Source organism: Molothrus ater, chromosome 12, assembly GCF_012460135.2.
Source record: "Molothrus ater isolate BHLD 08-10-18 breed brown headed cowbird chromosome 12, BPBGC_Mater_1.1, whole genome shotgun sequence".
NCBI classification, from domain to species: domain Eukaryota; kingdom Metazoa; phylum Chordata; class Aves; order Passeriformes; family Icteridae; genus Molothrus; species Molothrus ater.
In genome coordinates, this window is record NC_050489.2 from 11,635,941 (window position 1) to 11,698,287 (window position 62,347).

The 62,347-nt window shown below is 39.9% G+C and overlaps 1 protein-coding gene across 1 annotated transcript; it reads left to right on the top strand.

The window, feature by feature from the left end:
* Positions 1 to 29,319: 29,319 nt before the first annotated feature.
* On the top strand, positions 29,320 to 58,131 carry MMP2 (matrix metallopeptidase 2). Its single transcript, XM_036390633.2, is given in 14 exon segments — positions 29,320 to 29,565; positions 33,020 to 33,246; positions 34,667 to 34,815; positions 36,968 to 37,096; positions 37,823 to 37,996; positions 42,822 to 42,995; positions 44,667 to 44,830; positions 44,832 to 44,841; positions 46,193 to 46,348; positions 48,126 to 48,273; positions 51,768 to 51,904; positions 53,650 to 53,809; positions 56,457 to 56,566; positions 57,312 to 58,131. Coding segments are annotated over 14 exon segments (1,986 nt in total). The 5' UTR covers positions 29,320 to 29,421; the 3' UTR covers positions 57,416 to 58,131.
* Positions 58,132 to 62,347: the final 4,216 nt, after the last annotated feature.

Here is a 62,347-nt window from a genome sequence, read left to right on the forward strand (position 1 = left end):
CAGGCCAACAAAAACATCACTGTACACATTGAAAACTCCAGAACACATTGGCTGCTTGGCCAAAAGCCGTGAGCCAGTTGTTCAGAATGGAGGAAGCTGTAGTTTAAGAAAATACCCAATTCAACTCTACAAAAGTCAGCTGCAAATAACAGGATCTGGACCTTCACTTGTCTTCATGAACAGGCATTTAATGAAGAAACAATATCAGGAGAGACAACAGAAAACGCTCAAATTTTACCAGAAGATCAAAGATATTGATGTCTTTCAAAGAGGAATCACAAATGTTTGTTCCCACACCTTTATATCAGATATTCACCTTTCATTAGAGCAAAAATATCCCAGTGGATGAACACCTTATAAAAGATGACTCCTTTAAGCAGAGCCAAAACCCTAGATACATTTGTGATCTCATCATGGCTATTTAAGCTGAACCTGTAAATTACCAAGTCCTTAAATTTCAGAAGGAAATCAAGGAACAATAAAAATTGATTTAGTCATATAAATACTGGAAGTAATAAAGGCTTCATGAGAGGTTTGACCTTCTGATAAACTGTGCTGATAAATGATTTCTAGTTTCAGAGCAGTGATAGTGGTTTGGTGACTAAGAGATTGCTTCTATAATGTTTCCATGGGTAAATTTTTTCCCTACTGTCCAAAGTCAAACTTTTGGGAAGGAGCCAATAGATTTAGAGGGATCAGTCCCAGAATGTTCTTTCAAGCCTGCATCTATCCAAAGGATGCAGTGATTCCTCTGATGTGACTCAAGTATACAAATTGATGAATCCAGTTGACTTCACTACTTTAAAATTTAACTTAAAATCCCTATAGCTACTAGATTTTTTTACAACACTCCTCTCTTATACATAGTGTTCAAGTATAGAGGTGCTTCAGTCTCTTGCTAGACTGTTCTATTATTTATTACAGGCCCTGCATCATCTTAACAACATCAGAAAGAAAAATGTTGGAATTTTCTTCAGAGGAGGAAGGGATAAATATAGGAAAAGGAGAATAAAACAGAAAGAAAAAGAAACACTATCAAATACAAGTAAAGAAGCAACAGGAAAGGAGAAACTGGGAGTTCTATAATACCTGCCCAGAAGAAATAGAGCATAGGACTCAAGGGTTTCTTTTTTTCCTTCATATTTACAGGAGCAGTAGTTTGTCTTTTACAGGAGGTCCAAAGCATTCCTTTCAGGTATAAAATAGCCCTTCCAAAACAGAATAGTTTTAGGACAAAATGCAGTCCTACTATTGACTATAGTAACTATACCATAGGAACACAATGTGTGACCTCTGAAATGAGCTGGACCCAAATTTGTTCTCCCATGCCCAAAATCCTTTCATAATCCTGCTGTAGAACACAACTACTATAATGTACATACTGCAACCTCCAGTCAGGATGAATTTCTGGACAGAAAATCTCCCACTAGCCAGAAGAAGCAACATCGAAACCAAACTCCTTCCTTGTTCCCAAATTATTTTGTAATCTATCTATTTCAACATTTTCTGCATATAGCTCCTATGCCACCACGTTCTTCAAGAGAGGCAAACTCCAGTGGATTTCAACAAAGACTCTGAAAAGAAAGTACACTTATCCCAAATAGAACCAGCAGAAATGTCCTTCAGAATATCCCTTAAAGATTTCAAAATATTTTATTCTCTTCTGTAGGTAAATAAAATAAAACCAGGGGCAATAGGGTCTTCAGCCTTTTGAAACTTCTTCTAGAGCTTAACCAGATCTGCTAGTTTAATACTTTATTTATTTGAGGGCTTGTTAAATACTTTGAAACACATCATTAGTGAAAGCTCTAGAGGATATGCAAAGAAGAAAATTAGTTGATAGAGATAAAAAAATGAAACCTGCACAGTTAACCTTCAATCAAACATTGAAAAACCTCAGCTTCAAGACGCAAATTGAGGGATTACAGCACTGACATGTGCACACATCAAATTTTACTCCCAAAGTTGAATGACTAGTATTGAATTCCACAAATGTTGTGAAGACAAAGTTGTGCTATGCTTTGATGTCTCTCTTTGTTATAATAAATTCCCTGAATTCATTTAGATGACCTTGATTTCTTTCATCATAAAAAAGGGGCAAAGTTGCAGCCTTCCCTTGTCTTTTAGCCCTGGCACATCACAGTTTAACATGATGTCATTTCAGTTGAGAATTCTCAGAATACCAAAAAAATCTCATTTACTAATTCAAGGGTGCCCTGACCAGTCACTTTTTTATAGTAGGATTCAATTAGGCAATGCTCCACAGGAAGACCAGCCTATGAAATATTTTACAGCAGAGTTTTCTTCCCTCTTCAAATTGTCTTTCCCATGTGGACCCACAATTTTGATAGCTGGCAGGAAGCATCTCCTTCCTTTTCCCTTCCCTTCAGGACAAAGCTGACTTGTCAAACTCTAATGAAGCCTTCAGCACAGTTCAGGTAATTAAGGATAAAGCAAGAGCCTGGCAAAGAGGGGAAGGGGAGCTCAGCACTGACATCCTCCCTGAGCACAGCAGCAGAAACCAGAGATGTTTGCCACAGTAGGAGAAACACACCAAGAGCTCCACCAGATCTCATGGGTATGAGCTTGGCCATGTGGAGGCAGCTCAATGTGAAGGAGCACCCCCTTGTGCACTTCTGCCCAAATGCAGAGTGAGGCAATGCTCCTTGATTGTCACTGAGCTTTAAATGCCACTCCCTCCCTTCCCTTTGCTCACAGGTGGATCCTCCAGAGCCACATGTCCATGCAGAACCTCACAGTGTCACTGTGAAACCCTAAATGAATTCAGAGCGGTTTTTTTGCTCATTTGAAGAAGATGTTCACACTGCAGATCCTGATAAGAAGTGAAATCCCACAAACTTCTTCAGGACATGCGAGTCTGAGTACTCTTTTACACCATACCATGGTGTCTGACCACCCTCATACTTGAGATAAAAACCTTTCCCAACACTCTGCTGGTTTTCTAGTCAGGCTGTTTACAGTTATTGGTGAAGCCTGAAGAGTGTGAGAGTGAGAGCAGGCTGCTCAGAGAAGGGTCTCCCTGCCATGTTTGGGGCTGGGACTGTGCCCAGCAGCAGGGCCTGTTCCACCCTGCTGCTCTCCCAGCTGCAGATGCTGCATTGCCTCTGTCTCAGCCAGGCCAAGTCTTGCAGCCACATTATTAATTACATTGTTAAATTGTTATTATTAATTACAGAAATGACCAACAATCACTTAAAATGCAATGTCCAAACCAGCACCTGGTTCAAGATGTTTGAACACTGTCACTGTCTGTACCCAGATGGCAATCTGAAAGCTCGGAGAGCTGCTCCCACCAGAGTTAATCCAGCCCCCAAGGCAATACTGCACCACAGCTACCAGGAGTTACAGCTAACTGCAGTTACTAAGGTGCTTTAAAAACGAGACTTTGGTTTTTCACACTCATCTTTAATGTTTGTGAATCATTCTGGAGTTGACTGCAGATATCTGACCTTAGCAAGGGCACTTCAGAGCATTTATGATGTGTTAAATAACACTGTACAGACCTGCCAAGCCATAGACTGTGCTGCACTAGCAGGAAACTCCACAGCAAACAGCAAAGCCCTAACACTATTTCTTCCTCATCCAGAATTTACCTGCCTGCATTTGGTATCAAGAGGTTTTTCTAACAGAAATCAACCACCACAAAAAGAGCAAAGCAGAAACTGCTGCCTTGCAGCATTTCAAGCACATTTTACTTGGATTTTATTTTTTCATTTTAAAACAAGTTCACACAAAAGCTGTTTGCTTTCAAAGAGAAAATAAATACACAGAGAGGCTGTTTGAAGGTCACAGGAAAATTCCCCACAGAAAACAACTGTGGGCTGTACATATTTACCCAAACAAGGCTGTAGCTATATAAGGCCTTTCAGCCTGGGATTTCAAAGTTCTGGTCCCCATGGTGAGCATTGCACTCTGCAGTGTTTCTTCAGGAGCATCCCCATTTGAGCTGCCCAGTTTATGCCATGAAATGCCATAAATTTAGAATGTCTTAATAGATTTTTGAAACAGAAGCACACAAGTTGCATCTACTGCTGGAAGTAATAACATTCCAGCACAGAGCCCTCTAAATTTTGACTTCCATTACAATCACTATGACAAATATTTTCCTCTGTATTGCAGTAAAATATTTAAAGATGGCCTGTCTTCAAAATCAGGGATACATATAAAATAATTCTGCAGATAAAAATCAATCCCTCTATCCTATACTAGTTTTACACCAGAAAAAAATCCCATCTGACTTGAATTGTCTGCTGGGCTGAAATAAACTCCAGAAGCCCAAGAACAGGTCTAAATCACAAGATTTGGACTGGACATTAAGCAGAGCCAAAGTTTAGGGTGTGCATTACAGGACACCAAACCACCACACACCAACCTGAATTTCAGAAAGGAAAAAGAAATTGTGGTTTTGGTGGCCAATTACTGAAAATTCAAAGATTTTTATAAAATATCTCAATTCCTCTATCCCCTTCACACATGAACAGTCATGGCAATGTGTCATTTCATTTCCCTCTCCTTTTTTTTTTTTTTGCTGCTGTCAATAACAGAAACTTTTAGCACCTCTCCACTTTGCAGGGTACCCTACTCTGCACCTTTGGCAAGCGTGGCCAGCTTATTCCACCAGACATTTGTCACACATTGCCCCAGGGCTGCCTCCCCCCAGGACATTCCTTCCCAGTGAAATCCTGTCTTGTGCCTCCCAGCACAGACTGCAGAGCAATGCAGGGCAGGATGCTGCCCCCTCAAACTGCAGCTGGTGCCTGGCCAGGAGCTGCTCCAGAGGCTGCGGCACAGGGATGGGCTGCAGCAACCTGAGCCCTGTTAGCACCTCAGGAGGCTTTAAATTTGACCCTGACAGTCCATGAGAAATTTAATTATGGCTTTCCCTTCCTCTGATTGTGTATGTAGGCAGCTATATCTAAAGCTTAGTTTCACTTGCTGAGAAATAGTCAGACTTCCTTAATAGATTTGGCCATTTGAGGAATTAACCTTTTTTTTCCCACACCCCATTTTTCCTTTCTGTTTAAAAAAAGTTACAAAAAAAAAAATCTCCACAACATGTCAGGGCATGTCATGGCCACTTTAACTCCTCTGACATGCAGCCAGTAATAAAATTGCAGTATAATGCACCACAACAGAGTGATTTACGTGCAAATCTAAAGGGATGGAAAAAGCAAAAACTGCTAAGGTACCATGTAGATAATAGAAATTGCACAGACTATTAGGTAAAATATGAATAAACAACCATTAGTGGCTCAGCAACAGCAATAAAAGAAGATGCAAAAAAATCCCAGAGGTCTTGTCATGGGCTCTGATGTACTAAAAGTAGGTTAACTTTCCCAAACTGGGAAAAAGCCACAATTAACCTTCTAAAACACGTTTTTAGAAGTCTAGATATAGAAAAGTGCCATAGGAGAGTTTGTTGGGGATTTTCTTGCCTTTTTTTTTTAATGAAGAATGATTGGAAGCATTATTTCTCATGTGATTTCAGTGGACTTTTGATTAATAGCATCAGAAAAATAAAGCAGGAATACAGTACATTTATGTTTCCAAGCTTGGCAATTTTATTTGAGGAATTGTACTCTAAACTATTTTTGATAGACAAAAGGAACCATGTATGCCAGAGAACCTGCACTATTTATTAACTGAAAATAAATTTGTCCACATAACAAATCTGTAAATTAAACACAGGAGAAAAAAAATCCCCAGGAGTTGCTGAGTTTCAGATGAAGAGATCTGTAACCCCTCTGTGCTGGGGCATGCCAGGTGTGCTCAGGTATAAAATAGAGGTGAATCACATAAGCTGCTTGTAGTTCCAGGTACACTTCCAGCCCTGAATGACCTTGTAGTGTGGGGTGGGGGATGACATGGTGGCAATAACACACAACTGGAAAAAGTCACCAAACCATCAATCTCCTGACTGACTCCACAGCTACAAGACTGGATCTTTTATTGCCTCAAGACAAAAGAATTTTATTTAGACACAGAAAACTGTTTGCAACTGTTGTTAACTTTCAGACCCTGGAAAACTCCCACTCCTGAATTCTCTCCCTCTCCACCAACTGAGTTTCATAACTTCTGGATTCAGGCAAAACAATTTTAAATGAACAAGCAGCACATCACATTCTAATCCTCTTATTGTGAATTGCATCTACTACCAAACCACACAGAGAACACCCCTGAAGTCACTGACAGCCAGACTAAGCAGGCTGAGCAGAGATAAATACTCACTCACTGTAAATTGCAAATTTAATAGTAACAATCATTTTCAATACTATTTTTAAGATAATTGCAGAAGTACTCTCAAGACCTTCTGGTTTTCCATCTGAGCTGGCACAAAATACTAATTTCAGCTCCACAGCTATAGATATCCTGTTACTGACAGCTGTTTAGGCAAAGTTGGCTTCACAAGTGAGCATGTCTTCCCTTATGTGTACACAGAAAAGCTGAAAATAGAGGCAGAAATTCTCTTTGTTTTGCTTACCCAGCAATGTCCAGTCAGTCTGGGGAAGTTAGTCCCTTAAAGTTATGGACAAACACACATTACATTTATGCTTCCCAAAATCCTGAAGTAATTTATTACTTTCTCTCAACAGAAATCTGAGTTTGGAAAGTCAAACTGGCTCATAAATGGACAAGAGGCTGAAGGTAGAGGAGTCTATGTTAGGGCTTGAAGCAGTTAGAAAAACAAATTTTAAAAGCTTTTTATCATAGTATTTTTTATATTTTCCACATTAGCAGCCTATCACAGATACTCTTCATAATTAGAAGCAACCCAAATAAACCACTTAGAGGAAATTAAAATCAAAACACGTGGGCTGCTTTGACTAAAGTCTCAACTTCTTTATATTGAGATTACATCAATCCCCATTACAAGATACCATTCTTAAACAGGAACAAAATACTCGAGACATTATATTTTATTAGGAAACATTCCATCCCACACGTTTGTTTTCTTTTCTTTTCAAATGTTGGGAAGGCCAGATACACTGTCTGCAATACCTCCAGGGTCTCCTGGCAGAATTACAATACCTGAGAATAATAATCAACCCAGGCTCAATTATAAGTGCAGATAAAAAAAAAAAAAAGCCACAATCATGATTTATCCCTACCCAGACATACACACCTCAAAAGACTCAATTAACCTAATGAAAATGCTCTGCACATTTTCAAGTTACCATGTCAGAAGTTTGGCTTTATTTTCTGAAGTTTGTTTAAGGTCCCCAAGTGGTCAGATCAGTTTATCACCAAGACACCCCAAAAGTACATAGGCCCAGAATTGCATAGTTAATCCTCTCGTCTCACATATTCCAGCTTTATCTATGGCATATAAGGTAAGGAAATGGTACAAAATACACACAAACCTGACCCATAAAATACTTGCTGCTTTTTGAGAGACAGAAAATTGCTATCAAGTTCCTTTGAGTCTCAAACATGGTTTGTTATTCAATAGCCTGAAAGTATTAACTGTATTCTTGACCCATAAAACTTATCACAACCCATTTGATAAAAGATCTCTAGTTACTTAATTTCTCTGCTTCCTACACAAGCTTAAAACTTTTAACTAATATAAACTAATACAGGGCTTTTGATTTCAGTGACAGTATGTTAGGGAACTTCATTTTCATAACAGATTCATTAAGGGATATTGACAATAATTATTCCCAAATATAAACAAACATTTATTCAATAAGCAACTGAACAGGCCTAACTATGTATTTAAAGCAGAAAATAAGAATATTTTTATTCAAAATTAAATTTGATATTGAGAGATTTGTAAGAGTGTTTGGTTCTCTAGTAGAAGAAAGTAAAGAGAGTAAAGCCCCTCTGAAAAATTCTACATTACTTACATACTCTTTGAAACACACAGGAAGATACCCATTATTGAGTAACTTTGTAGCAGATAATTCCTTAAGCAAAGATGCAGACATACTCAAGTACTCAGAAAGATTAACTTCTCCTAAGTGAAAGCAACCTTCAGGGAGCCAGGGAAAAGAAACCTTTGATCCCTTTGAAATACAGATTATCACTTAGATTTTCAGCTGTTGCAAATCTAGGTGGCACAAGGGATTTCAATTCCCATTGACTTTAGGGAGTTCATTTGAATTACACCAGCTGCAGACATTCCTGAAGACATAGCTGTGTTTAAGTATGGAGACCTCATGCAGCAATTTATTTAGGGAACATGGGCCTGCCTGAGAGGACTGCACAGCTCTAAGTCAGAAGCCTCAGCCACCACAGGGAAGGCCAGGAACAGCAGCCATTAGTGCTGCTCAGCTCCTGGCCACCTTTGCTTTGCACATGTCTTGCTTGCTTAAAATCAATGCTTTGCTGCATTGTAAAAGAATTGTTCCATTTCTCCAGAGAACTACATAACAAAAGAAAGCATGGAAATTTTAAGCACATCTCATCCCCCACACTGAAGGATGCATTGCAGACACCACAACAGAATGTTCTAGGAGATATAAAGCCCCTGTATTGCCTCTGGGAGGTTGCCTGGTCTGGTTTCATGCACCTTGCCAAAATTCATTGCTAGGAATGCAGCTGCCCTAGGCTTTCTGTGATAGAAGTGACTCTAAAAGTGTTTGGTTTACTCCATCAGAAGGCCCTGCTATCCCTTACTCTGAAAATAATTTTCTTGTTTTCTTAAGTGACTTCAGTGAAGCTCAAAACACCGAGATGGTTTTAATGCTTATATGAAGGCCTACAAATCAAACTAACACAAAAGATGCTTTGTTACATTTCAATAAACAAGACATCTGAGGCTGAGTGATCCATTCTGCCTGCAATTATCCTGATGTAAGTGGAGGAGTTGGGGTATTTGTATGACACGACTGAATGTTAGCCTTGATCTGATCAGATGTAACTGAAGACAGAATTTGGCCTACAGCTACAAAGTGTTCACATTTAAAACCCTAGCTTGGTCCTCCCAGGCAGCCTGCACTGCACAAATGCACTAACATGTAGATTTGGCAAACAATGTACTGCTGGAGAGGGAAACGTCCCAGAGCAGCCCACAATAACAAATTGTCACTGTTCAGGCTAATAAGAACGAGCACTTAACAAAGTTGACATGCAGAACTAGACTGATCTTTACATGGTAGCAGGTGACAGCAGCAACAGAGACATTTATGGAATTTGGAACAGTACATGGAACAAGGGGACCGCTGTTCCTCCCACTGTGAGAGTGCCTTAGGCTGTACACAGAAGCATCAGGCTTTAATCTCCTACATATTGCTCAGAACTGAGACCATAATCAGTATTAGATGAAGAGATATTTTCATATATATTTATATCCTGGATGGCAGAGAAACACATGCCCTCATTTGAAACCTTAGAAATCAGATGTACTGAGGGTTTTGTGCATGTGTCACCAAGCATTAAAGAAAAGTACCTCTCACTAATTTGCTAAAAGCTAAGCTAGGCAGTTATGAAACAACTTTATAATCATCTGGTTTTGGTGACTGCTCTTTTTACTCTTTGATGCTGCATCCCAGATAGTACCTGACAGCACAATACCTAGTGGGATCATCATTCTGCTGCACACCTAGAGCTCATCTGCTTGCTTTTGTCTCACAAACAGCAAGCCAAGCCTTTGTTTCACTCATTTCTTACCCCTGTTATCCATTAATTTTGCTGTCTTTTTACAGCTTATTACCACAGAAGACCTGAAAAGACCATCACTCCCTAATGTCTGAATGAGAAGTTGAAAAAGTCTAAGGACGAGAATGAGGGATGGGGGAGGAATGTTTTGTTCATGGCTAAATAAGCACAAATGGAATGGTTAGAGGTTATAAATGTTTGCATTTTTTAACAGGGTGCTTAAAGGCATTTTGAATATAAATACAGACATAAAACACATGCTTTGAGGAACTCAAAATCCAAATATTCAGTTTTGGACAACTCCTCAGAACTGACGTGGGACTGTCCTTTGCATTTCCCTAGAATAAAAAGATCCTTCTTAACAACTGCTAGTGTGTCCATAAATGAGGAGTTGATCTCTTGTGTTGCCCCTCTGACCTGAGCTAGTGAATGCAGCAGAGCTGGATACAGATGTTGTGCAACACAGAGACTGGAACTCTCAGAGGGCCCTGGGAAGGGCTGACCCTGCAAGCCAGCCTGAAGGGGCCTGCTATGTGCAGATGCTTCTCTTGCACCAATACAGTGGGCGATACCTGTCCTTTCAGGTCTGCTTCCAATTTACTGGTTCCTACAACAGCAAACAATCTTAATCTAAAAAAAGGAGTGTGGTGGGCTTCTGCTAAGTCTGAGAAACCAAATCTCTCTCCAGAGCGATGTCACTCCCAACTGCGTTCTCTGGGACACACATTAAAAAGTTCTTAAATTTATGCCAACAGGCATTTCCTGTTTCTCAACCCTAGAATTCTCATTTCTTTTTGGACCAGAAGTTAAGTGTAGAGGGTGCCTTTAGCTTAAGAGCATAAAAAAGTCATAATAGTTCAAAGAAAAGCCCCCATTGGGGCAGTCCCGGCAGGTCAGGAATGCATGTTTAGAGAAGAACATGAGGCAATAAGCCCATATCACGGCTTTTCCATGTGTAAATTTCACAAGCTTCCAAGAGTCAGGGGTTCAGGGGCCACCAGAGAGGAAGGACACCTTTAGACCACTTTGACAGCAATGGATTTACCTCAGAACACAGTAAGTTCAGTATGAACTCAACAGGCTTAGTACCTAGAGTTAGGAACAGATCTGGCATTATTCACCATGACTGGATGCATATTAATTAACATTTTCTACCTAATCTGTGGGCCGCAAACACCAACTGCTGGGGCTGTATTTCACTGCTTATTGCAAGTGAACAACAGTTAGTTACACAGCCCACCCTGACCTTGTTATTTTGAGGTTGCCCATAATCTTTCTTGCTCAAGAGTTCACAGATCTGTAGCAGAAGAGTTTTCATCACAATATGCCCTTAACCAACAACTCAAGCACTTGAGAAAACAGAGCCTACTTGGCTCTTCTAAAAAGCCATGACTCTCAGATCTTCTCATGGCTCAATACCGTGGTATTGACATACTCAGAGGAAGCACAGAGTGCCACCACAGCACCTGGGTCACAAGAGAGCTTGCAAAACTGAGGGGTAGCACTAGCTGCCCTCCAGATGGGTTTCCTTCACTGTGTACAGCATCTGGATGGACTCCCATGAGTACTTTTGCTGTCAGTTTAAGGGAGTAAAGGCCATGTTTGCCTTGGATTAATTTTAAGTTTGGAACAAGGAGAACAAATCACAGTTTCCTAATTTCACACTACTTCCCTGTGTCCCAATCCCATGTACACTTACCAAGTCTGACAACACTTAGCATGGTTCCTTTCTCCTGACACTTCAGCAGGGGAACTTTCCAGAAGAAAGCCTGACACAGGTACCTCCAGAGTGGAAGCATTAATGCTGCTCACTTACACACTGTCCAGGTGATGTCCTCTGCACAAATGCCTGAAAGTCACTCACAGCTGGCTGTGGCAAACTTTGATAGATACTAGTGTCCCTTCAGCCATTTGGGATGCCCTCTTTAGCACTTCCAGAGAGAAAACTGCCTGGCACTGTCACAGCTGAGACAGCCACGAGCTGCAGAGTAACATCACACCACTTCAGAAGGCTGCAAGCATCTGCCCTACTTGTCCTTTAGCCCAACCTTTTATACCCTCCTGTTGATGCACTGCACCTGTATCCCCTCACTGTTAATGCCCTGCACCTGTGTGCCTCTCATTGTTAATGCCCTGCCCCTGTGTGCCCCTCATTGTTAATGCCCTGCCCCTGTGTGCCCCTCACTGTTAATGCCCTGCCCCTGTGTGCCCCTCACTGTTAATGCCCTGCCCCTGTGTGCCCCTCACGGTTCATGCCCTGCCCCTGTGTGCCCCTCATGTTAATGCACTGCCCCTGTGTGCCCCTCACTGTCCATGCCCTGCCCCTGTGTGCCCTCTGCTCCCTTTGGTGTTGCTCAGTGCCCCTGGGCACTCCATGGCTCATTGCTGTCAGTGCTGCTCACCTGCTGCTCACAGCTGCAGCCCATTGGGGATGAGGCTGGGCCAGCCCCACTCCCAATTACCACAAACTGTGCATCTACATGGCACTTCTTGATATAGAAGACCAAAATAGATGACAATGCCAAATCTTTAGAATGTCTCTACTTCTGCCATTAGTTTAGATGATCTCTGAGTAAATACAAGCCTGGAAAATATATATTAACTATAACTTCAGCAAATTCTGTTGTAAGATAACAGAGATAACCTTTTTTGCTTGCCAACTTCACCCATGTGTTGAAAGTATTTAGATGAATTTAACATTCTTGAATTATTTGGGCTCCTTATTCTTATAAATATTTATACTCAGCATGAATCCAAGAGAGTGTCTCCATCTAAAAATAGCATTCTGATTTGTGGCTTTCCAAATATGAGATGGGAAGTCAGAGCATCACAAACTAAATACAGCAAGTATGTGTAATTATCCTCATTAAAACACTTTGAGTGGAAAATTTTCATTACCCTGGGATATAAGAGAAAGCAGGGCAGACATCCCCTGGATCCCGGTTGCAAGACACTTATGAAGGCCATGTAATCCTGTATTTCTAGTAATTTGCTCAGACTTTCAGGGACTTGCTTTCCAGCCCTGAAGCTACAACCTGTCCGTGCAGAGCTGAGGCAGATGCATGGCCGCTACCTGAGTAAATCCCTGGAAAATTACTCCATAAATTTCTAGGAGGCTAGTGGGGAAACTCTGGTCTGAACTTCCAAGCGTCAGAGTTGGTATTTGAAAAATCCTATGTTAAAGCTCTAAGCAGGACATTTAAAGTTCTGGTGTGCCACAACTTCATTGTTCTAAAAGCAATTTGCTTGACTACAAGGTGAGTATTTGATGTTTCCATTCAGTGGATCCTGCCTACAAGCGGGAAAGGGAAGCAGAAGTACTAATGAAAGCATCACTACCCCATAATTGCAGTCTTTCTGATATTTGTAGCTGCCTTCAGGAGAATGGACATTTTACTCTCATTCTCCTACCATCCAGTTCAGTTTTAAAGCCCAAATCCTCAGCACACGTTTTCTCTCTTCCCCATCGAGGCTTTTTCCTTTTCCCCTCCAAACACCTTCCCAATGTTTCCCAGTGAACCCAGGATGTTTCTGCCCTACTGAATGAGAGGGAGCACAATCCTTTCCACTTCTGCTCTGAATGAAAGCACAGCAGGAAGAGCTCCTCCGGTAATGTTTATGCAGCTGTGCAAGTCTGCTAGAGGGAGCAGCAGAATTGCTAACACCTGAGTCATTTTATCACCAAACCAATACTGCAGAATCCATGTCCTCCACTACCAGAGCAGAGCTGATCCTGCATTGTAAAAAAACTCCAAAGTCATGCCCCCTTCTTTGAAGAATGTAAAATAAAATACAAATTTAAGAAAAATAGAAGTTGTGCATCAATTCTTCTTCTTACTGGGCAAAAATTGCTTTGTAAGCTTCTGATTATTGTCCTTCTTGTATGGAAATGTACTGTTTGTCTTTCCTCTTGATAAGGTGACTGCAGTGGGTGGAGACTCTGGAGTACAGGTACTTAAGGAATGACTCAGGATAATTAAGTGACTGCAATTTAACAGCTTTAATCCTCCAATACGCTTCCCCTCTAAGTACTTAGTTATAAACATAATCTTCTTGGAAAACTACTCTCTCTTCCATTTTCAGCCTGTCATACCAGTGTTTAACACTTTTACTCATTTCATTGGCACATACTTGTGTCCACTGGACACAAGGCACACACAGTGGAAGCAGTCATAGTCCTAGTACACATTCACTGTAATGCTTCTGCTCTACCACAGCTCTTTGGCTTTGGCTTGGAGCAGAAGTAGAGATAAAAATGGCAGATAAGGAATCCAGTTCACATGGCTCCACAATGCCCCTTGCCTAACATTTCCTCATGCTCTCACCCATTCTCCACACATACATGGCAGTAATCCAAAGGAGGGTGCACTTACTACTGCTCGACCTTTGAAAGAGTTATTGGATTGCTAACGCTGCAGTGGAACACATTTTAATGACCTATACATTAAATATTTTTTATTAATTTAGTGTTGGTGTGAATGCATAAAGTTTAGGTTATCTCTATTTTTTTTTTTTTAGGTTGAATCTTCAGAGTAAGAAACATCACCTCATTCTGCACTTGCTGAACCAAATGAGGCTCCAAATAGTTAAATTCTTACAGGGAAAAAAAAAAAAGGCATTTTTTCCTTCTGGGCTTCCTCGCTATAGTTGAAACTGAAAACAGAAGGGCCAGAATACCACAATAAAGGCTGCTCTTACTGTATTTTTGAACTGACTAGGAGAGACAGGAAGATCAAGAAATCCTGTGAGAGATAATAAAAGACAAGCACTTGAAAACTGAATTGTGATGTGGCCACCAGAAATACCACTCTGAGAAACAAAAATACTTGCAAGCATGTCCCTAGAGGATGGACTGCCAAGCCCTGGCTCAGCAGCTCTGCTGGATTCTTTAAGAACAGATTTTGCAAGAATCTTCTGTGAGAAGAAGGAAGAGAAAAGCAGCAGTGGATTTTGTCAAGCTATCATGAAAATCTAGGAATTACCATATTAGATTAGGCCGTGCCTCCTATCAAATTCCTCTCAGCAGTCACTAGCCCCAGATGCTCCAGAGGAAGCTGAGACAGGTCTGGTATATCATATTGGCCAGGAGACCTGGCAGCCCTGTTTCTCATAGTGTGTGGATAAAGCACTGAAGCATCAGAGAAGGGCTGCCTCTCTGTGTGCTCCAAAGAGCTCCTCCAAAGAGGAAATGCATGTAACTTGGCCCCTAGCTGGCAGGTCTCTGGATGTTTTCAGAGTAATTCAGGGTAAGCTCTAGTCCAAAGAACATTTCATTCGTAAATGTTTTCAATAAAGCAGTGGAAGCCACCCACATCCTGCTGGGACAGTATGGGTTTGTGCTTCTGAGTTTTTGAACCATTTCAGAAAAAAAATGATACACACCAGAGCCCTTTTAAATGTCATATCAGGCAGTAAGTGATATTGGCACAGTGAACTAATTAATTTTTAAATAAAAAGGAGTTATCCAACTTTTTCTATGAACACACAACAGTAGCCCCAGCTTAAATGTTTGTGCAAGATGAGTACACAGCCCAATTTTTACCCCATTACCTTTTGAGAGGCAGCAAGGTGGCCTCAGGCAAGCCTCTGTCTCCTTGGGAGCATCACTAGGGAGCTGTACCACTTCAGACTCCAATAGGAGAGCGTTTCAAAACCAACCACACACTTTAATTACTGGCAATTAGAAATGCCTGGGTTTGTGTGTTTACAGCTGAAAAATGTTAATGTGTGCCAGTTGTGTCAGAAAGTTTGATTAAGCTATTTAAACTGAATTTGAAAAACTTAAAACACTCCAAAGACTCTGATCAGAGTATCTTGGGGGGCTTTCCAAATTGCCATGTAGAAGTCAGAACTGCTTTAATAATCTCCTCACTGGTCCCAGTGGACCAGAGCTCGCCTTGCAAAGACACACACCCAACACAGTTGGCAGGAGAGATTTCTGTCTGGCAGTTTCACAAAGACTAAGCAGCATCTTAATCTTATCTAGGATCATTATCTGAATGGCAAACTGGAGTTACACCTGAGGTCCCAATGACTATCCCTGGTGCCAGTGGGGTCCATAGGAGCAGCTATGAAATGAGATAAAGGTGAGTAAAACACATACACACTCCACTATACAGGTTAGCTGCTTTTTCAGCATACAGCAGAGCTGTGATAGTCATTTTCTTAGAAATCTGAAGACTGAAAGAAACAGCAACAATAAGAGAGCGATGTTAGACCAAGTTCATGGGCAAAATACAAAGAGAGCCAAAGGTACTTTTTCCTGGCCTAACAGAGATGATATTCCCATAGACATGCAAAGCTGATGATGAATGCTTGCTACAGAGCTCTCCATGTGTCATAAAATATGAGCAATAAAATAAAGTCAAAGAATTGAAAAGACAAATGACAAGCCTCTGTGCATCATTAATGAATGATGAGGGTAGAAAGGCAGAAGATAACCCTCCATGCATATAATAATGATGTCTTTGACTGGTGGTGCTTCTCTATGCCTGCACGTTTAATAAGATGTGTTAGAATTAAAAATTTAAAAATCAAGTCCATGTGCTCCATAAAATATGAGGAAAGAAGCAACTCTAGCCTAAGTTAAGATCTTAGCATTGTACATCCTATTAAAGAAGGAGATGTGTTGATTTATGCAAATACTCATAAATGAAGCATGACAGTATTCCAATTCTGATAACAAACCAAGTCATACAGTCAGTAATCTCATGTCTCATCAAAGGAAGAATTTTGATACTTAGCAAAGAGTTGGAAGTCCACAGGAAACCATCTGTTATTGCATCAAGTGACCTTTCTTCAGCTGCTTTATACCCAAAACTTCAGACCCCAGGCTGACTCGTGGGGTTCTGTGATTTTTCCTGGATAATGTGAATGAGTTCCCTAATAACATTGGCATTAGTGAGAAGACACTAAGGCTTCAGGTTTTGTTTGTAACGCTGTCCATTGCAAAGGAGCTGAACACACTAATTAATGAGAGCAAGCCTACATTCTCCAGACCTCTCAGTAGGACAAGTACTTCCTATTGGACAAATGAAAGCTCTACATAACAACTTTTTTTTTCCCCCACATCTTTAGAAAGTATCTTTGTACTGTGCTATTATACTAGAATATAACCTAATGTTATCCAATCAAACATTCCTTTACCTAGAGTCAAAGCTGTATTTCAAACTTTTTCCAGGATTGTTGACATAACAGGATTAATAACTGTTGAACTCAATAATCTTAAAGGTCTTTTCCAACACAAATGATCCCATGCTTCTGTGATCCATTATGTTCCCAAAGGCATCCTCAGCCAAGCATACAGCTGAACTTGATGGCTAAATGGGACAACTGTTTTGCATTACCAAGCACAAAAAGGCAAGCAAACAAACAAAACCAAAAATCCACAAAATCCCCACATCTTCCAGCTCTAACTCTGTATATTGGAGCTGTACTGAACAGCAAAGAGACAGCAGATATTTCCTGCCATAGTCAGAATATGGGAATGGCTCCCATATTCTGACTCCCTCAAAGTTCATTTGATCATGTATTTTTAGACTTAGGTATTTTGCCAAGCCTGCAGCAGTGTCTGCTTCCCACAGGTTGGAGCCTCCAAGGAATGTGTGCATTTGAGAAAGATGACAGATATCTTTGGAAGTGTCACATCTGGATGAAACAGTGACACGTTCTTTAGAAGCCTGGGATGTGGCTGGAGGGGCACAAAGAGTGGATGTGTGCAGCCACATGATGGGGTGGAGCTGAAGCCTTGGAGAAGAGGCACATCATAAAACAGGCAACAGAGGAATCATGTAAAGGCTTTTAAAAAGAAAGACCCATCATATCTCCCTACCTTGATGCATTTTTTTCTACAAACACCATTAACAACTTTCTTTGCTCCCCACCAACTTATTTGAAGTTAAAAATAAGGAAAATGTGCTTTAATGAACCATTAGTGTCTCTCAATATCTTCCAGGCTAAGTCTACTTAATTTATGAGGCAAGGGATCTTCTTTTCTCCCTTTTTTTATCCTTTCTTTTTCCATGCAAATGCAACCTGGAATCAGAAGTCTGACGCTCAGGGCTCAAATATCATCACCAATAATAAAAATCAGTAACAGAGATTTATCTGAGAGTGATGCTGTTAATGTCCCAGACAGAGCAGAAAACCAGCTCACTTTCCCACAACTATAGTGTCTCTTAATTGCTAGCAACATTAAAAGCTCAATTCTGTTAAGTAAGCAGATATGTCAGACATATGGGAGCGGGTCTAGGGGGCAAGTGCCATTGTTTTACAGTCATTTCTCTCACTGTAATGGCATTTAAGAAGTTATTTGCAGCATCTAAACTAGAAGGCATGCATGTGGGCATTGTGTGAGAGACAGATGGACTAAGAAAGGCATCTGGCTTCTATACAATAGAAATATTAAACCTTAAAGCAATCAAAGGTCTTTAAAGTAAGGAACCCTATCTTGTTCCCCAGCAAAGTGAATGACCAACATTCCAAGGTCTACAAGGGGAAGAATCCACCCTCACAACTTGCAGGAGTAAAAGACCAGATATTTGGGGTTTACTGCACTTGAAAAGTTCTTGGTCAAAACACATAAGTTGTAAAGAACTCATAATTTTAAGATACTTACACAATTTTCCTTAGGATCTAGAAATTCCAGTTTGCAACATAATGAGAAGAACATTACTTTTAGTGTTACATTCTATACAAAATGACTGTAAATGATTCATTCTCATGATTCACAACTGGCAGAGACCCCCAGGGGCTGGGAGAGAGAGAAAAAGGCGGAGTTGTGTGACAAAAAGGCTCTGCCCATGCTTCAGGAGAGCACATTACACATCTTCTAAATATACACTGCTGCCCAGCTCTCACAATGAGAAGCAAATAACAAACTTCACATCTATGATATGCCTATAGGTGGGAAACAACTTTCCCACACAGCCCTGCCTGTTCTCACTTTTATTATAGCAGTGCTCTAACACTGAACAAGGTGACTTGGCCAACACAAACTTTTTGTTTGGTGGAAGTGAAAAGCAGAATGAATGCAGTAAATTTTAAATCCAAGGCTTGGTGTCATGGGAGACAAAAAGGCAAACTTCTAATAAAAGGATCTTGGAGAATGGCGAGAAAGAGCTGTACTGAAATCATATTTTTAAATTATTTTTATCCAGTTGAATGACAGAGCTTGTCCCTTCTATGTATTATAAATGACTGAATAGTTCATATGAGCAATAATACCATGGCAAGCCAAGATTTGATTCTTAGCTCTGCTACCAATTCATGCAGATAAATCATTCAAAGTCTTTGTGCTTTGACTTTCCCATCTGAGAAAGGAGATATTCAGCTTAGTTCACAGAAGTGTTAAAGTGTTGATCATTTTTATGCACATAGCAATGTGAACTCATTGGGTAAAAGGTGCTTTGGAAGTATTAAATATTCTCCTTGCTAATATGCCTGCTTTCCTCTTTGTATTGTTTATGACTAACACTATTCTTTTGAATGAACTTCAGCTCATTAGAATTAGACAGTATAGAATTTACATTCTTTGCAATGATAAATGCCTTTAATTTTCTTCAACCATATATGTTCCAACACAGCATTTAAGCATAAGACTAATCTCTTTTGTTTCACATGACTATTGAGTAAAAACAAGTGCTCAAGTGTTCTGTCAAATTGAGGCCATAAGAGTTTTTGCAAGAATAAGCCGCAATTGGCAGTTAAACTCTGTGATTTGAAAAAAGTTCTCCTCCAAGTCTTGAAGAAACTATCAATAGTTTGGTTGTTATCCCACCAAAATTGATGTGGTATCTATACACACAGGTTAAAAAAACTCAAACATTTATGAAAAAAATATATTAATTTCCCATCTTATACTTGATACTTCTCTAGAACTTCAGTGTTCCCTGTTACACCTTGTTCTGACTTTGGAGGGGAAAGCAACACTAACTGCAAGTCCAAGTTTGAGGGAAGAGGAATATTCTTCCCTTCACCTTCATCAAAGGGACCAGGTTTTCTTCTGCTGTTTTCTTCTGTTTCCTCAGTTGTGGTGCATTTCCTACAAGAATTGAATATACCAACAGTCTATCACTATTTCTGCTGCCTTTCTGTTTTACTCATCAGTAGTAATTGTATTTCTTATATAATCAGATTGATCTGGAATTTAAAGAGGTTTGTGCAGCCTATGAGCTGCAGCTCCTGGATTCCTCTGGAGTACACAGAGTGTATCCATATTTCACCAGTTCTGACCTGAATGTTCACCTTAATAACAAACAACTGCTATAAATCAGTTCTCATGCTCTCTGCAATAAAACTGAAAAAACATAAACTAAGCTCACTTAGACTGGTTTTCCTGAGGTGGTGCATTAGGTCAGAGACTCATTGTGAGAGGGCTGCAGTTTGTAATCTGCAACATTACAGATTATTAGGATTTCATCTGACTTCAAAGGCAGAAGACTATCTTCTCTGCTGTGTATGGTATCAGGGAGGTTCCTAGAAAGATCTTGCTAGCTTTATTGTGAAGACAGACCTGATGAACTTCAATGAAACAAATGAAAATGGAATTTTCTATGCAAAGGAGCTGATGTACCTATGAAACAACCTGGCACATATTCAGACTGAATTCATGACTAACATACTTGTAAATATTTCTTGAAATGGTGAATTCTGAGAGGCAAATCTAGGGCTTTTCTGTCTGGAGCAGAAAGATGGAAGAGCTAATGAATAAGAATCTCCAGTGGACATGCAATGCAAAACCTAATAAAGCTGAGACACCTGAAGAGCCCTCCTTCCCTGAAACTTATTTATTAAGTATTTATTAAGTATTATTAACTTAAGCAAAAATTAAATTCTGCCAAGATGAAAGGTATTGGATCTGTTCTTGTAGGAATTTAGTTCAGATTAACTTGCAGTTGGCAGCAGCAAATGCTGAGTGTTACTATGCTCAGAAAGGTGTGCTGGAGAAGTAGGACTGCATCTTGGACCAAGAGTGTGCAAAGGCTTCCTAATTTATGAGATCTCTGAATTAAATAAATGATAAATCACATATTTAATTCCCCAAAGAAGGTTCAATGTCCTACCTCCCCCTTGGGAACTCAGAGGGCTGGGGGTTTTAAACTTACAGATTTCTGTTCTGTGAATTACATGAGAAAGATTTGTAGACTGCAGGTAGAAGCATCAGAGGAGTGGACAAAAGCTCAGTAAAAGCAGCATCCAGAATGAAAACACTGTTCTGGGTAAAACATCATCTCAGTAACATGTGGACTGACATTCCCAAAGCTATTAAGGAGATCAGGCAGAAAAAACAGTTAGCTACAACTGTTGAGACTGTAAAGTTCCAAAAGCTCTCACTGTGAACAGCTGAAAGCAAGAGAACTCAATGCATTTTAAAGTCTCTCTCTTCCTGGAGTAGGAAGATGACTCCATCACAGATGGTAATGCTAAAAAAAAATACAATAAGGAAACTTAGTATTACTGTACAGGTGCTGCAGCTCCACAGAAGTTGCCATGTTTTCAGTAAAGCCTCTTAATCCAGAATTTTACACGGAAGTTCCCCCTGCTTATCTTAGTATCATCAGAAAAACATGTATTGATCTGCTTATGATCATAATTCCCAATTCAAATCTTTGTCTATTACATCACAGCAGACTGGGAAGGGAGGGAGCCTAGGAAGCACAGTGATAAAACCAAAAATAAATCTTCATTTAAATTTCAGAGTAAAACCTTAAGCACTTTATTCTTTGAAACAGAGGGGAAAAAAAAGCATGATCCAGATTTTGTGTGCAGCAGCACTCCTATTTTTTTAATATCATCTTGAAATCAGGAGTGAAACCCAGTACAAACTTGTGCAAATGGTCCTAGACTCAGTCTTCCTGACAGGAAAATGTAGACCTGCTCTAAGGTCCATCAAGCTGCCTCTGGAAGTAGTTTAGCCTTTTATTTGCCCTGCATTAATAATGGTCAAGTAGGAAAGAAATTAACGGCTCATAAAAAGCATAGGAAGAGTAATAAAAACATTGAAAGACAGAAAGATGGAATTTAATCCCTTCAGAGAAACATTCTCCCTGCCCATTAAAGTGCTGCCTTTATTCAGTCATTCCCATTAACAAGGAGCTCAGCCTGCTGGGGGACAGGCAGGTGCTGCCACTCCTCTGCCTTCCCAGCTAATGGAAGTTTCCCTTTGAACTCGACACCACCTCAGAAGCTCTGTGGGCCTGTAGGATTTCCTCACTGCTCCCCTGTGGGATTCCCATGGAGCCCTTAGATTTCTCTCCTTTTTGGCCTCCTTGAGGTTGTGATTCTGCTCCTGGGATCGCTGTGATGAAATGATGACCTGGTTAAAGGAAGAGAATCTGATCCCAGTGCTGCCAGCAGGGAGGTCACGAGTCTGATTCCCTGATCAGCCCTGCTCCAGCAGCTCCTGCCCCGTGAGCACTGCCAGGAACAGGCTGGTCAGGCTTGGTATGGCCCCTGGCATCCCTCTGCACACTGCAGATGGAAAATCAGTTTCTCCAGCGTGATGCTACAAAATACTGCTCAACCAGAGAGGAGCGTGCAGTTCTGTGACATTCACTCTGCTTTAGCACTCTGAAAGCTGAGCCTCCACTGCCCTAATGGTGGTCAGGCCAGGGCTACTAAAATCATATATAAATATATCTGAAAAACAACCTTAAATAATCCAATATGAGTACTAGTTTGCTGTAGCAAATTGACATTAAAAACAAAAGAAAAAACACTTCAAATAAATATCCCCCATGATTGTGCCCAGGAATTCCATTTTAACAGTTCACAGATTGTAGTTTTAGCAGATGGTTGAAATACTACATGAAAAGTTAGTAATATAAAACAAATTAACTTTTTGCAACATTACCAAGAGCAACCACTGAGGAAATCCTTTTCTCCTTTCCAGGAAAGTTCTTTTCTATTTATAAGATATATTCCTATTGTAATAACTAAGAAATTATTGCTACAGTAAAGGTAAAGATGGTAACTATCTTTAAATGGCTGAATGATGGTCAATATTTGGCAAAGACATTTTTTAATCGTATTTTGCTACTGTTAAACCATTTATATAGCTACTAAATAAGACATTTCTGATTTTTTTACCAGCTTGCAGTGACTAATTTATTCAGATGCATTTTTTTCCCATTATTCATCTCCTGCTCATGGCAATGTTTTTGAAATAGCTTGATGTGATTATTGATCAATTTCCCTTAGCTCTATTAAATTATACATTTTGTTTAATTTATTAGCTTTTGTATATGTAGCAGATAGTTATTCTTGTTGGTTGGTTTTGTTTGTGTGTTTGCTGGTTTCTGATGGTGACATCATAGAGCTGTTTCCACAAAAAAAAAAAAAAAAAAGGCAAGCCCATTCTGTTCTGAATCTGCTGTGATGAAATGGAAAAATGGAATTTGCATTCAGTATCCACCACCAGTGGTCAGAGGGAATCACTTTCTCTTTCAAAGATTGTGCACTTTAAATCCTCTGCTAGTTCAACTACTATATATTTGATTTTAATTAAAGTTCTGTCATAAATTATAAAAGACCACATCTTCAAAGTCATTAATTAAGGTCCCTTGGTGTCTGAATACCAACCCTATAATGACAAGTGAGGTGTACAGTGAGTAGCAACAAGCAGCTGCCCAGCAGCAGCAGCAAAGCAAGCAGAACCATTATTTTGACATGTTCAGGACTGCACTTGCCCATTGTTACAGCAAAGAGATCTCCCATGAATACAAACAGAACAGCAGTGGGGAATAGCCAGGCTTTGGTGTGGCACTGTTTGGGAGCAAAGTGCCTCTTTCTCAGGATTTGAGAAATGTGTCACTCAGTGCAGCATTCCTTAGGGTCTGCAATCTGGAAAGCAGAAATGCCCTAGCTCTGCACTGTGGCTGAGGAGCTGACCGTGCAGTCACATCCATTTAGCTCTTGCTCTTACTGTGGGGACAGAGGTGGCTACCTGGCTAGCAAAGGGCTTGGTCCCATCATCTTTACTCACATTTTGCACTGCAAGATTCCTCATGGAGCTCCACAGGCCCATTCACAACACATGGCACAAGGCAACAACAGTGTGGACAGCAGGATCTGTTCCCAGTGCTCCTGAGGATCATGCTGGGTTTGCCAAGTTTGACCAAGTACAGCATCATCAGGACTTCTGAACCACCAGTGTGAGGAAGCACCAGTAGGGAGCCACCTGTATGTTTGAAGAAAAATTAGTTCTGCACATTGTATCCACAAAGTCCAGTTCATTATCAAATTTTAAAAATTCATTTCTAATTTCGTAGCAAGCTAACAAATTATATCCATGTCAGCAGAACTTCACATCCTTAGGACCTAACTTATTAAAACAGAAAGGATGAGAGAAACAAAAGGCAAATATAATTGCTACCTTAAATGCTGAAAATCACATCTGGTACCAGTGGTTGACCCTTTGTACATTGTTCCACTCTCACCCCTCCATGCACACAAACACACACACTGATTTCCAACAGGTTAAAGACTCCCTCATGTGGTGGTCAGATATGGTGAATCAGATCACTGAGGCCTGAGCCAGCTGCTGAGCAGACAGAGAGCACATCCAGATCATAAATGATGGGGATGTTTAAAGCTTACCTTCTGTTAGGATCAACCCTTCAACTTGCAGGGCTTGGATGAGCTCACCTGCCTGCAATATAAATGAGTTCTTGCTGAAGTTATTAATCCTTCTAAACTCAGTGGGACTGCTGTGACTAACCATTGCTTCCTAGAGACAACTTTACTAAAACAGATAAACTGCTAATATCACATCTTCCTGTGTTCCCACACGTCTCCTCCAGCCCCTGCAGCAGGCACCCACTGTTCCTGGTACAGGCACTGAAAGGCAGCTGCCTGGAGCTCACTTGACTTGCCAGTGTCAAACCCCAGAAAGAAAGCAGACCCTTGGTGTGTCCCTGCTGTTATTTGTGTAACAGCAGGAGAGGGACCCCTGAGAAAGAGCAGTGAGCAGATACGTGATTCCAACACACCTCAGGCTCTGGGAGCCTCACTCTGGCACCAGGCTTGTGGCCTTGCTACTTCTACCACAGTGCCCTGCAAGGTCAGACATGTGGTACAAGGCATCAAAATCCCTTTTTCAGCATAGTCTAGTCCCAGGCTTTCTTCTGTAAGCTCTTTGCTTTCTTGGTACTTATAAGCTTTTCTTCCTCAGACAAGAAGAAAGGCTCTGGAATGCTGATCCAGGAGAAATTGCAAAATGGGATTTCTGAAAAGAGAATGAGTCACAAGGCAACCCTGGAAAACCAAAAAGTAGCCAAAGGTCTGGCTAAACTGGACCTTGGCATATTTTCATTGGCACTTTTCCTGAAGTTCAGGCAAACTTTTCCATCACCTGAGTTTGGGTTTTCCAGTTCCTTATAAGTTCTGATTGCAAAACTCTGAGAACACTACAGCTCTGGCAACTTTAATGAGTTATTTCTTTTCCACAAATCCTGCTAAAATCAATGCAAGTCCATCTACTTTAATAACTTGTTTTGTTTCCTAAACTAGAAGCTATAAACTGACAGCGCATGAACTAGAGAACACACGAGAAGAGGTTATATACAAATACTGCAATAGTTGCAGACGCACATCCCACTGCACCCAGTTAGAACCAGCTGAGTTGGTAATCACAGGATCAGCTGTTTTCTTAAGACCTTAATTGTCCTGATGATTATTTATTTCTTCAGCCTAGCAACAGGTTTCAATTTAAAACATGAAACCCCACCAGGAACAAATTTCCCATCCTCCCATGGCCTGCGCTCACGACACTCTGCCTAACGTACTCTTCTGAAACCATGAGGAAATGATCAGCTTCTGAAAAAATTCTGGAACTAGTGACAGTAGGAATTGCTACAGTGTGTTTCTGGAGAGATGTCTACTCTGTAAGCAAATTATCTAGGACACCATCTGAAGTCTAATCTTGAAACTGCTGAGTGCTTCTGAACCATTTCAAAAATCATTTTCTGAAACAGAAAAATCCTTTGATAAAAACAGCATGTTAATGCATGCTCATGTTTCTTTTTCACAGTCAGATGTAGCTAGATATGTAGCTTACAACTCAAAAGACATCATGATTCCCTTTTTACTGTTATTATTGAAGTATGTCCTCAAAAGAGGTATTTGCCTTCTCAGACTGTGTCTGCCATACAGTAACTATTCATGTACAAAAGCAGACATTTAAAAAGTACATTTGGCATCTTACTCACAAAGCAGATGGTTTAAAATTTTAATATAGAGTGGTTCTAACTTGAAACAAACTCAGTAACTATAGAGGACCCTTTTTGGACTCAGGAGAGATACCTCAATGTGTTTATGAGATAAATACCTAATATAGAAATTATATGCAACAGAGAAATTATTTTTTTCCAGAAATACATAAAGGCAGTAGCAGGAGATACAACTCTGTTCATTTTCTGTAGCTAATCCAGAGGTAGCATCTCTCTACATAGCCAAAATATCTTCCAGAGGATTAAGGTAAGAGAAAGGAGGTCTAGACTATTGCTTCAGCTCTTCCAAAAAGCTGGTGGATGGCCTTAGGTTCTCTTCTCAGCAGGCCTTTTTCTTCTTCCCCTGTGTTTTGTATTTAATGTATTCTTTGTATTCTTTCTTTAATGTTTAACTTCTAGGAAGTCTACCCAGAAGCCACTAATTACTGTCAGAGGGAATCTCTTCAGAGAATGGAGGGCTGAGGAATGTCTGCAGCAAACACTAACAGCAGTTATCCTGTCAATCCATCAATGTCAGAACACGTCCCCTCAGACCCTTCAGGGCCTGTCTCCCTGACTTTGGGCTTATCTAGTCTGAGATAAGAAACCACATCATACCATGTCTTCAAATTCAGCACGAGTGGTAGGGTGATGGGGTAATTTGGGCTGTACAGAGCTCAGGAGTCTTTAGCCCAAGCTCTGACTCAAAGCAGAGGCCAGGCACTGCAGAATGTCCCCGCTGCCAGGACTGAGCACCACTGCACTCCCAGGCTGTCAAAGCAGCACCTCTGTAGCACACTAAGAACAGGATGATGGCATAGAGCTAAAAGACAAATAGAAGGAGATAAGAAGCATTTTACCCTGAATATAGTCTCAATACAATAGGACTTCTACTCTAACAAAGTGTCACCAGAATTTATTTTACTTTGCCAATCTGAAAGAGGGCAGCTCAGCCAGTATCTCTGATGTCATGTGCTAATGAAAGAGAATGTTTTCACTCACTGCTCAGAAACTCAATCTGTTGGTTCACCCAATACCCATAAATCAAATATTCTATTATGTATTATGTTTCCTAATTGAACATAACTTGCTTAACTGCTCACACACTGAAGTAGTACCAGCAAAGCAATTTACCAGCAAAAATGCAAACAAAGGTGAGAAACAATGCTTCACTGCAGGTCTATTCTGTTGCTTTCTGTTGCCAATTTCTTTTACAAAGTGTATTTAAAAGATGACCTCAACCTACCCTCCCTGCCAGCAAGGATAAGAAACAGAATACAGTGAGATTTTCAAATTGCACAGACATCACAGTCTATTCAAAGTTTCCTCATCCATTTCTGATCCAATATTCATTAGGACAGACAGAGAACAGAGCATTCATTAGTTTTCAATGAGGCTTATGAGTGCAACTGGAATGTTCCAGGACACATTTGGCTTTAAACAGCTTCACCACAGTACCCTTCTAAATGAAAGCTGCTAAGCTGTCATAAATTACATTAAAATTCTTATGAAAATGACGTGGTTCTCATGCCTTAAGATTTACATCAGTCTTTGACCTGACATGGAGCACAGAGATAACTGCAGAATTTGCAACACGATACATAATATTTGTACTTGCTTAATTAAGGAGACCCAGGAGTAACTTGGCACATAGAGTGAAGGCTTCCTTGGCCTTTGTTCTCTTGCAGTGTCACATGTCCAGATACAAATATGAGCTGTCATCACAAACAAAGCAGAAGAGTCATTCCCCACAACCAAGTACAGGCTCTGGAAAAACAGCATCGTATTTTCAGAACTGCTGTGCTTATTAAGGCAACACTTTAAATGACCATGGATTTTTGCTGATGGGGAAAAGCTAAAAAAGCATGTGTGATTTCAAAGCTGAGCCATTAGGGGAAAGTTGTTCACTGTAACTCAAGTCAGGTCAGATTCATTCCTGAAAGGATGAGTGGGGATAAATACAAAGCCACTTGCTGACAAAGACAGCTCCATTCACACACAAGTTCCTGTAACTCCTCATTCTCTCCTGAGCCTCAAGTGTCCTTTCCCATAGCTGATTCACCCAGCAGCCCTGCATACAACTGCTGTGTTGGGCTCCAGGTGGAAGAGTATGGGAGCAAATCCCCTGCAAATGCTTTCTCCCTGAGCCCCTCAGCCCTCTCCTTGAAATCCTTGCCTTTATGAAAGGCTGTTCACATCATGGATGATGGGGTGCAGTTAGCAAAATAGCTTGATATTAGCATAAATCTAACAACTGCCAATATTAACTATTTACAACCAATTATCAAATATCAGTGAACATGCAACACCTGCATATTAGCAGCCCTATCTGATAACAGGTCATACCTGGAAAACTTTCATTTAGCACTGATTGGAAAGCCTTGGCAATATTTATGGTGACATGCAGGTCAGAGGAACGTTCATAGCTGGACTTGTGTTCAGTAGAAACAGTAGACCCTTGGCTGCCCAGAACACAGTTTGCAATCATGCTGAATTGCCAGCCTCCCATCTTGAAAAATCATGAGCCAAATCCCTAGATTAGGGAAATTCAGCTAACATAATATTCCACTCATAACAGCACCTCAAAGCCAGCAATATTATGAATAACACAATAAATTACTGTCCATGACAATGGCCATATTTACACCAAAATTTCAGATTAAGGCAGTTGCACCAGGCGCTCAAACTCCCATTACAAGCAAACACTGAATTTTGTACAGATTCCCTGACATCCTTTATTTCTGCTCATTTCTGTTGCTGAATCTGCCTAATTATCTTTTACCCTATAGGGGTAAGGTGATACCTGCTGGTGGCAAAGCCTAAAGCTGGTTCTGGACCCAACCAGCCACAATGATCTTCCTGAGAGCCCTGCACGTTGTGCAGAGAGCAGGCAGGGAGCGAGGCTCACAGGGAGCACGGTGAGCCCTGAGTACAGACCCACACTCTGTGTAGCCTCAGCAGCAGGGGGACCAGAAGCCTTGCTCAGCTGCACTGCCCTGTGCAGGGTCTGTCTCAAAATCCATCATCAAAATGTTTGCTGTAAAGTACTGTGTGGGAGCATAATCACACATGACTAAAATATATAATTATATCTATGCCAAAAAATAGGCTAAAAAATAGTAAAAAATGCTTAGCCAGGAAAATAATGCTTAGTAATTTATTTCTCTTTTCCTTTTTTTTTAAATTTAAAATATATATGAGATACCTTGTCTTCAAGATTAAGTCAGGTTTTGTTTTTTCCTCTTCTATGGCATAAATAAATACTTTCATATATGCAAATGAGGAGAAAATGTGGCCTCTTTCAGCAATAGTAACGATCTGCCTGTTGCTACCTTAAAATCACAGCAATCACATCTGGTAACTGCCCTTTTCTCATGTTTCCACTAGTTTTCAGACTTCCTCTTGTGGTAGCTTGAGACTGCGCATCTGGATGTTTTAAACATACAAAGGAACTGCTGGAGCAAGCAAAAGGGAGCACGGTGCTCAGAGTCAAGATGTGTAGATAAGCAACTGGTGCACTTTGCAGCTAAAGCAACGGAGGGACAGTCGGGAAAAGCTTTTTTCCAAAGAGGAGAGCACAAGTTTAGGCAGAATGAAGACTCACATTGGCCGTGGCTTCGTTTTTAAAGTATTACTCGTCCAAGTTTATCTTTTTAACAGAACTTTAGCCGCGCCGTCACCAATCATTAAGTTTCCTGGAGACAGCACTCCCAAAACAGACAAAGAGCTAGCAGTGGTAAGTGTTGGTTTCATCTTTGCTTTGGATTTCTATTGTTGTTTCATAAGCAGATGTTTCTTTCTTGATTCAGCTGAGGCTAAGGAATGACTGTGGCATTCTTTCCCTGGAGTCTCTGGAAGTGCTAGCTGGCTAGCAAAGGTATCAGCTTTCAAAAGTTAAAACTGGAGCCAAGTAATGCTTCCTCTCTTAAAATTTTTTAAGCCAGCAAAGAAAGTCGGTTTTTTGTTGTTTTTTTTTCCCTTAAGTCTCAAGGTACAAAATATATTCATGAAATCATCATGACTATAATCAAAATATTGCAATGGTAAGAGGGGAGAAGGGCAAATAAGAGACATCTAATTTTTTTACTTAAATCAAGTAGAAGTGAGGGCAGTCGAGACTCCCTTAACGTATATACAGCTTTCAGAAGTGTGTTTTCCAGAATGTTTACTGTGGGTTGCATAAACACTACTTTAAGGGACACTACAACTGAAAGCTGGCTCAAATTTCAGAAGCCATTGTGACTGGTTTTGACTTTGGAAAACAATCTCACCAAGGTTTAAAGAATTTTTTTTCCCAAATCCAATCTGGAACAAAAAAAGGAATTTGTATTTCTGTATATTAGCAAATTATAGCTCTAACTCTACAGCATTTTATTGTAACATTTTTTTAGCCCTGTGGACATTCATAAAAGTGACATTATGGGGAAGTCCATTTAAAGTGAGATTGAGATGGATTATCCTTATTTTAGCATGTAAATTATAGATAAATTATAGACTAATTATTTCTCTTCTTCAGCAGTAAATCCATTTTAAGGAGGATTGAGATAAATTATTCTTATTTTGGGACATAGAGACTGGAAAGTTGGTCACTTTTCTTTAGGAGTTTGTGTGCATCTTGGGAGAGCTTGCCAGGTTAAGAAGGTCTGGGGGAAGGTACAGAGAGAATTTCCAGTTGGGAGCTGTGTCAGAAAGTTTAGGAAAAACAGACAAACTGACCCAAATAGGGCATTCCTCAGCAGTTAACAAAACAAATGCACCCAAGCTTTTGCCTTAGCAGCACAGTAGCCAAGAGCTGGGGGCAGGGGCAGTGCATTTGGGAGAGGAGAGTGGGGTCCCACGTGTCTAAGAGCAATTTAACCACTCTAAGAGAATCTGTTTTCTTTGACACAGCCAGGCTTTTATTTGATAACTGCAATCCACATCTCCCCTCATCTCTGTTTCTTTCAAACAACCTATTTATTATGTGTACTCGGAGGAAAATTACAAGCTGCTTTAACACTGCAGTCCTTCTTTGTCTTTCTTGGGCAATGCTAACTGGCTGCCTTTCCTCACGCCCTCCATCAGGACAGCCCCAACACTCAGCATCAGAACACAAATTGCTATGTTGCAGCTGGACCCTGTTTCATTAATGGGCTGGATCAAAATTCCAGATCACCACAGCTCCCTGCTGACTCCGAGGAAACTGCATTTCACAGCCTAGGCCAAGATGTGGTTTGCATAGACATTACATTTTCTTTAAGATTCTCTCCTCATAGAACAGCTGATCTTGGTCATTTCTCATCTTCAATAAAATCTCCATTTTAGGAAAAACTAAAAGGGGTTGGTTAGCTTTTTATTTAGAATCCTAGCAAGTAAAATTCTTCACCATGGCTCAGTTTAAAGTTTTGATTGTATAGCTTGCTCCCAAACCTAAAATGGCAAGAGCAGCAGCCTGGTTCCTCAGTCAGTCCTGATGTGCAGTCTGCATTACACCAGGTACATCATTGGGGGATGCAAGCAGAAGCATAAGAAAACCCATCAAACTACATGAAATGAAAATTAGGATAGGAACCAAACTGGCTTATTTGATTATGCTCTCAATGCATTTCACATAATTTCCACCAGGCCCTATTAACTATGTGTGGAGAGCAGCTCAGTGGAAGCAAAGATGAAGCCACTGTGTGTCCTTTATTTGCCAGTCCCCAATGAAGAAATAGCACATCAGAGGTTACAAAAATCACAAAAACTAGCCACAGTCTGTGCTCAGTCGTGATGGATGGAAGACCTTCTGAAGGAAATGGTGTAACATCTTGATTAAATCCTTTTCTGAGTAATCCCTGAACCATTTCCTATGCTGGGCAGATGAGGTTGGCCTGGACTTTGAGGAGGGTGGTGAAAGTTAGGCTTGACCAACTGCAGTTGGTCAAATATCCTCTGCTTTATTTTGCCGGTGTTGTGGTTTTATTCTCTGTCTCCTGGGTGAACTTAAGCAATTAATTAGACATATGAAACAAGGTTTCTCTTGGGAATACTTGGTGGCACAAGAACTTAAATGTGCAGTCATTTCATCAGGCTTCTTGTAATCCTGAGTTTGAAATAGTTCTCCCTGATATTCCTCGTCTATTTTTGGCAAATGTACCTTTACCTTATTCAGGTGTTTTCTTCCCTTGGACTCATGGTTAATATCTGGGATACCTGATAGGTGTTTTTCCTGAAGGGTGTTTTTCCTCAGCTGCAGACTGTTTTTACTGGGAAGATCAGTAACTTGCAACCTTCCAGTCTCACAGCACCATTGGCCAGGGCATCCCTCAGCTCTGTGCAGTGCCAAGAACCCATGTGGGTGCACTTTGGGAATACCTGCCATTTCACATGGCTGTAGCTTCTCTTTCATAGAGGGGCATAAAACACTGTAAACCCATCCTTAAGAGAAGGGGAGAAGACTTTTGTGGGTGTTATTTTAAGAGATGATATTAATGTGATTTGTGCCATCTTTTGGGTCCCTTATGACCACTCTTTTTTTAATGAGAAAGAATTTTGTGAACTGCCACCACAGCTGTATCAGAAGCATCAGTCTGGCCATAATGTACTGGAGCATTCAATGGAGTTTTAAGTATGCAAATATTGATTGGCTGCAGTGTCCAAGAAACTGAGATGTTACCAAATACTTTCTTCCTCAGGTCTTTGCAATGTCTGAGTCAAAAGCAAATACATCCAACACTCAAACAACTCTGTTGGTTTGAGTAAAGAATGGGGTTTTTCTTTGCAATCAGTGTGGTCTCATTTGTGGGGTTGCTTTGATTTCTTGAGAAGTTTCTCAATAATGCAGAATCTTCCAAGAAAACATTGCTCAAAGTCTAAAACTGTAAGCAGATTTATATATAATAAAGAAACAAAAAAAAGACAAACCCATTTTTACTTTGCAGTTCTACATTACAGCTCTATGCTCTAATAACTAAAAGCAATTCATTAAGTAAAGGTGATAGCTAAGAATGGAAATGATTGTTTAATTTGCAACATCATGTGATCAAGGATGCTTTGTGTCAATTAAGAAGATTCTGCTGGTCCCTCACTTACTAGTAATTGTAATTTTTAAAAGAAAACTTGCAAATTACAGAAGGGAAGCTAACATGGAATTATAGTACTTATTTATAATGATTAACTATTTATTTTATGAATTTTAAAGTCTTTGTTTTGTGCTTTTTTTTCCCAAGCAATACCTGAATAAATATTATGGCTGCCCAAAAGACAGTTGCAATTTATTTGTCCTGAAAGATACCCTGAAGAAAATGCAGAAATTTTTTGGGCTGCCTGAAACAGGAGATCTGGATCAAAATACTATTGAGACAATGAAGAAACCCCGCTGTGGTAACCCTGATGTAGCCAATTACAACTTCTTTGCAAGAAAGCCAAAATGGGAAAAGAATCATATAACATACAGGTACAGACTGGTAATGGTGGGGTCTGTTCACACATACCCATAGCACTTCCAAGAAATAAAGAAGGCACTTAGAAATGCAGTAGCTGTTCAGAGGGCTAGACAAGAGCCCTTGAGTTAGAACTCCCTGGTGTTTGGATAACCACCAAATGCTCTAACAAATACCTCTGTTGTTTCAAACTGTAATATTAACATTCCGGTTCTGGTTGAAACTGAAGAGGTTTTGGGTTTACTCTTTGCTCTGCAGAGAGCATCCCAAGGGAGCTGGAGCAGGAGCATCTCACCTGCCCATCTGCTCCAGGAGGACCAAAGTACTCATTGATTGCAGAGGCCAAACTCCTCTTCGTTTTGCAGTCCTAAAAATGAGATGATTAAATAAATTTTAAAATCAAACAACTGTATTTCAGACACATACAAACATGAGTTACATCAAGTAACAAGTTCCAACTGTTGCAATAAGTTTGCCATATTCTAGTTTCATCTTCTTCTGATGAGTTAGGGACCAATACAGCCCTCATTGTGGTAAAAAACTCATTACCTTAGGTGGCCCATGGGCAAACATCTACCACCAATGAGAAAAACCAGCAGATTTGTTGCGGCTGCTTGACTTAGTCTAGCTGTTCCCTCACAAGTTTGGATTCAAAGCATTCCCTGGGCTGCACCTAACCTAATAATGACTGAAAAAACCCGTGGCAGCTCTCGCAGCCCCTGCTTGCTGATGTGTTTCCTCTGAATCTTCCTCATCCTCCTTAGGCACAAAGTAGTTTCTCTCACTACGCACATTGCCTGTGCTGCAAAGAACTGGAAACTTGTCCTTACATGGAAAATAACAGGTTATAATATAAGCACTAAGTCCAATTAAAACATACAAAGAAGAAGAAAGCAGCACACTTAAGAGTTTGTCCCTTTCTCAGGTCAGGCCTACAGCTTTGTCTTACATGCTTTTTCCTCCTATTTCCCCATGTATTTTATTGTCATGTACCCCACATACAGATAAAGGATTAGCATTCCACAGGGATTAAACAATATATGGATAGCAACAAAGGTGAGGGAGAAGGGCTGCTTTTCTGTTCTTATTAAAGAGCAAAACAATTCACACTTGAAACTTTCAGTATGTTACTGAGCTCCTTTTCTGGTCTCAGTGCTGATGCAAAACCCAGAATGTTTTGTGCAAGGCCCACTGCCATCCAGGCTTTATAGCCTCTGGGTTTATAATTTTCTTCTTGCTGCTGAGTCAATTCCAAAAGAAAATAAACAGTAAGTGCCACATCTAAACTCATCTCAGAATCAAAGGGAGGTGTTTGGGTCTCAGTGTTACCTCTCAGCTGGTTTCACTGCTGAGCCTCCTCAGTGTGCTGAGCAGTGAACAGCTAACAGAGGGAGGATGTTTGTGTGTTACTTCACTGTTCCTTTTACCTCTAAGGATTATAGGCTACACCCCGGATTTGGACCCTGAGACAGTAGATGATGCCTTTGCTCGAGCCTTTCAAGTCTGGAGTGATGTCACACCGCTGAGATTTAACCGGATACACGATGGAGAAGCAGACATTATGATTAATTTTGGTCGATGGGGTATATTTTTCTATTTTTACTTATGTTTTTGGTTTTGTTCCTGTCATTAATCCTCAGTTTAGAATGATCCACCCTCAATAAGTAGCATCCATGAGCCTTTCTGGCAGGCCTTGTCCTAGCTCACACTTGGCTCATATAAGCTAAGATCTAATTCCACTAAGACTTTTTCTTATACATTAGAAAGAGAGAAGTATTTATACAATATACTTACACTATATTTATCTTTCCAAAAGAGAATTGCTAGGGGCAACATTTTATTTTTAAATTTACAAATCAGAAATAGAACTGAGACATATTGGTATAGATCTTCAGATGGTGTGAGCTGGCTTCCTGCCACAGAAGAAATGGAATGCCATCATACCATTTATTTATAGCTCTGTATATCTGTAGTTATAGTTCTGTTTATCTGTTTTCCAGTGATAGTGGTGAGGGTTCTAACATATTAGAGCTTAAAAAATGGATTTTTGACTTCCAGTTTTGACTCTATAGCTGGTTTCCATTCTCTTATCATGGCAGAATGCAAGCTTTCAATGCATTCTTTGACCTTGAAGAATTTAAAATAACTGAACTATGGTTTGAGTACAGCTGATGATGGGTGACTTGATTCATTTTCATTGTGCATGTCTTCTCAATTAATTTTGGTTTCCCCTGAAAAAAATTTTTATGGCTTTTACAGTGTAAACATGGGACATTTAACTTCTTCTGGATAGTCACAGAATTTTTAATACTAATGAAGATACTTCTGCAGCCAATTTCTTGGGAGGTAGACTTTGGAAGTTAAGTGAACAGTTCAAAGAACAACTGAGCTCTTTGTAAAAGCTTTCATTTCAAGCTGGTTTTCTTTGCTTTAGCTACTGATGAGTTGACCTCAAAAGCTGCAGAGATTCTGTACACTCAGGACTTCAGATCCTCATCCAGACTGGCTCAGTTTGCAAAAAAAAAAAAAAAAAGTCTACAAAAGCAGAAGTGTTTCTGCTGGTTTTAGTACTTGGCTATAGCCAGCTAAGAAACTGTGGGCAAAGAGCTCCTTCCACATTCACTCATTGCAATCACTTTACTGCAGGTCAGATTCATAGGGGCTGAGACATCCATGAGGTTTCTTCATTTTTAACCCTTCTCTTAAGTAAAGGCTCTACTTTGAAATAAATGGGAGGTGCAGCACCTAATATAGGTCAAAATCCTGTACTTCACAAGAGACACACTGGTCTCCTGAAGGGAATTAACTGAGCTAGTATTAGGAGTGACACCAGCCTGAAATCAGTATAACAGAGGAGAGAATCAGGCCTGTGTATTTAGGGCTTCTGTTAAATGCCAAGACATCAGACCAAAAGCCCAGAAATGATGCAAGTGGAGATGCTGGCAGCCAGCTTTGATGCACAGGTCAGTGTGGTGGGAGAGCTATGAATACCAGGGCTATGCCTGTGCCAGCCTCCTTTCCCACAAGTGGTGAACTTCCAAGAAAATCCTACAGTGTAATATCAGCAGAGCTGCTTAACCTGCTGCTGCCCTGTGAGCTGCTGAGTCCTGGAGTGCTTGGAGTGAAGGAGGAGCAGGCTCCTTCAGGGCTCAGAGCAGCAGGAGCAAGCTGTTTTTACAGAGCCCACTGCTGAGACAGCCAGCTGTGCCTTCCTGCTGGGGCACTGAGTACCCTGCACAAAGGAAAGCAAAGGAAAGGGCACAGCAACATCAGCTGCAGCAGAGAAGAGCAGCCTGCAAAGTGAAATCTGCCTTCACTTTCCAATCTCTGTGTTGGAGAGTGGCAGGAACTACCTGAAAATATCCCTCATACACCATTTTTAAGTTACAACTCCTTATCAGCCCCCACCAAGAAACAGCACTGTGTGTGCAGTCATACATCTCAGGTACTACACTGCACTGCTCTTCACAATTTTTGATTTCTTTCCACCACACTTAGGAGATATAAAACACCATCCTGTGACAGCTGCAGTGCTGACACTTCATGTTCTTTGTAAGAACTGGCTGCTTCTCTTCTGGATCAGTCTTTCTAGTACAACCCAAACCAGTAAATTCACTCACTAAAGTATTCTGCTGCTGTCTTGGATGGGAAAGGACACATGATAATCATCATTCATGTATAGGCTCTGCCTGAGATCATTAGAAACTGCTCTTTTTTGTCTGCTCACTCCTGCAGAGCATGGTGATGGCTATCCCTTTGATGGCAAAGATGGGCTCCTGGCTCATGCCTTTGCACCAGGACCAGGAATTGGAGGAGACTCCCATTTTGATGATGATGAGCTGTGGACTCTTGGGGAGGGACAAGGTACCAGACTTTTTCATGTTTCAGAACATATGGCCCGCTGGCTGCTCTATTTTAATGCTGCATTAAATGCTTTCTTTGACTGTCAGTAAATATTAGGAGGTGAAAATTCATTTACATAATTTAAAAATTCTGCCATTAAAAAAACGCTATCCATAAGTAACTTATCTATGCATTAGTACATATTCCAGCACCAATACTGTATTCATAAATCTCCATGTGACAAACTGAAATAAACCCCAGGATCTGGGTGTGTCTGTGTTTCCACCCTGTCCCCTCTGCTACAGCAAATGTCATGCAAGCCCCATTGGAAATACCAAAGTGGTTTATGAGGCACAAGGCATGTTCAGCTCATGTTCAGCTGCTGCCTGGAACCTTTGAAACTATACTGAACATTTTAGACCATATTACTTAAGAAACTAAATTACTAAATATATTAACAGCACCTTTTTAACTTTGCCTTGCCATAGTAACAACATATATATTTTTCTGGGCTGATTCTAACACTTCACCATGAGTAATATCCATGGAATTTTTTTAAAATTACCAGTTTATATTTCAGCTATGATCATCTTGCCAATAGAGAGACCAGCCGCATATTGAATTTCAAAGTGAAAATTCAGACTGCATTTCTGTATCAGTACCTTCCAGGAAAAGAAGATGTCCAGAAACTGTATTTTTTGTATCAGTGGGTGGCTAATTTCACCACTGCATTTGTTCTCCTTATAGTGGTCAGAGTGAAGTATGGAAATGCAGATGGTGAATATTGCAAATTTCCCTTCTGGTTCAATGGCAAGGAGTACAACAGCTGCACAGATGCAGGACGCAGTGATGGATTCCTCTGGTGCTCCACAACCCAAGACTTCGATGCAGATGGGAAATATGGATTTTGTCCCCATGAGTGTGAGTAGACAATGATTCTACTGTTTTTATTCTGGTAAACTGTTCCGTTTTTCTTTGCTCATCCACTTCTTCTTGTGCTTTTCTCACTTCTTTCCCTTTCAGATAAAGGAATTAATGTCTTTCAGAAATCATAACATACCACTATCTGTACAAAATTATTATAAGTCCATAAAAACTTCTAATGTTTTAGAAGTTTTCATGGACTGTATTTCATTTCTGCCTTTTTTGGAATTTGAACAGAACTCTCTCTCACAAGAATTTTATTTCATATTTGGAAACATTAATTTGCAGATTAGACAAAATGCATAATGTCATCATGTAGCCATAACTTTTTAAAATTTTTAAAGTATACAAGATTATCATTATTATCTTTCAAACGTATTTATGACAATATGTTTCCTGTTAAAACAACAGGAACACATATTTCTGTGTTTGAAAATCTTGATGAGTCTTTACAGCTTGAGGATATAGCATTTCAGACAATTTATTGGTATGAGTGTAAATTTCAGCTCCTGTACATCACAGAGGAAACCTTTAGAGAAGCAATAAAGTATAATTGGCTGTAGCCTACTGAGATAATTAATCAGCAGAGAGAAGAGTAGAGATGGTAAGGTGCTTTCAGCCACCTGTTCCACCTCCTGTTTGCTAGTTCCTAGCACATATATAACAGCCATTCCCAGTACTGCAGTTTCCACATCCATTTTTTCCCCTTTGTACATAACCAACTATTAGCTTTAGGGAGGGTTTCATCAATCTTTACCTTTCATATCAAGCCCTGGGTCACTAAAACTCCTGCCTACTACCCCTGGGTCATAACAAATAGGAGAGTTTTGAAAGAGAACAAACCAGAAAGCAATGGTGCTTTTTTCCAGATTCATGCTAATCCTGCTTGAAACAATAGTACTAAACTTACAATATTATGGCTACATGCAGTCAGTGCAAGGAAAGAGAATGCAGATGGCTGAAAGAAAATCAGTGATGCCTTAAACTAACAACACATGTTCAGGGGTTTGCCAGCCCAAGAGTGCTCATGTAGAGCCCAACATGTCCCAGCACACAAGTCCTGTCACACATGTACCTGTATTAATATGTATATGTCTGAAAAGAAATGCATTTTTCAAAAGTTTGCAGGTATGTGTACATAGAAAAAATTCAAAACAGGATTCTCCATAATCCTGTCGTAGTCAAACACTAAATGCATTCCTGCTTGACAAATTTTTGGGCTTTTTCAAGCAGGACCACACAGTTTCAAATACAAGATTATGTATTTTCTGCATCAGGATGGTGGTGGTTTCCAAAGACAATCTGTTCTAGAACATACCATTCTTCTAGCCCTAATGTGATAAAAAGTTATTCTTTAATTTCAAAACCCCTAATTACCTGTTATAGGTCACATTTAGGGCAGAGATCTACCCTGGTGACAGCTATTTATACAGCTATAGAGGATGAACCAGCAGGAGTATGAACTTTACACAGACTGCAATTAATTTTTTTAAAAGTTATTTTTAGTGGTATGACTCTCGGGATATTTACTTCAGCAGGCTATAAGTGTGCACATGCAGATAACTGCACAATAATTTTTTTTTTTTTTGTGAAACTGCCATCTCCTTCATTTCCCACCTTTCCCCAAACCTCCTCTTCCTCAGGTTAATTCTTTCAGCCAGAAAAGATAAAAATTTGGCTCATTTCTTTAAAATACTGCAAGCACTCAGATAGAGTCAGAAGGAAGCCCAGATTATAGGCAGCTGGAGAACTGGAAATCCACATAGCCTGACTCATACACCTTTGTAACATCCTAAAGTCATGCAAGGCTGAAAATGTGAGCAGTGAAGCCCTGTCAGAGAGGGCTGGTTCTGAAAGTGAAGTTCCTGGAAATGCCAGTGTCAAGGTTTCTGAAATGGAGCAGAAGGGTTTCAGCCTTTTGTTTCTGATGTAATTGTTTTGCAAGACCCATGAACAGTTATGCACAGATGTTTCTTATTAAATGCAGAGTGGCATTGTTCACTCATTATTCCAAGGCACCATTTGCTAAACCCCATCTAATACATTCAGATAGGGGAGGATTTACATCAGACACTCTGTGCTGGGGGCAGCATTCCTGGTGTTGGCCTTTGTTTCTCTCATGCTTAACTCACTGAAGTTAGTTTCAATTCTTCTCATTATAGAGCCACAGTGCATGTATGGCAACATCTTCACTGCTATGGTGCTGCACCAGGCTTCTGTAAAGCCAATCCCAGATCTGTACCCCAAATTTGTAAACTGATTGAACTATAGTTTGTCAAAGCAAAAGGTAAAGCAGAAAGTTATGTACCTACTACACAAATCTTATACAGGTGTGCTGAACTTCTTTGGGATCCAGGGATCTTGATATCTCTCATTTCCAAACTCCACTGACACTGCAGGCAGTTTAGGCTCCTAACTTTGGTCCTCCAAGATCGAACAATCTGCTCTCTGCCTGTCCCTGCCTCACACTCACCCCAGCTCCTACAGGCTGCTGCCTGTCAGCTCTCCCTGGCAGAGCCCTCCTGGAGCTGCAGCCACCTCCACCTTGGATCTGTGCCACGGGGGTTTTAGCACCTTTCCAGCCTGAGGTTTCCTGACATCACAACTGGTTGATTTTTCTAGGAAGAGCTAAAAGTGAAGTTCACATATCAGTAATGCCCAGTCTGAATTTGCTCTCATGTCAGTGTATCTTCACCAGTTTTTAAATTGCTGAGCTTACCATGAGGCAGAACAAGGCCCTTTAAGATCCCCTTACAAGTAAATTGCCCCTTTGTTTTGGGGAAACTGCCCCAGTCTCCAACTTTCATTAACATTAAAGTAATTTTATAGTAAGGAGGGGGGATTGAAAACTTAATAAACCATTTTTGTTACCATCATATGATGTAGCCTCAAGCAAAAAGAAAAACTGCATTCTGACTGTGACTCAGAAAGGCTGCATGCAAACTGAGACTGGCTTTCCATATGGTTTTTGCAACTTAGCCACATGTAAACCAATATAAAAAAGGCTATTAAAATGCAGAGTTTGCCAGACCTAGAGCTGGAAGCAGCTCATGGTAAATGAGTCATCTAAACAACTCAGTTTAACTTTGCTCTCCAATTCTATCATTACTTCAAAAAAATATATAAAGTCCTTCTCCAATCACAATAGCCACAGTCCTACTTAATGCCCCTTTCCTATCTTAGTACAGCATCTGAGACAAAAAACAACATTTGCAGGTTGCTTTTTTGGGAGCACAGTGTGTGCTGCAGACAGGACCCCGTCCATGCCCAGGATGGAGAAGGATAGAATCACTCTTGAAGGCAGAGCAGAAGTGTGTGAGCCAGGCCTGCAAAGCTCCAAGTCCTCTCATTAGTGGGACTGGAACTTCTATAACTTACTGCTTCATGTCCCTCATGCTGTGGCCAATTACTGCTCTAAGTGTAAAAGGCAAAATGCACCATCTGTGTCACAATATCCCACTGTCAGAACCCTTTCCCAATCACCCTTAGGCCAGAAGAGGTCTGAGGGGTTTATTTGGTGTTACTCTAAAGAAGCACACACATAAACAATGCCTCTTCCTACTGATGCATCAGACTAAGCAAAAGCAAAGCCCCTCAGACCCTATACAAACACTGAGGCTGCAATGGCTGTTGAGTCATCAAAAACAGCACCAAAGTTAGAATTAACCTGCCAAGCTTCCCACATACATATTTGGATTTAAACTGGATGAGAGAAAGGGGAAAAGGTGCCCTTGGACACCTTAAAAGGGCTAAATCGTGTAGTGCCCTTCTTAAAACTCCAGGAGAATTAGCATATGAATGCATGAAGGACTTTTCATCTCTGTTCAGGGCAAGGCCTGGAGCAGTTTGTTGCTTTCACAGTCTCCTCTGACCAGCACATGGCACAGCACATTGTCCTACCACAGAGGAGTCCCACTGATAGAACAGCCAGGAGAAGACACAGTCAGATTCACAAGATGTCTGATACTCCAAGCCACCTGCATTTTCACAGAATTCAATTTGAACACGCTTTTTTTTTTTTAAACATCAGCATGTGAGATTGTATTTGTCTTCCTCTAGATATTCCAGGAAGTTTAGTAAAATCCTAAATCCTGTCCCAGAACTCAAGTTATTTTAATCTGAACCATTTTAATCCCTCATCCATGAGAAAGGTTTCTGGTTCTCAGGGTTGAGCCATGGGGCCTTGTTTGTGTATATGGACTGACAATAAACACTCTTCATCCCCTCCCCCAGAAGACCAATACAAAACCTTCAGGAGCACTGACCAAGCAAAGGACAGGAGAAGCCTCCAGTGTTCAGCTTTCTTGGACCAGTCATACTTGTCCTCTCCAGCTTCCCTATTGAGTGGCTGAGCAGAGATTCTCAGAAATGAGAAGCAAATATAGAGAAGAACTGACAGGTTATTATTCAATTTTACTGTACACCAGCATTTTAAGCAACTCTTCCCAAATCTGCCATTCCAGCCAACATCTCTGACAGAAGGCAAATGAATCAGCACAGAGCTCAGGAACATGAGTGACATGCTCAGAACCCAGTTTCTAAGTGCTATTTTAAGAAGGAATATCAAGTTTGTGTTATGAGTTTGTGCTGAGATCAATCAGTCATTCCCTTCTGTACACTTGTGAGGCTGTAACAGCCCTGGTCTCTCTTGCCAAGGCATTTCAGTGCTGGTGTAAAACAGAGGTTCTGAGTGTGAAGCACATCACATCTGATGGGTGTCCACTGTCTGTCCAGACCTGGGCACATTCCCACAGGCACACTGGGATTCCTTGTTGATACTGAGCTATGTGTATTCACATTTTCCCTACTCTTCTCCCTGCAGCACTTTTTACAATGGGTGGCAATGGTGATGGGCAGCCATGCAAGTTTCCCTTCAAATTCCAAGGCCAGTCCTACGAGCAGTGCACGACAGAAGGCAGGACAGACGGGTACCGATGGTGCGGGACCACTGAAGACTACGACAGAGATAAGAAATATGGATTCTGCCCAGAGACTGGTATGAGGAACGTTGCTTGCCTGCTCATTGTTTTAACAAGTCTCCTTTGGCACACTTTCACCAGAGCACACAAAAGTTGATGAGTTAAACAAAATTTCAGCAAGGTGGCCAAGGATGTAACTGGAACAGGAGCAATCTGCTGGTGTATCCCAGCACAGGTTTGTCAGGAACACAAATGGCAATGAACCTACAAATGCCTGGCTACCACTGCAGGATAATTACAAGCAGATTACAATTTGTTAATGGCCCTGGAAGGGAAGTCTCTTGAGACAGAAGAAAGTATGAATATTATTTTAGCTTAATACTTACAATGTACACTTGTAAAAAGGAATCCTGTTTAGTACGTTAAACTTGTGTTAATAGATCTTTTCAGCAATTCAAAAAAGCAAAGTGAAATGGTTTAGCCATGAAAAGAAATTTCAGCTTTCTTCACACTTTTTCATACTTCCTAACTTGAGTGTTACTATATAAAGGAAAAAAAAATTAATTTATAGTGTTGAATAGCTTGGCAGGTATTCATTTTGTGACACTAGAGCCATAAGCATAGAGATGAAGTGAACCATGGCAGCTCTAAAATCTCTGTCTTTTAACAGAGCCAATGGGAAGCTACATTCAAACCTACATGCATCCTGCTTTTTGATTTTTTGGGGTCTCTTGAAAATGGCCTTAGAAAGACTTGTACCTGCACATACAAGTATTATTTCTTATATACTACTGCCATATACTACATAGATGAGAACACAGGAAACTTTCTCAAGTTTCTGCAAACATAATGGATTAAAAAAAGTTATCCCCATTTAATACATCCTTTTCTTTAGAAAATGTTTAAAATCACATGATTTTCAACAGTATTCTGCTGTTTTTATTATATTATATTAAATATTATATTTATATTATAGATTATATAGATTGTATATAATATAATATTATATATATATATATATTATATTATATTATATTATATTATATTATATTATATTATATTATATTATATTATATTATATTATATTATATTATATTATATTATATTATATTATATTTATTAGGATATATAAAGCTTTTTCTTCAGTGGGACACCCTCCAGCCAGGTGGATATTTAACAGCTCTTTAACCTTTCTGACACTAACCCTACCTTCCGCCTAACACTTTAAAATAACACCAGGAATGAGCATTTAAAGATACTTGCTGCACAATCACCTTCCAAAGAAGATAAAGCAGAGAGTTATCTCACAATTCAAGCTGTACCATCACAATAACATTTGCAAAAAATGTGTGGGAGCTGAAACTTCAGTGCAAATGTATTAGCCAGTCTCCTAAAAAATAAAGTGAATTTAAGTATTTTTATGTAGCCACATCTTTAGCATTTGTTGTTTTCTCCACAGATAGTCTTAGTAGAATGCGTAAGTTCAACTGCTGCTTTCCCAGAGCTGGGAACATGAGTCCAGGGCTCCTTCTCACCCCCACCAAAACTATTGGCAAGTCTATGGCAATCGCAATGTGTAGAACTTTTCCTTTTTAATTCTGTCAGGCAACTTTCAAACATTCCTTTTAACCTTACTCTTTTTAGGAGTAGGAAGGACGCACTAGTTCTGCTTCCTTCCTGCTTTAGTGCAGTTAAGGAGACGCAAAAGGGACCCCCTCCTCACAGTGTTTTCCTGTCATTTTGCACAGCCATGTCAACAGTTGGTGGGAACTCCGAGGGCGCTCCCTGTGTGTTCCCCTTCATCTTCCTTGGGAACAAGTACGAGTCGTGCACGAGCGCGGGGCGCAGCGACGGCAAGCTCTGGTGCGCCTCCACCAGCAGCTACGACGACGACCGCAAGTGGGGCTTCTGTCCCTGACCAAGGTGACACCTCCTGTCACAGCACAGGGCTCGCTGGGCAGTGCCCATGGCAGCACCTCTGCAATCATGTCACGCTCATCGCTCCAGCAATTTGCATTTTGCTGAAATCTCAGCAAAATCCCTGGACTGAAGCGTGAGATGACAGCTAGAGTCACACCCAGAGCTTGTCTGAAATATTGAGATTTTCTAAAGCTATAGTGATGCAGGATCCTTCCAAAATTCAAAACCATGAAATAAACTAATGAATAATTAGATTTTTTTCCCCACCAGTTTTTTCTTCTGAGGCTAAAAACCACAAGTGCTATAGTATTTCACTAGTATGCAATAAATTATACACTGATACAAATTAGGAGCAAACACTAAATGTAAAAAATTAATACATTCGTGAGTGATATTGGGAAGGATGAAAAACATAGTCAAAAAGTGAGACAGTATAAAGTTTATGTTCACACCCAGAGCTCATCTGAAATATTCAGATTTTCTAAAGCTATAGTGATACAGGATCCTTCCAAAATACAAAACCATTAAATAAATTAATGAGTAAATAGATGTTTTTCTCCCCACCAGTTTTTCCTTCCAAGGCTAAAAGCCACAAATAGTTATAGCATTTTGCTAGTATGCAGTAAATTATACACTGATACAAACTAGGAACAAACACTAAATGAAAAAAATTAATACATTCATGAGTGATATTGGGAAGGATGAAAAACATAGTCAAAAAGTGAGACAGTATAAAGTTTATGTGATTAGTATCATTATTTAAAATTATTTTGGTTAATATTTGCTATATTTTAACTTGGGCAAAAGGCTTTTTACATATTTACAAATAAATACTAGACTTGGGGGGTTATTCTAGGAAGAAAGAAATGTGACAAATTTCAGAGACTTTTTGGGCATAATTGATAAAATCTCATTCTATGATATAAGGTTATTTCTAACCTAACAATATTTGGTACACCAGTACTGATTCAGAGCCTGTTTTCAGAGGCACATATTTACAAACCTGTTTATCACTTACAAGCCACTTCATGGTGAAAAGGAAGATTTGATATCTAGATTACAAGTACAATTCTTCTGTACCTAAAAGAGATGTCCAAAGTTATTTGCTACACTTCCTTTTCTCACACAAGTATTAAGGCTGTGCTCAGAGTCACTTGCATGGGAGACAGCAGCCAAGATCACCCACAAAGGAAGGTTTTAGAATCTCTCCAGTGAAATGTCATTATTGGCAATAGGTGCGACGTTCCCCATGGGAGGCTGTAAATATTAAGCTTTATTATTTATTGTGAATAACCTGTGTGGTGCAATTCTATTTAAATGCAAGCAGCTAACACTGTCTTCCTGTGTCATTCAGGGTACAGTCTCTTCTTGGTTGCTGCCCATGAGTTTGGCCATGCCATGGGATTAGAGCACTCCGAGGACCCGGGAGCTCTCATGGCCCCCATCTACACCTACACCAAGAACTTCCGGCTCTCTCAGGATGACATTAAAGGGATCCAGGAGCTGTATGGTAAAGTCCTCCCCCATCAGCAGAACTCTTCAGAAAATCAGCCAGCACAGGTTGAAGTCTGGGACTCAGGATTTGCAGTAAATTACAAACAGCCCAATCCCACCAATGCCAGAAATATCCTCTGCTCCTTTCCCCCTGCTTTCTTCATATTACCAGGCCTCCTACTTCAATCAAATATCACAACTTAAGGATGACAGATCACTAAATTTACTGAATGAAAAGGAGCATGAAAAGAAAACACCCCATAAACAAAATTTTAGATAAAATCTTCTAGCGTCTTTACTGGGACAATGAAATGCCATGTTTGTCTCTAGTTTGAAATACCTGAAATGGGTGGGCTTGGATGTTACTTTCTTTCAAAACTCTGAGCTTCCCAGATTGTGGCCCTCTGCAAGAGGGGAAGGACATTGTTTCCTGTGTCCCAGCTTGGAAACAGCTCACATTGCCTTCCCACAATTCAAGCTATACCATCACGATAACATTTGCAGAAAGTGTGTGGGAGCTGAAACTTCAGTGCAAATGTATTAGGCAGACTCCTAAAGAAAAAGTGAATTTAAGTATTTTTATGTAACTACATCTTTAGCATTTGTTGTTTTCTCCACAGATGGTCTTAGTAAAATGCATAAGTGGTATCATGATTAAGATTCCTTCCATGGATACATTTTCCACCTTGCAGAGGCACCAGTACACTACAGTCAATTAAGCAGTCATTGCCATATTCCATTTCTCTTTCTGTGCTTGTCACTTTTCTACTGAGAGATCTTTTTAACTGTGACTATATTCTACAGTATTCCCCACCTCAGAAATTTTAATAAGAATATGCCAAAAATATTATCACATGAGACAAAAATCTGATTTGAATCTTCATTATTCCTTGTTCTTAGCGGCTTTAATTAAGAATGGGAATTGAGACATGGTCAAGAGTAAGTGAGATTTCTGAGCCCATACTGTGTATCTTTGATAAGAGTTCAGAACTTAACCCAGGTGTCTTAAAGCATGCTTCAAGATCCAAGATGAAACCATCTTTCTTCGTCTTTTTAACTCATATAACCCTTATACAGCTTTCCATGTAAAATAAGGATTCAAGAAAAACTTTTCTCACTTTGTTATTATCACAAATCAACTACACTCAATTTTTTTCTCATACAGTAAATTAACCCAATGTCTGAGAAAAAGAGGCAAATGCCTCAAGCCAAATAATAATACCAAATAAAATAAACCAGATGGCAAAATGCATGCTCTGAAAAGCACAGTTTGTTTCTTGGTGAGGGCAGAAAGATCATACAAATGGCTCAAAATGCAGCTTTGTAACTTGCCAAATATTGGCACTTCTTTAAAAAAAATAAATCTGCTTTGACATCTTTCTCAGCTGAGCTGCACATAATTCTGAGTACAAGGACTTTGAAATCTTTATCTTTATTCTTTCCTTCTTTTTAGAAGCCAGCAAAATAAAAACTGTAATGTTCACTTCTGAACCCAGTATAGTCACTTGTAGTTATCTCTCAGTTTAAACAGGCAGCTCAGCCCAGCCAGACTCACACAGGTCCCACGTCTCAAATGAGGCCACAGAGAGGATAAAGGCAGGAGTGGAAGTCAAGGTTTCTTCAGCTCTGCTCAACCACCCTTCTTCTGAAGAGTTCTCATTATCAGTTTTTCCTCCTTCAAGAACCCTCTCCAAATGATTGCCCTTTTAGAAACCATGGCAGCTCTTGTTCTCCACATAACCTGTGCAGCCGTTCATTTCCATGTGACAAAATGTCTCTGTTCACCATCACAGAGGTGTCACCTGATGTGGGGCCAGGACCAGGACCAGGCCCAGGCCCACAGCCAACCCTTGGACCTGTCACTCCAGAGCTCTGCAAGCATGAAATTGTGTTTGATGGAGTAGCACAAATTAGAGGAGAAACGTTTTTCTTCAAAGACAGGTAAGTGAGATAAGTTGCTTATCAAGAGAACCTCAAGTGAAGGAATCTGTGAGACCTATTCACCAAAATCTAGAAATTTGTTATCAGGCACAACATCCACCCTTTGTTTGTGTGTTCAGAGATGGGTAAGTGTCCTGATCAACTCCTAAGGAAATGGAAATGGTTTCATTCAGGCTGAGTCCAAAGTCATTAAGTAACAGCATTATGTGACTCATGGGTGCTGTAACAACACATCAAGGGCACTGGTGATTGGGATAGGCCACATGTGTGCAAAGCCTCCAAGACAGAAGGCACCAAAGGCATTTTGGATGCAAAAGCAGGAACATTCCTCATAAAATCAGGTGGCAGCTCAGCTGCAGCTCCCCCTGCCTTTGCCAGAGCCTGTGTTACCCAACTGCTCAGCAATGAAGAGCATCTCCTAAGGAGTACTGGGACTTGGCAGCACCATTGTGAGAGACACTAAAGCTCCTTTCTCTAGCTCCTTTTTCAGCAAGATATATGAAGCATTTATTACTATGCTGCATGATTTAACTCTACTTACCAGCTTTCAGTAACAGAAAAACCAGGATTAGTTAGTTGATTTTTAAAGGTAAATACCATGATTCCATGTATTTCCCTTTAGATCAAATCTATATGATATCCAGCATAATGGTGCTTTAGGTTTGAAGTTGGACTTAATCTTTATCACAGGCTTTGTGTTTTAGCAATACAGAAATGGAATTTAAACTTTCTGCTAGTAAGAAGCCTCAATTGGTCTATGGGGATCACCCTGATATCTTTTGTATTCTTTCTCTTGGCCCTGTCAGCAGCAGGCCATGACTCCAGTGATCCCTGCTGGCAAGGAACATTCTTTCCTTGGCCACCAAATGGCCCCATAGTAGCCACAGATCCGCCTCACACAAAGCCCCACAGCCCCATACCAAGTTTGCCAAAAACAGCGCCCACTTTTGCTAATTTAGTCATCAGAGTGCTGAAGTATTCACCTGAGCTCAGAATGTTCAAAGGAAAAACATTCTCACAGCAGTAAAACCCCTACCACGTTCCACACCATTCCCAGCTTGTCCTTTGCTCACTCGTGGCCCTGGGTTTTCAGCCAGACCTCCACCTTGCTTCTGCCCTTGCAAACCAGCAGTCACACACAGGAACAATGTAAAATCTATTCCTAAACCAGCAGAGTGATCCAATATTCTATATAATCCCAACAAAATAGAAGTACTTTGCATTTAGACACAGTTGGTCTAAGAACTATGCAAATACCAAAACTATCTGTTCAGACTGGCTCAGCCTTCATCCAGCATGCAGCAAAAGCAGACAACTGTTGAATTGTTTTGCTCTGGAATGGCTTTGCCTGTCAGTCTTGCAGCTTTCCAAGTATCAGGCAAACAGCATTGTGACTCACTTTTGGAATTCAAGAAACAACTGTCTCTCATGTGTCGTGTGACTTTTATGATTCATGAAAATTACCAGAGAATCCAACTGTCACATGGCAAAGAGAGTAAATAGCAAAAAGGAGGTCAGAGATGATTAATTCTTTCCAAAAAAAAACCATTTCCCTCCCCACCTCAAATCAAGGAAAGGAAATTACCAGGAAATGGGAATTACAGGAATTATGGCTGTTAGGCATAGAGAACAGTTGAGCTTTTCTATTGGGCACAGAATGCCCAAAAACAGCATTTCCACAGAAGGTTTTCTTCTGAGAGTGAACAAAAGTTCACACTTTTAAATTTATCATTTAAATTTATCTCTAAAAAGACCCACTTTCAATAACTGCATATAAAAATCATCATCATCATCATTGCAAATACAGATTATGTCAAAATATGACGTAAATACCCAGTGTAACTAAATTATTAAATCTGTCTATAAACGTAATATTAAGATTTATTATGGATGAGTTAAAACATTTTATTATGTTCAAGCTGAAATGAAAAAGCCAAATAATAATTTCACCATTTCCTCAGTAAGATGTGTAGAAATATAAATACCTTCTACCCAATTCAAAAACAAAATAAAATTCATCTTTGACAAAGTTTCCCTTTCCAAAAGAAAATCTCACCAATTTAACAAGTCCCTTGAAATGTGTGGTTTATTAAAAACCTGGTGTTAAGTCTCTGTTGGCCCTGGAAACTTTGGAATTCATGCAGATAGCAATTACTGGAGCTGGTTCAGCCATAAATCAGATCCAAAGTGACTGAAAATTCTGTAACTTGGATTTTTAAAGGAACTGCTTTTATGAATGCTGTGTTATAAAGATTTTCTATATGAATTTTTCTTCCATATTATATTGGATCTTCTTTTCTGTCTAGAAAGAGATGCATGAAATGAACACTATTACCTATTACAGCATGCCACATGTGTTTTAACACTTTCAAGAGGAGTACTTTTGTAAATGAAAATTAAGAGTCATGCTCAGAGATGTTTTTGTACATGTTAAAAATACACCTATGTATACAATATGTGGATAGGGTAACATATTGCTACCTTCATTATTGATAAAAATACAGCAATTTGTTAAATTAATTTAGGACTGCTCCTCCAAATTTTAGACCAAAAAAATGCAGTTTAATATCCTGGGCTTGTCAAAGGTATAATTATTCTAGGCAGGAATGGGTAATACAATTTATACTCTGCAAAAAATTAAAATGCCAGTAGCACCTTGAGCTTCAGAAACATATGAATGGTAAAAGCAGTTTGACCTCAGAATTTAACGACTACAGCTTGGTGCAAGAGCAATTCCACCAACCTGCTGATTTTTCATTTTATGACCAAGTCAAAACTTTTGTTCTGTTGGGAAAAAAAGTTCTTCGTTCTATGGAGGATGAAATAGCAGTGCCATTTTAAATACCAAAAGCCCTCAGCACAAAGCTTTGCCATTTAAAGATAATTAGAGCTTTTTAAAGCTTAAATCAAATTATCATCCTCCTTATACATAAAATAGCCAATAAATTACCCTTTGCATTTCTCTAATGAACGTTTTTAGTGCTAGCAGTTTCTTTTACAGCCAAACTCACTTCCAAGCACTATGATATACTGCTATTAAATTTGAACTTTTAGTCCCTACAGTAGTAATTGCAAGAGAGTTCATGGAATGCAAAACTCTGCTTTTGTTAAATGCTCATCCATCTGCTCCATCCACAGCACCAGGAGGGCTCTAACAGTTTAAATGCTGCGTAAATGAGTTTATTTGTATGCTCAAAGCACTTTATTTGTGCACTCAAAGCATAGGATAAATTTCGCCCCGATGCAAAAAAAGCAACAGGAACAATCAGCAAGGCAATTTCACCTGCAGTCCAGCATGCAGCTTTTGGTGCAGCTCCTTTAGCAGCATAAACTCCAAATAAATGAGTTTGCTTTTCAGTCAGTGGAGAGAAGAGTTACGAGCGTGTGCATGTGTGTGTGTGCGTGCTCACGCGGCTGCGCCAGAAGTGACGAGAAACAGATGTGCTGATGAATTAGTTCATTGTAAATCTTGTACAATTTTCTGTTCTGCTCAGATTCATGTGGAGGACTATAAACCCCCGAGGAAAACCCACAGGTCCTCTTCTTGTTGCTACATTCTGGCCTGATCTGCCAGAGAAAATTGATGCTGTCTATGAGGCCCCTCAGGACGAGAAGGCTGTGTTTTTCTCAGGTATTGGTTTTAAAGGCTATTTTTTTTACAGGTATGGGTTTTAAGTTTCAAAATTTAAGTATCCATTTGCATAATGTACCTGGGACAGGGAACAGCCTGTCTAAGAGCCAGCAGAGCCAACAGGATGGGTGATTTACAAGTTGAGGATTTGAGGACAACAGCTGGATCTGAAAGACTCAAAACAGCATTCAGCCTCCAGTACAACAAAAGGAGAACTATAAGCACCAAAAAAGAGACATTCAAAAATAAGCAAAACCAAACAAGAATCATTATTTAAAATGCAAAGCAACAACAACAGTGGGAGCTCTCTTTCCTCAGTCCCTGCTCTGTTTTTCTTGTTTCCTTCCATTTTAAGCTATTATCTCAGCACATGTTGCTTGAGAAGACTACACTTTTTTTTCTCCTCATGCCTCTCCTTGTCTCCTGCCAAGGACTGACTTCCACTCTGGCTTCCAAGCATCTTCCTTGGTGGCTCATCAGGCAGAGGATACAGGCAAGCTGCCTCCATGGGAGAGGAGGAGGACAGGAAGCTCTGCTCTGTCTGCCACATATGGCTCAGCTGTAGTGGCCAAATGAGCAGAGCTGTGAGACTGTTTTCAACATGAAGAACTGAGCCAGCAAAACCTAGGCTCCAGTATCTACTAAAAACATGACTAAACATCTCCAGTCATGTAAAAACCATATGGCAAAAGCTGCTGTACATTTTCTGTACAGGAGAGAAAAAAGTAATGATAATCTATTCCACATGGCTCAGAGGCCATTTGCTTTAGTTTACATAGATGGGGGAAAAAACCCCAAAAATTAGTCAGGCAAACCAAAACACTTCAAATATTGCATATATTATATATAATGCTATCAGACCTACACCTCTCCTTTTCTTTATAAATTCCAGGAAAACGTAGCTAACCCGCCTTTTTAAAGAAATAAATAAGAACCATCAAAAAACAAAGATTGGTTTGAAAATAACACAACTGTCTTAAAATACTTATAGTCCTTACTTATAATACTGGTTAGTCCCATCTTTTGCTCCTGAATTGTGAATCAATAACTTCCAAGAATCTCAAATGCTGCACTTTACATTTTTCTCACATAAATACTTTACTTACTTACTTTCCCACTACCACAAGATCAAAGAAATGTCCTTTCTTGAATAAATCTTTCCATGGCTTTCAGAGAATCCAGTGAGGCTATTTACTAAGCAAATTATAATTCCATGTAAAGAACATGGAAAATTACTCCATAGTCCAGTAGTACAAATCTGGAGAGACATTAGATAATGTTGTGTGACAAAGGACAACAGGAACTCTGAGCAAAAACTTCTATTAACCACTCAATAAAACTGGCCAACAAAACAAATAAATGGTGAAAATGCACTGCTGTATTTGAACATCAGGTGACCCTGCCCGGTTTCAATTTTCATCATACAAAAAATTTCCTGTATAAACTACTTGTTTCAGCATATAACTCCAATGCACCAAGGCAGTGTCTGTCTCAAAGGTGCACCAGCTAAGGGAGGAAGGAAGAGAAATGAGGGGATATCTTTTTCTGAGGCAAGAAGCATTTCAGTAGCAAAAGCAGTGGTAATCACAGTACACCTGGAATGTAATCATAAATGGTAAAATACAAGAAAGTCTAATGGTTCAGCTAGCACAATAAAAAGCCACATGGCAAAGCAAAAAAGAAGAAAAACCCTTTTGTTACTATTAATAAATAGTTTTTGTTTGCTTTTTTCCTCCCCCTCTTAGGAAACGAGTACTGGGTTTATTCAGCCAGCAACTTGGACAGGGGCTATCCAAAGAAGCTCAGCAGCCTGGGGCTGCCCCCTGATGTGCAGCGTGTGGATGCAGCCTTTAACTGGGGCAGGAACAAGAGGACATACATTTTTGCTGGAGACAGATACTGGAAGTAAGATGCACTGAGTGGTGGTGGGATGCTGTTAGCTGAGCTGTCTCCAGGGCTGAATGCACCCTGAGCTTCAGGAGGCAGGGACCAAACACAGGGCACATCCTCTGGGAATGCAGAACAAGGGCTGCCAGGACCGTGCTGACAGCAGGAAATGCTTCAGTACAGCAACAGGAAACTGGCATGTATTTGAGAAAATAACAGCCTCAAAAACAGCAATGGAAGAGGGTATCTGGGAGTGTCTGTCAGGCTGCCCACCACTAACAACTCATCCCTCTGCCCCCATGTACCAGCAACTGCCCCACATCAGTCCCTGGATCTTCAGAGGGGCAAGTTGTCCTTACTGTCAGCTCAAAAATGCTGGGAGAAAACTCTACAAGGAATTCTTAAAAATAAACTGAGCTCAAATCACTTGAATCCAAAGACTGACCAGATTGCCTAAGAAATTCTTTCACTAAGCCATCAGGTTTAGAGGCATTTAAAGGAAACAGCAGTGTGACTACCAAAACATGCTGGGGATGACTGTAAATCCTTTCAGCAGCTATCTACCATCACTTACACCTTTGGTCTACTAATATAGTTGGCACTGAGGAAATCTGAACAAGCCACAAGTGTATCTGTAAGTACTTTGAGAAAAATCTTAGCTTGACTTCATTTGGACAGTCTCTCAATCCTTTTCATGTTTCCAGTGAAACTCAGGTTTCTGCTACCATGCTCTTACCTTATCATCTTAGATTAAGAAATAATGTCCTTAAAAAGTCTCAAGGCTTTGGTAGAAATAAATATCCTACATTACACCTGAAGAGTCTGCTAATTGTATGATTGTATTTAATAGAATTTCATTACCATAATTGCCAGGAAGATCTGGCACAAAAGACCATCTTAAAATCAGAGGAGAGTCTTTGTGAGTTACCTCTGTGCTGTCAAAACGGCATCAGAACAAAAGAAAGGCTCTGACTCGGCAGTCACTGTCAGAGGCCTGTTCCAGGAACAGGACTTCACTTCAGGAATGCAGACATTACACAACAGGCTGAAAGTGGACCCATTCATTAACTGACAATTTAGAGGAAAGTTAAACATCAGAAATAACCACCAGAAATCTAAAAGATTCTCCAACCTTTAAGGGATCATTCTGAGAGATGTTCTATATAACATATCAAAGGAAGTCTCAGTATAACTGAGTCCATTTTATGTGAATAATAATTTCATGTTATGATTAAACTGAATGACTTTATTTTGTCCTAATGGCTGTGGATTCCTGTAAGTAAATAAAATACTCTTTCCATACAATTGCCACTTGATCATAATTTTCCATTACTTTGAGGACAGTAATTTTCTCCATTATCTTAAAAAAAACCAGTAAAAACTTAAAGAATGTTATTAATTCTTTAATGTCATATTGTAGAGACCATTTAAACACTTACAAGTCATTCTAATACAGCCATTTGCAACACTTCAGACTCCTACTAAAACCTACAGACTATGAGTTAAAAAGCTGCTGGTTTCCTCTGTACCAACTATTGTTTTGATTAACTGTACTGCAGGGCCTCCAAGTAATTCATCACTCCAATCACAGACAGTATTTCTATCAAAGTACCTTATCAAGTGCAGTCACTGCAGAATGCATAATTTATTGTTAAGGAAACAAAATAGGATTAAGTGATTTCTATCTGTGTAAAGAAGAAAGCAAGCAGTTGAAAAACATTTCAGAAAAAAAATGTATCTCTGCTGAACAGACTCTATAACCCTTAAGTATGTGGCTGTTACATTTTATACAAGGATTCTGTCAGTGGAATCAAAATACTTACATACCATAGTCCTTCCTGTGTCATTATCACACTTACTTTAAATGGGGTTTTTGGAAGCCTTCTCTCTCCTTCATTCCAGCCACAAGCTATTTTAGTGTTATTATAACAAGACTGTTGAGCAGAGCAAAGTTTTGTGAGGGAGGGGAAAAGGAGCTGGCTCAGATTCCACAGCTGAAATTTTAAAGCTACCCAGCAAGGTATTAGATTTTCTTTAAATAGCCCAGGAAAAAAAATAGTAAGGAATTTAAATGAATCAATTAAATTGATTTTGACCAACCTAGTGCTCATTAGTACTGGTGTAATTTTGGATATATTCCAAGTATTTCCATAGAGCAATGAGGGAAAAGTAACCTGAGATACCTATGGACATGGATAAACAGAAATTGGGAACATAAGTGGTTTTCTCCCTCCAGTACTGTCAAAAGCAACCTCTCTGAAGTCTCCTGCTCCTGAAGAGGTGCTTGAGCACTTGAAGGGTCATTGAGGCCTCACATGCTGTACTTGAAGCCTGGTTCAAACTGTATTGCACATCACTGTGCTCAGGACACCTCCACACCTCCTGCTCAGCACTGATTCCCATCCAAATTACAGTTCTTGAAAGAACTTTCCTTAGAAAGTGTATTTTCAATTCAGCATTGCATTTTTGAAGGAAAGATGTAAAATTTCACAGCGTTTTAAAGGAATCAGTAATAATTATAATGAAATAGAAACCATGTTACAATATCAGTTATTATATTTCTGTTTGTTCTATACAGTCACATTTGCTGAGGACACCCTGAAAAATTATATTACAATTTAACATTAAATGCAGATTTGTAATGTAGAGATATAATTTCCTTCAGGTACAATGAAGAAAAGAAGAAAATGGAGCTTGCATCCCCTAAATTCATTGCTGACTCTTGGAATGGTGTTCCAGATAACCTCGATGCTGTCCTGGGCCTTGGGGACAGTGGTAAGCTGTAATTCTGATTTAAATCACTAACAAACTCTCTTATTTGTTTGCTGAAAAACTTATTGGAGACTAATTTCTTGTGGTCCATGAGTAGGAGCCAAATGGAGCCACGCAATGCCTGATGCACAGGATGTCCTAACACCAGGGTGCATGACCAAGCCAGTCCTTGTGGCTTGGACGTTTCCCAGCTCCTTGACACTCCCCAGGTTCCTCCACACCAGCACAGACTCCCAGCATCATTTCAGCACCATCCTGCCCTAGCACAACCAGAACTCAAGGATGATAATCTCCCTGATCACAGGCATGAATGGGTTCTATGTTGCAATTTTTCTTAATTTCCTATGCACTCCAGCTGAGATCCTGGCCTGTGGTTTTAAGGGGCCTTAAATTTTGCACAGATATGCACTAAAGTTCTGAGAGCAGCACTGGTGTCACATGAGTCCTGACTCAGTCACATTTTCAACATCTATTTTGCCAGCAAATATTTCATCCCAGAAAACTCTGGCTCACAAAGTTCACAAAGTAAACCTTAATAAGGCTCCATTTAACAAGAGCTCTATTCTACAAGATGGGAATTTCAATATATTTTTAAAATATATCTTTTCTATAATACAAATGCACAAGAATATTTTGGGAAATAAGTCATTCAATTCATTAAGCTTCATGAGATCACAAAGACAAAAAATCTTTGATCAAGAATTATGTGCTCCATAATCTGAGCATATTTATTTATTTATTTTAACAGGATATACCTACTTTTTCAAAGATCAGTACTATCTACAAATGGAAGACAAGAGTTTGAAGATTGTTAAAATTGGCAAGATAAGCTCTGACTGGTTGGGTTGCTGAACCATATGAGATATCAATAACCAAATATTTACTTTTTTGTTATATGCCTTATCTGTAATTAGAAATAGATCTGAATGCTAATTACTGGACCAGTCTGGTACTGGCACCAAGACACTAAGTACCAGTACTGTACACATCAGATAATTTAAGAGTGTTTGCCTCCTCAATATACAAAAGATGTTTACTATATATTCTGGTACAATTTTTCCGTTGTCATGCTAGTCATAGTGCTATGAACAGAACAGCCATCGTTCTTTATTGCCTTGGTGCTTAAACAAAGCCTTGGAACCTTTGGAGACTGGATCATACCCCTCTGTTATTCACATACCAGATAGGCTCAAATGAGATGTACCAGCAGTGCACTTTGATTTTTATTTTTTTTAAATACAACTCTGTTATAAATGGATGGTTTGTCTTGATGTTTTTCACCCTCCTACGAGTTTGATCATTACTTCCATTTATTTACATATTAATACAGAAAGACTGTCAAAGGCACAGGTTGCCTCAGGATCTGCTTTGTGTTGATGCATGATAGAATCATGGCAAAAAACTGTGTTAAAGTATTGTTTTAAAGTACTTTTTATTTTAATACCTTAGTTAAATTTAGCAATTTGCTTCATGCACTTTGTTACTACTATATAACTTGTTTATATGGATGGAAACGACTCAGATTTTTGAAGACAATGAGTTATACATAAAAGTCAAGTATTGTTTAACGTGTTTTATTTTTCTGTTCTTTATAATATTGGGGGGGTTTTTCAATAAGGCTTTGTTCTTTTCACAATCTCATAGAATGTTTCTCATTAAAAAATAAACCAGAAAAGAATGTCCCACACATGAAGTGCCAACAATACCAATAAAATCAAATCACACTGTCAACACTACTCATGGGCAGGCTCCCTTGTATCACTTGACATTATAAATCCAGTAGCATGTTTCAGTGCATTACCAGTCAAAGGCAAAAACATTACCCCAGTATATAAGTACACAGGGGGGTTATTTAGAAACCCAGGTTATTTTCTCTGTTGGTTCCAAGGTGCAACTGCAGCAATTTAATTAAAGAGAGAATTTGGCCCCATGTCTGTGCAAAGCCTGCTACCCTGCCTGAACAGTTTCCACTCCTGTCTGTCATCCACACTCCATCACAGGCTACCTCTCTGCAGCCCAGGCAGGAAGAGAGGGTGCATGTATTCTATAGGGATGTAAGCTTGAGAAACAGGGATGTAAACCCTTATCCTGCCCATGAGATCAGACACCATCTGGCCAAGGATCTTATCCTGCTCCATGCACATGAAACACTTCATAATCCTCTATGGATCAGGCAAGGGGTCAACCTAGGTCCTTCTAAAAACATATTTAGGTCCATGATCCACAGAAGTGATCAGTAACCTAATACCTGAGCCCATGATCTGGTTTCTTCTCATGTCCTCTACAACTTCATGTTTGTTTACACTCTGCTTTCCTGTTCTAAGCAGAGTTTTTTTACTATGATATTCTGAAAAGATACTTTTTCTAAAATGGCATTTCCCAAATCATCTTTTAATTGCACTCATCCAAATATAACTCCCCTTTAGGAAGCTGTCAATGACTATAGACAGTCCTCACCTGAATGAGCCAGCACTATTTTTACTTATGCCAAAAGTAAAGATGCCTTATCTCCTCCTCAGAATACTCATTCTCATTAGAAATCATTAATTCCCTTCACAATTAGTCTTGCACCAGAGCCAACAAAAGAAAACACAAAACAAAGCGGCTCTAATTGCAAAATGTTAGTGTTTCAGTTTTTACAAACAGCTGGCAACCTTCTCATGATAGCAGGATCTATTTCAGGGATGTATGATCTGTCCTGATCATAAAGATCTTCCTGCACTAGTGCTGAAAATATTCTCTAGCTTTAATGACTGCCAGGCATTCCTTTTGAGCACTGCAATAATTTAAGATCTGTTTTAAAAATCCTCAATAACCATCCCCTGAAGATTTTTGTGTTCTTATGTCAATACTGCCCCAACATGCCTACTCTAGCATCTGTACTTAATATGGAAGGGCTTTCAAACATAGATATAGTAGAACATTTGCAACAGGCCTTCCAGCTCTGAACTTGCTAAATCACATTTCTACTGATTACTGAAATAGTTTCCTTTTTGTCTGCAACTCATACATGTTTTCCAATATTGGCAAATCTACCATCTTATGTTCTGTAGTAATAGCACCACAATCCTACAAAACTCTGCACATCTGGTGGGTGTAAGGAGTTCTGCTCAGCGTCTCCTTTTGTTCCTGCCTGTGTAAACCCATTCTCCAGTGACTAAATCACTGGCAGAAAACCAGAAATAAATTTTCTGTCCTTAACCCGATGCACACTTCTTTGGGTTCGGTTTCAGACTGGCGACTTTAAGATTAACACAGGTCATTTATAAACACATCTGTTTCTGTTCATCAGCTGTAACATTTGCCAGTTTATCACTCACGTACGCCAGACAAGCTGGGGGAGCGCACTGACCTTCTCATTAGCCTTTCACATCTGACCTGGGAAACACTAAGTCACAAAATGTGTCCTGAAAAAGTCTTTGGGTCTAATTCCACTTATTGAGAGCCACTTCTAAAACCTCCCTTTCCTTTCCTGTTGGTAATGAGTTAACCATGAGGTGGAAAGTCCTTACCTGAGAAGCACTGCAGCTCAGCCTGTACCCAACATGTCCCATGCAAACCCATCCCACTCATTTGTTTCCCTGTTTAACTCCAGGTCTGTCCCAACACTATGGACTTTCTTGATGATCCCTAGACCCTTGGCTGAACCAGATTATCTTTCCCAAGTCTCTTTTTTCACCCCTCTTGTGCACTTTGAGACTGTGCCCTTGTCAAGGAGGACATGGCCCTTGCCTTTCCTGCCCTCAACACACTTCTCCCAAGACATTTTCAGAACAGAACCAAGAGTTTTTACCTACCTTCTTCAAAAAGAAGCAAAGGGAAAAAGCATAAGTGTTTACCTCAAAGCCATACAAAATCCAGCACAAACATTTATTGAACTTGTTCTACTTCTAGAGTTTTATTAAATTGAAGTTGGGTTCACTTAGGACTTTTTGGTGTCAAGGTAGAATTGCGCACACGTTGCACCAAAGTTTGTTGCAGCACGGGGAGAGTTCAGATACTCTTGCTCCTTGGGCTGAAGGAAATCTCTCCCAGTTATGAGCAGGATGGGCTGCAGGCCCCCAGCAAGGCAGCTCCAGTCCAGTAGGGCAAAGGGCAGTGGTTTAGCAACTGCTCCATCACAATACATAAAAAGCAGCCAAGGCTATAATGAAATGCCACAGTTTAAACACTCAACAGACAGAGCAGCCTGAACTGTGAATCATGCTTAACACTTTGTGTCTCACTAATACTTTGTATTTGCTAAAAACACAATTTCTTCCTGCTGCTCTGTCTTGATTTTACAAAGCAGCAGTTACTCATAAATTTTAGGAATTGACTGTAACTGTGCTGTTCTTAAAATCAGGAGGAAGTAGGCCCTTTAGGTCCATTTTGGACACATTATTTCTATTTACAAACTCAGACATGTATGTTTTTAGCAGCAAAGACTAAGTGAATGAACATGCTTCTGCTTTTGGAAGAACTGAAATCAGCAAACAAGCAGGCATTGAGCTCTGTGGAATCACAGAGATTGGTACATGCAAAGAGAAACACTTGATCCAGACTGGTTATGTAAAACAATCAGAAGTATTAGGTATTTCCAGGTAGGAAATGTAGTAAGAACAAAAACAAAATCGGGAAAAAACCTCAAAACAACAACCAATTCAACAACTATGTCTTCAGATCAAGACTCTTTGCCTTTTCAGAGAATACTCTTCACCAGACATATTATTTCTCGTGGTTTTCGGAAAAACAAATTCCTGGCCTGGACCAAGAAGGGAATGGATTAAGTGAACCAACAGTCTCTTCTAGTCTTGAACTGCCTTAGGCCATAAATTAATTTCTATAATTTAAGAAGCATATATAACAGCTTTTTCTAAATTGCATATTAAATTTATGCCTGCATATGCATACACAAATAAATAGCTCATGGCTATATTAGAATATTTTATTTCCTATAGATGTCAGAATAGAATATTTGTTTTGAAGAGACCTATGACAATCATCTAGTCCAACTGTGTGAAGGTTAATTGACCTAAACCTGCTCAGCACATAACACCAGCTTTTCCCTTCTCCAGAAAATAAATCACAGTCTGAGCAAAGAACAACACAGTGAGATAAAGTAAAAGTGTTCAGCCTGCACAGGAGACCTTCCCTGGTAGCACTGCTGGAGATAACAGCCAAGAAATCCAAGATAATAATTTGTTTTATTGCTCAAACACTTTCTGCAAAAGCTCCATGAGAGGCCACACCAGCCTTGCAGGTTGGTCAGCCTAAGTAGCACTGGGAAGGCTGCATCCACACTGCCTGCTTATATCATCACTGGATCATTCTTTCACCTCATTTTACAAATCCTCAAACTCCCAGGAGGCTTCTAAAGTTCAGCTTCAGCCAGATTCACCATACTCATGTTCAGAATCTTTCAGACAACCAACAAGCCAGCCTGGAAGAGGGATACAAGAATAAAAGGCCTCATGACACTACAGGTCTGCATTTGCCTTGCAAACCCTGCCACAGATGCTCTGCACAATGAGCCGGAGGGTGAAAAACAGAATCTGTTGAACTTTCAGATGTCTTTTACTGCCCAGTCCTCTCCTCTGGGGCTTCTCAGAATTACTCACAAATGACTGACTTGCTTTGCTGTTAAGAATTTGTTAGCATTGCCAAAATAAACTAAAAATGTAAGAGGATAATTGTTTTAATTTAGATTAGCCAGGAGTTTGGCAGTCTGTCTCTGGAATTAGGTGGAGGTGGTCTCCACTTTCTAAAAGACAGGAATTCACAATATTAAGCTATCCAAGTGGG